The sequence below is a fragment of the Loxodonta africana genome, chromosome 8, assembly GCF_030014295.1.
Source record: "Loxodonta africana isolate mLoxAfr1 chromosome 8, mLoxAfr1.hap2, whole genome shotgun sequence".
Classification (NCBI taxonomy): Eukaryota; Metazoa; Chordata; class Mammalia; order Proboscidea; family Elephantidae; genus Loxodonta; species Loxodonta africana.
In genome coordinates, this window is record NC_087349.1 from 5556677 (window position 1) to 5628765 (window position 72089).

At 42.3% G+C, this 72089-nt stretch overlaps 1 protein-coding gene and 2 pseudogenes across 1 annotated transcript; 2 read left to right on the plus strand and 1 right to left on the minus strand.

The window, feature by feature from the left end:
* The first annotated feature begins 954 nt into the window (after window positions 1–954).
* LOC100662055 (olfactory receptor-like protein OLF3) lies at window positions 955–10510 on the plus strand (annotated as a pseudogene).
* Window positions 10511–35159: 24649 nt separating this feature from the next.
* LOC100662335 (taste receptor type 2 member 134-like) lies at window positions 35160–36120 on the minus strand. Its single transcript, XM_010600138.2, has 2 exons — window positions 35843–36120; window positions 35160–35742 (listed from the first exon to the last, which is right to left on the minus strand). The coding sequence occupies exons 1-2, from the start codon at window positions 36118–36120 to the stop codon at window positions 35160–35162; spliced, it is 861 nt and encodes a 286-aa protein (XP_010598440.2).
* Window positions 36121–45531: 9411 nt separating this feature from the next.
* On the plus strand, window positions 45532–48088 carry LOC100662620 (olfactory receptor 2F1-like; annotated as a pseudogene).
* Window positions 48089–72089: the final 24001 nt, after the last annotated feature.

The following is a 72089-nucleotide window of genomic DNA, read 5'->3' on the forward strand; positions in this document are numbered from 1 at the left end:
TGAAGGGAGTACAGATCAGATGAGACTTCTAAAGCGTCATTTGGCTGCTCAGCCTCGAAAGACCTGGAGGAGAAAAGCTGCCGGGGCACATAGCTGTCCTATGTCTGTGATCCAGACTAGGGGATGATGCGGAGACCAGTTTCTGTGGAGCCAGTTGGACTTATGGCACCAAATGTGTGTCTGAGTAGACTGTGCTTTATAGGGTTTTCAATGGCTGATTTCCAGAAGTAGATTGCCAGTCCTCTCTTCCTAGCCTGTTTTAGTCTGGAAGCTCTGCTGAAACCTGTTCAGCATCACAGTAACACACAGGCCCCCACTGACAGACAGGTGGTGGCTGCGGGTGAGGTGCATTGGCCAACAATGGAACCCCAGTCTCCTGCATGGAAGGTGATGATTCTACCGCTAAACCACCATTGTTTCTCCTTCTGAGCCCTCCGTGTGGACTCAAACTTTCAAACCTTCAGTTAGCAAAGGCGCATATTAACTGTTTGCACCAGCCTCTGATGGAAAGACAGAGGGAGAGAAAGGGATAATCAGGGTCCTGGGAGGGAGGAAAAGGAATAAAGAGTGGAGATAGAAGAGAGAAGGTCCACAACTTATGATTCCTCGACTCCCATGGGATTGTTCACCCCAGCACTGGCTCCTGCTCTGGGCCATCAGGAGGAACCTGGCCCTCTGCACAGGCCCCTAACAGCCTATGGCCCCACAGCCCTGCAACCTGTTCTTTAGTACCCTCCTGAGCCTAGGGCTGCTGAGCAGCAGGATGGTGGAGTGCAGGGAGATGCCAGAGTAGGTCACCACCCGCCAGGCCCAGTACCAGTGAAGCTGCAGGGGGGTGGCCATCACCATCTCCTCAAGCAGGGACAGGAAGTAGGATGTGTAGAAGACAAGGAAGAAGGCCAGTGACTTGAGGGCCATGGTGTGTGCCTGGGTGCTGGGGTCTCGAGGCCCTGGATGACAACACCTCATCTGGTGCAGGTGCTGGTGCAGAGAGAACATGAGCAGGACAGTGGATATCAGGAACAGCAGAAAAGGTACTGATAGTGCCAGTGTCTGGTAGAACCGGAAGATGTTCCTACGGAAGATCACGCCTGTATCAGCCCAGCTGCCATTGGCGGGGGAAGTTTGGACGCCAGAACTCTGAATCACAGTGGTATGCTCGGAAGCTTTTAAGACCCCCAGATGCTACTCACCAAAGTTGGATGTAGAACATTTTCTTTATGAATTTTGTTATGCCAGCTGACCCCTAGATGACCACCGTGACCATGGTCTCCAGCCCTCAGCCCCATAACTGACTCCCTCATGGTGTTTCGATGTGTCTATGAAGTTTCTTTGACCTTGCCTTGGTCAAGTTGTGCTGACTTTTCTTATATTGTGCACTGTCATTTGCTTCACCGAAGTTAACACTAATCTACTATCTTGTTAATGATTTTCCCCTCCAACCCTCCCCTTTCTTGAAAACATCAAAAGTTCTTTCTTCCTATATATAAACGTTTTCTTGAGTTTTTATAATAGTGGTCTTGTACAGTGTTTTTCCTTTTGCGATTTACTTCTTTCGCTCAGCATAAGGCCCTCCAGATTTATCCATGTTGTGAGATGTTTTGTGGATTCACCATTGTTCTTCATCTAGTAGTATTCCATCGTGTGTATGTACATTTAATTTGTTTATTTATTCGTCTGTTGATAGGCACTTAGGTTTCCATCTTTTTTCTATTGTGAATAATGTTGCAACGAGCATGGATGTGCATATGTCTATCTGTGTGATGGCTCTTATTTCTTTAGGATATATTCCTAGGAGTGGGATAACTGGATTGCATGGTATTTCTATTGCTAGCTTTTTAGGGAAGCATCATATTGTTTTACATAATGGTTGTACCATTTTTCATTCCCAACAGCAATGTATAAGAGTTCCAATCTCCCCGCAACCTCTCCAACATTTGTTATTTTCTCTTTTGATCACTGCTAGTAATGTTGGATGAGATGGTATTCAATGAAGTTTTGATTTGCATTTCTCTGGTGGCTAATAATAAAAAGTATTTCCTCATGTGTCTGTTAGCTGCCTGAATGTCTTCTTCAGTGGTGAAGTGTCTGTTCATATCCTTCACCCATTTTTTAATTGAGTTTTTTGTCTTTTTGTTGTTGAGGTCTTTCAGTATCTTGTAGATTTTAGAGATTAAAACCTTATTACATATGTTGTAGCCAAAAAAAAAAATAAAATTCCCAGTCTGTAGGCTCACTCTCTTTTTACTGTTTTGGTGAAGTCTTTTGATGGGCATACGAGTTTAATTTTTTGGAGCTCCCAGTTATCTAGTTTGTTTTCTGGTGCTTGTGCATTGTTAGTTATGCTTTGTATATCCTATTTGTGCCATATATTACAACCCCTAGCTTTGTTCCTATTTTTTTCTTCTATGATCTTTATAGTTTTTGGTTTTATATTCAAGTTTTTGATCCATTTTGAATTAGTTTTTGTGTGTGGTGTGAGGTATGAGTCCTGTTTCATTTTTTTGCAGAGGGACCTTCAGTTTTGCCAGCATTATTTGTTAAAGAGATTGTCTTTTCCCCCCTTTAATGAACTTTGGGTCTTTGTCAAAAATCAGCTGATCATAGGTGGATAGATTTATGCCTGGGCTCTCAATTCTTTTCCATTGGTCTATGTGTCCATCATTGTACCATACCAGGCTGTTTGGACTGCCATGGTTTTATAGTGGTTCTGAGATCAGTTAGAGTGAGTCCTCCTACCTTGTTCTTCTTTTTCAATAATGCTTTACTTATCTGGGGCCTCTTTCCTTTCCATATAAGGTTTGTGATTAGTTTTTTCATTGAGTTGAAGAATGCAGTTGGTATTTGGATAGGGATTGCATTATATCTATACATCAGTTTGGGTAGAAATTCCATTTTCACAACGTTGAGTCTTCCTATCCTTGAGCATGGTATGTTTTTCCACTTATGTAGATTTGCTTAGAGTCATAGGGCACTCAGAATGTGAACTGGGACTAGAATGGAGGTCCTCTGACTCTCATTTCGATGCTTCTCAAGAAATGGCTTTAAGTATTGCACTGTGGTGAGTTGCCAGAATGAGGGGATTATACTGCAGAAAAATACCCTAGTCTTAGCTACAAGGGAAAAGAGATATAAAGAAGATGAATATTTACAGAATGAAGCCATGACACAATATGTCATGGAAGGTAAATTTCAGGGCTATGCATGAGGGAGAAACTGGATCTAAATAATTGGACTCAAATTGGAATGTTATTTTAAAGATGATGTACAAACAAATTCAGGAGACAGAAGGCTGCTGGGCTCTTACCACTTAGCTGCAGGGCTTCATCTCTGTAACGAATGGTAGATCACTTGGGTGATGGCCTCAGACTTGAGTTTGTCGCTTCTTGGGACTGGATTTTGGAGGCTGATCCATGGTTTTGTCTACCCATGCACTCTTTGACTTAGTATCATTGATGAACAGTGGAGAGGATTTGAAATCTAATGCAGTGCAGGAAGGTGAGGCACTGAGAAATCCTTTTATAGTGTGCATAACCCCCTGAGTCTTCTCTTTGTCTAATATGTCAGTAAAGGGAGAAGGTAATTTATTGAAGGAGACAGACATAGAAGTGGATAATGTTGTTAGACAGTTTTTAAATGTAGATTAGACTCACTGATGTGGGGTAATAGAATGTGGCTTTGAATGTTGCAAGTGAAAAAGAGACTCAAGTATCAAGCACTGAATACTTCCTTCTTTGCAAAGACAAATCAAGTACTTCGGAGTCTTGGTCCATAGAATAGCATGTAAACTAAGTCCTGAAAAATCAGTAAATATCAAAAGCTGATAAACTGTGCTAAAAGAAACATGTGAAGATGGGAGAACGGAAAGTGATGATCCTGACTGTGTGGCAGTGTCAGAGGGAAAAGATGTGTTGGCTTTGTTGATTTTGTTTGTGCGTCAGGATTCCCACCTTCCTTCTTCCTGATGAGCGCTGCTCATGGATTCTTCAAGGTCTTCTCATTACTAGTGTCATGGATTGAATCATGTCCCCAAAAAATGTGTGTATCAGTCTGGTTGGGCCATGATTCCCAGTATTGTGTGACTGTTCTCTATTTCGTGATTGTAATTTTATGTTGAGAGGATTAGGGTGGGATTGTAACACCACCCTTACTCAGATTACCTCCCTAATCCAACATAAAGGGAGTTTCCCTGGAGTGTGGCCTGCACCACCTTTTTATCTTTGAAGAGATAAAAGGAAAGGAAAGCAAGCAGAGAGTTGGGAATCTCATACCACCAAGAAAGCAGCACCGGGAACAGAACATGTCCTTTGGACCTGAGATTTCTGAGCTAAGATGCTCTTAGACCAAGGGAAAACTGATGCATCACAAGGACCTTTCTCCAGAGCTGGCGGAGAGAGAAAGCCTTCCCCTGGAGCTGGCACCCTGAATTTGGACTTCCAGCCTACTGGAATGTGAGAGAGTAAACTTCTCTTTGTTAAAGCCATCCACTTGTGGATGTAATTTCTATTACAGCAGCACTAGATGACCAAGACAGGAATATGGCAAGAGCACAGTGAAGGGCTACAAGGGCACTTATGTTAAGAAATCATATTGTTACTGAGTTGCATCTTACCTCTCAGGCACCTTGCAGAGCTGTAAAGAGCTGGGAGTGAATGGACTCCCATCTAAGGATTAACTGGTAAGAGCTTAAAGTGGGAGATGCCTAACCTTCATGATTCAATAAGGACTGACTAAAAATTAACTTTTAAATTAGATATAATATGTCAAGTAAAATGAGTGGTGTGACAAATCTGAACACCTATTTTTTTTTTTTTTTTTTTTTTGTCTTTATTCCTGTGTTGTAATTGCTGGATAATCGGAGAAGGCACATGAAAGTAGTTTTAACTAGGGTGAAATAGAGGCAATATTTTAAAAGAGAGGCCTTCTTGTCCACACGTCTTCCCTGTCTTTTCCTACAATTTCAGGGTCATTTCTAATCCTCACCACATCTAAGGCTCTCTATCCCCTACTCTTACATGACCTGTTGTAAAGAATCTGTGTGAGCTGATATACTGGTTCTCAATCACTTCAAGTTCTTCATATTCAAACCTCCCATATAGTATTATTTTCATTTTTAAACACTTCTCAAAAAGGACAATGGGCATAAAAGTAGTAAAAGACATAAAAGGAATAAATCAGTAATATTGGAATTTCAAGAAGGGCACTAAAAGAGATAGTTTTTCATGGAATATTTCTGTGGTATATTTCATGTTATGTACTCTATTTTTACCCCATTTTCTATCATGTACTCCATCTACTGATAGCCACAGTAATTACCCTATATCCACCACCATTTATAAAACACGGCACAAGGAAGCTCTTCCCCCATGGTGCTCATGGCTAAGAAGATGAACCACAGGTATGGGCCACTCCTGATATGATGTTCTGAGAGAGAACAAAACATATATGTAGAGGCGTGGTTTGAGGTTTGTTGAATATGAGAGAAAAATGACCCAAAGTATGTAAAATGGTAGTTTATTGTTTATAAAGGAAGATGAGTTACCTGGCAAAAAGACAATGCAGCTGGTGTTGGGAAGGAGACTGAACAGAGGATAAGAAACAGTCTAATACAGGAGGAAGAACTAAATAGGAGTGACTCTTAACTGTCTTCATTACTCAGCAACTGGTTTTAACATCAGCTGTGTGCCTGACCCTGTACCAGGAGGTTTTTGATATCTTGTTTGTATAGACAAGAGGAGAAAATATTCTCAAGTATTTCCCTTAGTCATTTGACTTCAGTGAAAAACAGAGGTTTAGGAAAACTACAGATCCTACAAATTAGTTAGAGCTAGAAAGACCAAGTTTTCACTCCCTTATATGAGTGGTTAGATACTGTCTTAGTCATCTAGTGCTGCCATAACAGAAATACCACAAGTGGATGGCTTTAACAAAGAGAAATTTATTCGCTCACAGTCTAGTAGGTTACAAGTCCAAATTCAGGGTGTCACTTCCGGGGGAAGTCTTTCTCTCTTTGTCGGCTCTGGAAGAAAGTCCTTGTCCTCAATCTTCCCCTGGTCCAAGAGCTTCCAGGGCACAGGGACCCTGGGGCCAAAGGAAGAGTTCTGCTACTGGTGCTGCTTTCTTGGTGGTATGAGGTCTCCAACTGTCTGCTTGCTTCCCTTTATCTCTTGAGAGATGAAAAGGTAGTGCAGACTGCACCCCAGGGAAATCCCCTTTACCTTGGATCAGGGAGGTGACCTGAGTAAGGGTGGTGTTACAATCCCACCCTAATCCTCTCAACATAAAATTACAATCACCAAATGAAGGAAAACCACACAATACTGGGAATGGTGGCTTAACCAAGTTGATACCCACATTTTTTGGGAGACATAATTCAATCCATGACAGATATGAAGCACACTTAGTCTCTACTGCACCCTGAAGTCAGAACAGGGCTACAGCTGTATTTAGCTGAAGCTGATCTGAAGGTAATGTAGACAGTATTAACTGTGAATATGTTATCATTTTGGCCCACACATGCTTCCCCCTTCATTTAGCCTTTCAAATCCTGATCCTACTGAGTCTCAAAAGGGACTCCATGACTGGCAGAAAATAAAGTTGTATTTCATCCATGATATTTCACCACAACCCTTTCAGTGGCCAATATTATCCACATCCTACAGATGAAGAAATGTGAGGCTCTGAGAGGGTAAGGAGCTTGCTCAAGGCCACAGAAGGTAAAGAGACATGGATTCAGAGCTGAGGCTGCTGGGCTCTGAAGCTCTTGCTTCTTCTAGGATGTGAATTTGCCAATTATTTGTGAGAAAACACAAGCTATTCCAGAGATGTGTGGGGTTGTGTGTGTGTGGGAGGGGAAGGTAAGAGGATCACAGAAATCATAGCCTGAGTCTTCTCTCCATGAAACAGATCACCTTTTTCAGCAGAGGAAAGAGTAATAGTCACCCTTGAGATCCTGGCATACGGCAAAGATGGCACTTCATACATGTTTGTTAGAGTAAAAGGCAGATGTCAATTTTGTGATGCATATCTTGTGTTTGCTCATCAAAGGTAAACAGATAGCTTCATGAAGCATTTTCTGATGCCTCAGAATTTGAATTTGAACGTCTACTTTGAAGCATGTAGATGTTTTCTGAGCATGATCATGGTTAAAGGTGAGAAAGTGAGGGGTGATGGTGGAGCTATCATGATAGGGCAGAAAAGCAGAAACTGTTGAAAAGGAGATCAGGTACTGAGATGAATGAGTTTCCTAGAAAATAGATGCAACTCTCTGAACAATATATGAAAAGCATTTCTGGAAATAGTTATTTCTATTTTTTTGGTTCTTTGTCAAGAGTGGAACTTGGAAAATAGGCAGTCTTCTTTCCTCTGTGTCAGTTCTCAGATGAGCCAAGGAGCTCTATTTCTGCTCCAAACCCCACCTGCCTCTTCTATCTCCTACGTACTCTTGTTTTTGTTTACTGAAATTAAATAAAATTTATTCAATAGGCAGGCATGCAGTCATAATAACAATGTTTACAATTTTTTTTAATGTAAACTATTTCTATTTCACTCAGTATTTCTCAAGGTGAAAGAGCTGAAGAAAAATTCCAAGCCTCGAGTTGCAATACAGAAGGATTCTACTGGGAAAATGTTAAATGAACCAGGAAGAATCAAAAGAAGATGGAAAGAATACACAGAGGCACTATACCAAAAAGCATTGGTCAACGTTCAACCATTACTGGAGGTAACAAATGATCTGGAACTGAGAGTACTGAAGGAAGAAGTCCAAGCTGCCCTGAAGGCATTGGTGAAAAACAAAGCTACAGGAATTTACGGACTTCCAATTGAGATGTTTCACTGAAGGAGGCAGTGCGAGAAATTTGGAAGACAGCTCCCTGGCCAGCCAGCTGGGAGAGATCCACATTTATGCCTAATCTAAGAAAAGTGATTCAGCTGAATGTGGAAATTATCTAACAGTACCATTAATATCACATGCCAGCAAAATTTTGCTGAAGATTATTCAAAAGCAGCTGCAGCAGTATATCGACAGGGAACTGCCAGAAATTCAAACCAGATTTAGAAGAGGATGTGGAACGGGGATTATCATTGATGATGTCAGATGGATCCTAGCTGAGAGCAGAGAATATCAGAAAGTGTTTACCTGTGTTTTATTAACTATGTTAAGGCATTCGACTGTGTGGATCATAACAAATTTTGGACAACATGGCGGAGAATGGGAATTCTGGAACACTTAAATATGCTCATGACGAATCTGTACATGGATCAAGAGGCAATCTTTCGAACAGAACAAGGGGATACTGCAAGGTTTAAAGTCAGGAAAGGTGTGCATCAGGGTTGTATCCTTTCACCATACCTAGTCAATCTGTATGCTGAGCAAATAATGTGAGAGGCTGGACTATATGAAGAAGAGCGAGACATCAGGATGGGAGGCAGACTCATTAACAACCTGTGCTATGCAGATGACACAACCTTACTTGGTGAAAGTGAAGAGGACTTGAAGCTTCACTTACTGATGAAGATCAAAGACCACAGCCTTCAGAAAGGATTACACCTTAACATGAAGAAAACAAAAATTCTCGCAACTGGACCAGTAAACAACAACAACAATGGAGAAAAGACTGAGGTTGTCAACGGTTTCATTTTACTTGGATCCACAATCAACACCCATAGAAGCAGCAGTCAAGAAATCAAAAGATGCATTTTATTGGGCAAATTGGCTGCAAAAGACCTCTTTAAAATGTTGAAAAGCAAAGATGTCACCTTGAGGACTAAGGTGCACCTGATCCAAGCTGGGGCGTTTTCAATCGCCTCATGTACATGTGAAAGCTGGACAATGAATAAGGAAGACTGAAGAAGAATTGACAGGTCTGAATTGTGGTGTTGGCAAAGGATATTGAATATACCATGAGCTTCCAAAAGAACCAAAAGAAATATATCTTGGAAGAAGTACTACCGGGATGCTCCTTAGAAGCAAGGATGGTAAGGCTACATCTCACATACTGTGGACATGTTATCAGAAAGGGTCAGTCCCTGGAGAAGGACGTCATGCTTGGTACACTGGAGGGTCAGTGAAAAAGAGGAAGACCCCCAATGAGATGAACTAACACAGTGGCTGCATGAATGGGCTCAAGCACAGCAGCAACTGTGAGAATGGTGCAGGACTGGACAGAGTTTTGTTCTGTTGTACATAGGGTCGCTGAGTCAGAGCTGAATCAATGGCACCTAACAACAACACCAATTTCTGCTTGATGTTCCCTAGAATTTGAGATATGCTGGTGAATACGTAGAGGTGATAAAATTTTATTTCTTTATCTGTAGGCTTCCACTAGCCTCCCTGAGATCACATCAGATCCTTATCAAGCTACCGTCCTGTCTTCCTGGTGCAGGGTAGATGTAATTCATATAGGGATCAAGCCCATCATCTGGACCTAATGAAGATCTGAACTACCTGGCAAAGGCTGGCTGGGCATACCCAACATGCTTTCTCAAGGTTCTCTGATTCAACAACTACTGTTATTTCTCATTCTCTCTGCAGATTAACAATCCTCTCATTTTCTAACGTGAAAAAAAAAACAGATGTGGAGGAGTGATTTATTCTCCTTGGCCTGTCCAGTGACCGGGGCACTCAGGTGTCACCCTTTGTTCTATTTTTTATCATGTACCTGGTGACAGTGCTGGGAAACTTTCTCATTGTTCTTCTGATAAAACTAGACAGCTGACTCCACATGTCCACATGTTTCTTCCTCACCAAACTTTCCCTTGTAGATATCTCTTATGCCAGGAGCATAGTCCCTCAGGTATTGGTGCATTTTCCTATGGAACATAAAGTAATCACCTACCTGAGCTGTGCAGCCCAACTGTTTTTCTCCCTGGGGTTTGGTGGGATTGAGTTTATTCTACTGGCAGTGGTGGCATATGACTTCTATGTGATATTCGGCCATCATGCAGAGAGGGCTATGCACAAGGTTGGCCTTCTCATCCTGGGTCAGTGGTTCCATCAACTATCTCTTGCATACTGCCATCACCTTTAAGCTTCCCATGTGCACAAACAAGCTTATTGATCTCATATCCTGTGACTCCTAGCTATGCTCAGGCTGGCCTGTGTAGACATATCCTCCAAGGAGGTTGCAGTCTTGATTTCTGACTTCGTCCTGCCGATGATATCCTACTGCCTGGCTCTCTTGTCATATATTCAGATCATCTCCATCATCCTAAAGATTCAATCTGCAAAGGGGAGGAGAAAAGTCTTCCACACATGTGCCTCTTACCTCACGGTGGTGGTCCTGTGCTATGGCATGGCCATTTTCACTTACGTCCAGACCTACTCTTCGGTGCCATTTTAACACCCATGCTGAATTCCATGATTCATAGTCTAAGGAAAAAGGAGGTGAAGGGTGCCTGGCAGAAGCTCTTACTACAATTCTCTGGGTTAACCTCAAAACTCGCAACTTGATGAATCATGAGCTTCACACAGAAAAGAGCTTTGCCTCTATTTCCCACCCAACTCAGATATGACAGGTATAGAGTACATCATCCTGGCAGCCATTAAGGAGATGAGGAAATGGTAATGTTAGGTAGGAGGCTGGGTGGTTGTGTTGTGATGTAGAATATGGGGGATTATTTAAGCTAGAACATCATGTTCTGTGAAGTTAAGCACTCTGTATTAGACCTTCACACGCTTACTCAATCTCCGCTCCTGTGGACCGAGTGTATGGAAGCATACAAAGAGTTTTACTGTCTTGAATTGTCACATTATTTGTAATCATGGACCTATTCATGGATCTAGCCTTTGGCCACTAGTTTGTATTCATCCACATTTTGAAAGCATTAATAGGGCTTCCATTGGAAACAAAATGCATTTGCACACCTGACACTCATTTAAAATAATGATGATGTATGTACGCCCAGCCAGTAATTGTGTGAGTCACAATTCTGAGATAATATGAGGGAAGTATTGTGGCCAAAGCTGATCAAAGTGTTTTTATGTAGGAACTACTACATGAGGTTGTTTTGAGTTATTAAGTTTTATCAGTGGAGGAACATCAGTGAAATATCTCATTTTACCTTGATAAAAATATAGCCGTACATTGTGCACAGTGGCACTATTGGCCAAGGAAAAGCTGATTTCCAGTCACTGTTAAGTAGTAGATGAATAGACTGAGAACAAAATTATTGCATATACGTGAGTCACATCCAAAATGTTAAAACTGTCATATCTTTGGAAAATCAGCAAACCATTTCTCTGAAAACTTGGAGAGAAAATAAGAAAATGAACAATGAGGTAAATAAAATACCAAGGACATAGTTAATGTAAGAAGTGATGTACCCCTCTGACAAGTCAATGAAATATATGACTTTAAATATGCACTTCGGGGAATCAGGATGGATCAGCCAGCTGTGCAGGTGGTACCTTCAAGTTTCTATTTTAAGAGGCTTCTAGTATCTTCTAGGATCCCTGGTGGTGCAATGGTTAAGCACTTAGCTTCTCACCAAAAGTTTGGGGGTGCAAAGCAACTAGCAGCTCCATGGGAGACCCAGTGACCTTCTCCTGTTAAGATTACAGCCAAGGAAACTCTATGAAGCAGTTCTACTCTGTCACTTGGGTTTGCTGTGAGTTAAATTTGACTCAACAACACCTAAGAACAACAACGCTATCTTCTAGCACTGTCTCCTCCATTCCCTTCAACAGACAGCAAGTCCTTGCTTCAACTTTGTAAATCTTATTTATGAAAAACAAAAGCCTAAATGAGGTAAAGGAGGGAGAAGGAATTATAGACAGGAATAGAAAAGGGAAAGGATGGCAGGGGCCCATCTTCTCACCCTCTTCCAGGAGTCTCAGAGAGAATGCTCATTTATTCCCTTTGCCTCTTCTTTCATTCAGCTGAATTATAGCTTTTCTATTTGTCAGCAATCACAGTATCACAAAATCTCAGGGTTCAGACTGACTTAAAGGCTCACGTAAGTCATATCCATTTGACAAACAGCTGATGCTAGAAGCCCATAGCTCACATTCAGCTGAACGCCTTTTTTTTCCTAATTGTACTTTAAATGAAGGTTTACAGAACAAACTAGTTTCTCATTAAACAGTTAGTACACGTATTGTTTTACGACATTGGCTAACAACCCCACAACATGTCAACACTCTCCGTTCTCCACCTTGGGTTCCCTTTTACCAACTTTCCTGTTCCTTCCTATCTTCTAGTCCTTGCCTCTGGGCTGGCGTGCCCTTTTAGTCTTGTTTTGTTTTATGGGCCTGTCTAATCTTTGGCTGAAGGGTGAATCTTGCGAGTGACTTCATTACTGAGCTAAAAAGGTGTCTGCAGGCTGTACTCACAGGGTTTCTCCAGTCTCTGTCAGATCGGTAAGTCTGGTCTTTTTTTGTGAGTTAGAATTTTGTCCTACGTTTTTCTATGGCTCTGTCTGGGACCCTCTATTATCATCCCTGACAGAGCAGTCAGTGGTGGTAGCCAGGCACCATCTAGTTGTACCGGACTCAGTGTGGTGGAGGCTGTGATAGCTGTAGTCTATTAGTCCTTTGGACTAATCTTTTCCCTGTGTCTTTAGTTTTTTTCATTCTCCCTTGCTCCCGAAGGGGTGAGACTAGTATTGTACCTTAGATGGCCACTCACAGGCTTTTAAGACCCCAAACACTACTTACCAAAGTGGAATGTAGAACATTTTCTTTAACCTAACTATGTTATGTCAACTGAGCCAAATGTTCCCTGAAACCATGGTCCCCACAGCCCTCAGCCCAGCAATTTGGTCCCTCAGGGAGCTTGGGCTTCCATGACCTTGCCTTGTACAAGTTGTTGAACACCTGTTTTTGGACAGCCCATGAGTTAAGAATTTTAAACAAATTTTTAAATGGTTTAAAACACCAAAAAAAAAAAAAAGTATAAAATTTCATGCATGTGAAAATTATATAAGATTCAAATTTGAGTGCCTCTAAATAAAGTTTTATTGGTACATAGTCACACTCATTTGTTTATGTATTATCTATGGCTGTTTTGGGGTTCCTGGATGGCACAACTAGTTAAGTGCTCAACTACTAGCCAAAAGGTTGGCTGTTCAAACATACCCAGAGATTTCGTGGAAGACAAATCTGGGAATCTGCTTCTAAAAGGTCACAGCCTTAAATACCTTATGGAGGAGCCCTGTTCTGACACACATGGGTCACCATGAGCTGGAATTGTCTCGGAACCAAGTAGTTTCTTTTGTGTGTGTGTGTGTGGTTGTTTCATTTTGGTGTATTTTGGTTTGACTGTTTTAGTGCTAAAATAGCAGTGCTGAGTGACAAGGGCTACACAGCCCACGAAGCCTAAAATATTTACTTTCTGATCTGTTACAGAAACAGTTGCCAATCTCTGCTGTTAATTTGTAAGTACCCTGAGGTAGTGGTCGTCTCTAAATACAGCTTCGATTACCACTATGGGCTGTTTGCCAGTGCCGCAGGGGATATTGGACATAGGTGGAGAATTATAACACAAGTCATGCACAGAGGAAACCTGGGAAATTCAAAGCAGGAAAGAATATTTTCAGTGAAGTTTTCTAAGAGGAGATGAAATGGCTCTACTTAGGTTTGGATTTCATTTCTCATAGTTATTCAGCTTCATCTGCCCAGTGTCTGGTCTTTATCTGGGAGTTCCTGGATTGTGCAAACAGCTGAACACCCAGCTACTAACTGAAAGTTAGGCAGTTTGAATCCAATCACAGGCACCTCGGGAGAAAGATCTAGTGATGTTTTTCAAAAAAATCAGCCATTGAAAACCCTACGGAGCACAGGTCTGCACACATGGGGCAGACATACATTAGAATAGACTCGACAGCAATTGGTTTTATTTTTGGCCCAGGATGTAAGCACTCCTTACCAATGGTGAGTCTGGGAGGTGAACTGTGTGTAGAGCATCACCTTGGTTATCTGCTGAGCACTAATCGGGTGACTGGTGGTACTTCTTAGGCCTTGGAGAATTTGCCTACAATGACAGTCCCTTTCAGCCCAGTCCCCTGTGTCCACACTGAAGCTTTCACTCTGTAGGTCCACATCTGGTTGCTCTCCCATTCAGCCCACTGAAACCCAGCACTGTGAAACTGTAAACCTGTCTCTGACAGTACAGGTGCACTTTGTCATTTTACTTGTGCAATGAGGTTTGTTATTCAGCCAGAACAACCATTGGTTTACTGCTCTCAGTAAAATCGGTTCTACAATCTTAAGTTTTTTTTTTTTTTCTGCCATTTCAGAGAAAATTTCTCTCATCACTTGTGTGCACACTATCCCTTGAGTTTCTGGAGTTGCCTAAGTTTTCTTTATCAAAGTACAGTAGGATAATAACATAATCTGTTAAACCTGGACAAGTTACAAAGCCTGTGTAAGACTCAGATTTTTCTTCTACAGTTTGTAAAGAAGAATGTTAGCTGATTATGAGAACTCTGGAGGGATTAAATGAAATATGATATATGATATATGAAGCACTTTGTACCATGTCTGACACACAGAAAACATTCCATCTCTGTTACCTATCATTGTAATTATTTTCTGATAGTCTTTCTCATTTCCCCACACCCCCTGCCTTCCCTATGCTCTATGTTTCTGGCCAGCTTGCTGGTCTACTCAAAAGAGTCTAAGGTTCCAGAAAGAATGATGAGGGGCAGTAGAATTTCTAGAAAATAGTGCTCCAATATTTCTGTAACAAGGAGCAGATTTTATCTCATGTTTTCTCAAAGGGGAGATAGGGCTTCTGCTATGGGTGGATTTGTACCCCCCAAAAATACATGCTCAGATCCTAACCCCTGATATCTCTGAATGTGACCTTATTTGTAAATTGTCTTTGCAGATGTAATTAGTCCAGTTAAAACAAGATCCAATATGACTGATGCTGATGTTGTTGGTAGGTGCCGTTCAGTCAGTTCCAACTCATAGCGACCCTATGTACCACAGAACAAAACACTGCTCAGTTCTGCGCCATGCTCACAACTGTTGCTATGCTTCACTCCACTGTTGCTGCCACTGTGTCAATCCATCTCATTGAGGGTCTCCCTCATTTCCACTGACCCCATACTTTACCAAGCGTGATGTCCTTCTCCAGGGACTGATACCTCTTGACAACATGTCCGAATTATGCAAGAAGTAGTTTCACCATCCTTGCTTCTAAGGAGCATTCTGGCTGTACTTCTTCCAAGACAGATTTGTTCATTCTTTTGGCAGCACATGACATATTCAATATTCTTCTCCAACACCACAATTCAAAGGCGTCACCTCTTCTTCAGTCTTCCTTATTCATTGTCCAGCTTTCACATGCATATGATGTGATTGAAAATACCATGGCTTGGGTCAGGCACACCTTAGTCTTCAAGGTAACATGTTTGCTTTTCAACACTTTAACGAGGTCCTCTGCAGCAGAGTTGCCCAATGCAATGCATCTTTTGATTTCTTCACTGTTGCTTCTATGGATGTTGATTGTGGATCCAAGTAAAATGAAATCCTTGACAATTCAATCTTTTCTCCATTTATCATGATGCGGCTTATTGGTCCAGTTGTGAGGATGTTTGTTTTCTTTATGTTGAGGTGTAATCCATATTGAATGCTGTGGTCTTTGATCTTCATTAGTAAGTGCTTCAAGGCCTCTTCACTTTCAGCAAGCAAGATTGTATCATTGGCATAATGCAGGCTGTTAATGAGTCTTCCTCCAATCCTGATACCTCTTTCTTTTTCATATAGTCCAGGTTCTTGGATTATTTCCTCAGAACACAGACTGAATAGGTATGGTGAAAGGATACAACTCTGACCCACACCTTTTCTAACTTTAAATTATTCAGTATCCTGTTGTTCTTTTTGAACAACTGCCTCTTTATCTATGTACAGGTTTCTCCTGAGCACAATTAAGCATGCATGCTGGAATTCCCAGTCTTCGCAGTTATTCATATTTTGTTATGATCCACACAATCAAATGCCTTTGCATAGTCAATAAAACACAGGTAAACATTTCTGGTATTCTCTACTTTCAGCCAGAATCCATCTGACATCAGCAATGATACACCTGGTTCCATGGCCTCTTCTGAGTCTGGCTTGAATTTCTGGCATTTTCCTGTGGATGTACTGCTGCAGTCACTTTTGAATGATCTCCAGTAAAATTTTTCTTGTGCGTGATATTAATGATATTGTTTGGTAATTTCTGCATTCGGTTAGATGACCTTTCTTGGGAATACGCATAAATATTGATCTCTTTCAGTCGGTTGACCAGGCAGCTGGCTTCCAAATTTCTTGGCACAGACAAGTGGGCATTTCTAGCACTGTAGCTTTTTGTTGAAACATCTCAATTGACATTCCATCAGTTCCTGGAGCCTTGTTTTTTGCCAGTGCCTTCAGAGCAGCTTGGACTTCTCCCTTCACTACCATCAGTTCCCGATCATATGCTACCTCCTGACATGGTTGAATGTCAACAGTTCCTCTGTGTATTCCTTTCATCTTCCTTTGATGCTTCCTGAATCGTTTAATATTTTCCCCATAGAATCCTTCACTATTGCAACTTGAGGTTTAGATTTTTTCTTCAGTTCTTTCAGCTTGAGAAATGCTGAGCGTGTTCTTCCCGTTCTGTTTTCTATCTCTAGGTCTTTGCACATTTCATCATATATAGAAAGAAAAATAACAATGCTAGCTTCCCCTACCTTGCTGGAATAAAATGAACAGAGCTATAACAAAGTTTATTGAATATGTGAGTTAATAATAGACATGACATGATACATGTTAAAAAGTTTAAATTTTGAACGCTGTTATTTGAATTTAACTTTCAAGCCAAACCCACTGCTGTTGGAAAAAGGTTACAGAAGCATATCAAACACTCCCTAAGTAGTCTGTAGAGAACTTATCTCTGGGGGAAAAGAAGCTGCCTTCTCAAACACCACATCCTCCCCAGCCCTCCTCTTGTCCTGGGGCAATGCTGGCCCACTGTCCTGGAGGTAAGTACTCATCTTCAGAGGCACCCTGGAGCTTACTTAGGACCGTGAGCCATGACACCAGGGTTTCTGTAGTCCTAGCCTTTTCCTACACTCTTAGGCTCAGGTGACAAATATACTGGGTTTGGTTACTGAGACGAATGTCCATTTGGTTATAGGAAAATACAGTTTGGATAGCAAAGCCCAGGATGTACTTTCAGACATCTCCAAGAAGAGCACACCTGGCATGGTGCTCTGGCTGCTGCCACTGGGATCCCAGGGACAGCTGCTCAAGGCTGTATTCCCTGAACCTCACTTCTCCCCACAGTACCCCACCTCTCCCCACAGCACTAGCTTCTCAATATAGCACCCCACCTCTCTCCACAGCACTCCACAGCACCCCACTGCTCCCCCAAACACCCTTCTGCTCCCCAGGGCACTCTACTGCTACCCACAGCACCTCACTTCTCCCTGATGCACCCCACTCCTCCACACAGCACCCCACACTCCTTACAGCACCCTACTTCTCCCATAGCACTTACCAGTTCCTTGAAAACTGGGCAGGAGAACAGGTTTGTGCTGACAGGCTCATTTGTCTATGATAATCAGGAGAAAAGATCATCTGAATAACTGCCTTTAAGCTTTCTTTGGCTCCAAGCAGTGTGTGTGTGTGTGTGTGTGTGTGTGTGTGTGTGTGTGTGTATAAAGAAGTGGGGGTGGGGGTGAAGAAAGTAATGTAGCCAATAAACATTTTTGGGAAACCTCAAGTTTTCCATGTTGACTTAGTTTTATTTTGAGAAGTACACTTGTGATGTGTGACTATAGAAAGCTTAAATCACAGTTTCAAGAAGAGAAGATGGGACAGGAATACTGTTTATCTTTGCTATTATTCTCTGTTTTTACACTACCACCTTTGACAATTTTTTTTTTAATATTTTATTGCATTTTTGGTGGAAGTATACATGACTGTTAACCAAAAGGTCGGCGTTCAAATCCACCAGCAGCTCTCTGGAAATCTCATGGCACAGTTCTACTCTGTCCTATACCAAAAAAAAAAAACCAAACCCATTGCCATTGAGTTAATCCCGACTAATAGCTACCCTACAGGACTGAGTAGAACTGCCCCACAAATTTTCCAAGAAGCAGCTGGAGGATTTGAACTGTCTACCTTTTGGTTAGCAGCTGTAGCACTTAACCACTATGCCACCAGGGTTTCCACTCTGTCCTACAGGGTCGCTGTAAGTCAGAATCAGCTCTACCACAATGGGTGTTTTTTTTTTTTTTTTTTTTTTAATACACAGGAAAATATTCCCATTCAACAATTTCAACACATAAAGTTCAGTTTCTGTCAACATTCTCTTTATTTCTGTTCTGGCTGTTTCATTCCAATTAATTTAGTCTCACTGCCCCCTAACCTTCTTATCCATGCTTTTGAGTAACTGTTGTCCATTTGGTCTCATAAGGATAATTTTTAAAAGGCACAGTCTCGGGGTGAAATTCTTTACTTCATGAGTTAACCATATTATACACTTTAACCTCATATTTACATATCACATATTAAAAAAAATTTTAGGCATTTTTTGTGTTATTTTCCTTTTTAATGCTTTTTGTTTTGCCTATCATCCTTTTTACTACTGATATTGCATCCCTCGCTATTCCATTTTCCTCTTCCTCCTCCTGTAATGAGTGAGGACAATGTGAAAGTATGATCCTGTAGACAGATATAGAACTCAGTGATGAGAGTTGAACTGGGAAATCCAAATTTACTGGCAATACCGCACATCCCCACCCAGGGAGAATCCCCACCCAGGGAGATGCACCTTAAAAAACTAAAGTGATACAGAAGCATAGTAGGTTAGTCATGGGTACTTCTATTTGTGATCAGTGCCTTTCTGGGTTTTTAAGACAGCCCAAAGAGCAGGGCTACAACATTTTCTTTGTCAAGGCCTTAGCTTATTGCTTTTATTTTTTAGTAAGTGAGAGATGGCAGAACTGCAAGAGTTTAGCATCAGTCAGGCAGGCTTTTCAACGTGTCTCATTGCTTGGTATTGAGAACACAGTAAGTCATCATCAGTCACCCCCTGCACTGTTTTCTTCAGTCCTCTGCTGGCAAAGTTCCTTGGCCTGAATTATTTCACATGTAAGAGCAGAACTGGAGATGACCACAGTCACCTTTCCAGCACTGGCTTGTAAGAGTGTCTGTTTGTGGTCAGGTTCCATGGCAGGTCCCAGATACTGGCTTTCCCCTTTGAGGGGAGTTGGCTCTCTCTTTTATATCTGAGGGGTTTGACTGATGCTTTTGTATGTCGACTTTTCCTTTTTTATCAGGGATAAAAGAGAAAGGTTTCCTCTTTCTCTGATAGAAATATTACAACGGGATTTGTTAACCTTCTGAAGATCTAGAGTAAGTTCTAAAGAACTAAAAAACACCACAGTTTTATTGCTTGTCTTTGTGTAACTTACACAAATTATCTCTTGAGTAGGAATAGTTTTTCAAGTTTAATTTATTCATAGACTAGGGAAGGATTATGATATGAGAATAGCCATGGGCTCTTTGGCTACTGGCTAATTCAAGTGTCCCCACACCCTGAGTAACTAGAAGTTACCTACCCTCATTGTCACAGACACGCTAAGTACAAGAATAGTTTTTGTCATATTTTCCATGGTGCTGTAGCATTGAAAGCTACAAGCAGGTCACATCTGCTTGGGACAACTGTACATGGATTTCATTTCCTGTACTCACATGGCAGAGTAACCAGAGGGAGAGAATACACGGGAAATTGAGAGTGGGCTTGCTTCAGTCCATTAAGGTTTTGGAAATCCCTGTGTTTTTAAATAAGGTGCAAACACAAGATTACTAAACATTCCGAAGACGAATTCCTTGGTATTAGAGCCCTGGTACCTCCTGAGTACACATCAGCAGGATGTGAAAGTTTGGGGCAGTCTCGATCAGACTGGACTACTACCTTCTAGTCATGTGGGTCTAGATAGAGGGTACACAGCACAAAGAAAGGAGATCATATTTCCTAAGTGAGAAAATGTCAGGTATTTGAGAAGGGGATGAGAGCAAGCGGAAGCAGGGAGGGAAATACCCAGACATCGGGTGGTCAATTTAATTCCAATTAGTTATTGTTCTATCAAACAAGGGTCTCCAAAACATAACTCATCACCCAGGATGCACACAAACAGATGGGTGGGGATGCGTAGCCAGTTTCCATCACCTCTTTCTGACATTGTTAGATGCTGTTGCATCGGTTCCAACTCAGAGAGACCCTATGGAAATCAGAACTAAATAATGCCCAGTACAGAGCCATCATCACAATCATTGTTATGCTTGAACCCATTGTTGCAACTACTGTGTCAGTCCATCTCATTGAGCGTCTTCCTCTTTTTCGTTGACCCTCTATTTTACCAAACATGATGTCCTTCTCCTTGGACTGAACCCTCCTGATAACCTGTCCAAAGTATGTGAGACATAGTCTTGCCATCCTTGCTTCTAAGGAGCATTCTGGATGTACTTCCTCCAAGGCAGATTTGCTCTTTCTTTTGGCAGTCCATGGTATACTCAATATTCTTCGCCAATACCACAATTCAAAGGTGTTCATTCTTCTTCAACCTTCGTTATTCACGTCCAGGTTTTGTATGCATATGTGGTGACTGAAAGCACCATGGAAAAGTCTTATGGGTGGAGTTGGTCTTACACAGGGCTCAAAAAGAGGGGCAATGTGGTTCAGTGGTAGAATTCTCACCTTTCATGCAGGGAACCTCGGTTTGATTCCTGGCCAATGCACCTCAAGTGTAGCCACCACAAAGCTGTCCACGGAGGCTTATGTGTTGCTGTGATGTTGAACAAATTTCAGTGGAGCTCCTAGAGTAAGATGAACTAGGAAGAAAGTCCTGAAGATATACTTCTGAAATTCATCCAGTGAAAATCCTATGGATCACAACAGTCTGATTCACAACCCATCATGAGGATAGTGTAGGACCAAGCATCATTTTGTTCTGTCATGCACGGGGTCACCGTGAATCAGGGATTACTTGACAGCACCTAACAACAACAACAGTGCTCAGCACAAGAGGATGATCATCAGAGGGATGGAAAGAGGGAGTTCCAGATGGACTAACACCCTGAAGCCTGAAGGGAAGAAAGAATGGGTAGCTGGAGAGAGGCTTTCCTGGGCTGAAACAGAGAAGCTGAGCAGACGGCGGGGCCAGGGTGAAGGGCTCTTTAATGTTGTGGTGCAGAAGAGACTGGACTATTTATACCGAGCTTGACCACAGAGGTAATCAACAGCCACTACAAGTCTCTGAAGGGAGTGTAGACCAGATCATGTTTGGAAAGCACCATTTGGCTGCCTAGTCTGGAAAGACCTGGAGGACAAAAGCTGTCTGAGCCTAAGAGGCCTGGGAGGAAACAGGGCCACCACCCCTGGTCTGTGACCCAGGCTATGGGATGGTGGGAAGACCAGTTTCTGTGGAGACAATTTGGACTCATGGTGCCTCATGTGTGTCTGAGTAGAACTTGACTTCATAGGGTTTTCAATGGCTGATTTTCTGAAGGAGTTCACCAGGCCCTTCTTCCTAGTCTGTCTTAGCCTGGAAGCTCTGTTGAAACTTGTTCATCATCACAGCAACACACAAGCCTCCAATGGCAGACAGGTAGTAGCTGCGCAAGAGGTGCATTGGCCAGGAATGGAAACCAGGTTCTCTGCACAGAAGAGGGCAGTTCTACCAGTGAACTACCACTGTCCCTCCTTCTGAGCCCTCGGGGTGGACTCAAACCTCTAAGCTTTCAGTTAGCAGCAGAGCACATGAACTGTTAGCACCACCCTCTGAAAGGAAGGCAGAGGGAGAGAAAGGGATAATTTGGGTCCTGAAGGGATGTGAGAGGAAGAAAGGGGAGAGAGAGAGAAGGATGGGTTCACATCTTACGCCTCCTCATTTTTCATGGGATCGTTTAGCCTGGCACTGGCTCCTAATCTGAGCCCTCAGGAGGGACTTACCTTCTGTTCAGGCCCCCACAGCCTATGGCCCCAAAGCCCTGCAGCTTGTTCTTCGGGGCCCTCTTGAGCCTGGGTCTGCTGAGCAGCAGGATGGTGGAGTGCAGGGAGATGCCAACGTAGGTCACCACCTGCCAGGCCCAGTACCAAAGTAGTTGCAGTGTTGCAGTCATCCTGATCACAATTAGGGTCAGGAAGTAAGATGTGTAGAAGACGAGGAAGAAACGCAATGATCTGAGGGTCATGATATGTGTTTGGGTGCTGGGTTGTTGAGGCCTAGGCCTGCTGCCCTGCATCTGACCCAGGTGCCTGGTCAGTGAGAACATAAGCAGGGCAGTGGATACCAGGAAGAGCAGAAAGGGTACCAAGAGCACCAGCATCTCATGGAACAGGAAGAAGTTCAAACAGAAGATCCTCACCTAATCAGCCCAGCTACTGTTGGTGTGGCGAGACTGGGAGGCCAATGTCTGAGTTGCAAAGGCATGCACAATGACCCAGCGCATGGCTGTCCAATGCCCAAGCGGATGGTGGTCAGGATAGATATGGCCAGGGAGCCCAGCAGCAGCCCGGGCCCACTAAAATTATCCCTTGAAGTCTCTTTAAACCAAATAGTAGTTTAGCTTAATTAGTAAAGAATGTTTGCCTCAGCATTGTACTCTTTTAAGTTCTATTTCTATGGAATCAAATTGACTGCAGAAACTGAAAAGATTAGATAGAAAGCTTAGTGGACAGTGAGTTTATGTTAATGGAAGAGGAACAGTTTGGGAAACATGGGTGAGAATGTTTTTCCCAACTCAAAGAATGTAGTCAATGTCACTGAATTGTACGTGTAGAAGCTATCGAACTGGTGTATGTTCTATGGTGTATATTTTCAACAGCAAAAACAAAATAAATTGTTATTAAAATTAAAAAATAATTCATCAGCTCCTAAGAAGTTTCTGAGGAATGAGAGGGAGAGAGGGAGGAGTTGTGATGAGAAGAGAAAAAGAAGAGAAACTGGGAGGTCAGATGCTGACAGGGCCTCACATTAGGGGCTTCAAGGGCAGGAACAGGAGGGACTCGGGACAGAGCTGACCACAGGGAGGAATGCTCCATGAATGGGAAGCCCTGTCCTGTCACAATACTTAGGCTAGTAATCTGTTAGAACACTTTGCAAAGCACAAGAGGTTGCTCACACGTTGCATCTTCAGAGATGCTTCATCTTCTCCCAGGCTGGCATTCCGGAGTGGTGAGAATAGACATCTACGCCTTATTCCCAATCCTTGAACAAAAGTAAGCAATCTCTCACCAGTGGTTATTATTTTAGCTGTAGGTTTTATGCTGAGGACTTTGCCCTCTTTTCCTAGCTTGCTGAGAGTTTTTATCATAAGTGAATGTTGAGTTTTTTGTTTGTTTTTGCTTTTGTTGAGAGGACCATTTTGTTTCACTTCTTTAGACTGTCAGCACTGTGAAATACATTGATTGAGTTTTGAATAATGAACCCAGACCACACTCCTGGACTAAACCCCTCTTGGTCCTGATGTGTTACCATTTTTAATATTCTTTGATTGAATTTGTTAATGCGTTGTTAAGAATTTTTGTGTCTATATTCATGAGATTGTGGCTTATGATTTTTCCTTTCTTATAATGTTTTGTCTGATTTTGGTATCAGAGTAATTCCGGTCCCATCAAATGAGTTTCAAAGTGTTCTCTCTTCTCTTTATGGTGCATATACACTTAGGATAGTTATGTCTTCTTGGTGAATTGGCTCTTACCATTATTCTATATTCCCCTTTATCTCTGTTAATAGTCTTTGTTTGATATTAATAAAGCTATGCTTTCTTTTTTTTATATAATTTGAAGTTTTATTTAGTTTATTGATCCATGGAATTGGTAGCACAGTCCCTGTAACTAGGAAATATGTTCCCCCAAACTAAGAGGATAGAGGTTTATGCTGATGTCTTAGGCTGCGTTCTCTAGAGAAGCAAAACCTGTGAAGCATATAAATATATATATAGAGAGAGAGAGAGAGACTCATATCAAGGAAATGACTTATATGGCTGTAGAGGCTGGAATGTCCCAAGTCCATGGGTCAGATCAGAGGCTTTTCCTGATGCACATAGTCACAGGTGCTGGTGAATCCAAGATTGGCAGGTCCATAGCCTCTGGCACATGGGCTATGGAGGTGGATAAATCCCAAGGTCTACTGGTAAACTGCTAGTTCAAGTCCCAAGAACCAGAGGTCAGATGAACAGGAGCCAGCTGCAGGACCCAAAGCAAGCAAAAGCCAGCAAGCTTAGCCAAAAAGTCTACCTATGTTGGGTGTAGGTCACACCCCCAAAGAAACTTTCTTTCACTGATTAGCTGCTTATAATAGATCTCATCATGGAGATAATTACATTATATCCGATCTCATTATGGAGGCGATTACATCGTTACTTACACCATAACTGCCAAACCAAAGGGGATCATGGTCCAGCCAATTTGGCACTCAACCGTCACAACAGAGAACAGAAAATGGGGGCAGGGGGTGGGGGAAACAGAGCAAAGCATTTTTTTTTTTTATACTTTGAAGTTGCAGGTGATCTTTAAATCCCTGTGATGTATCAACACTCCCCCCTTCCACACTTCAATTCCCTGTTTCCATCCGTCTGTTTTTCCTGTCCTTTCCTGCCTTCCCATCACTGCTTTTGAGTGGGTGTTGACTTTTGGTCCCGTATACATGATAGACCTAAGAAGTACTTTTCCGATGTGTGATGTTTTTGTTTTATAAATATGTCTAATCTTTGGCTGAAGGATGAACTTCAGAAGTGGCTTCAGTTCTGAGTTAAAAGAGTGTCCAGGGGCTATAGTCTCAGGCGTCCTTCCATTCACTGTCAGACCAATAAGTCTGGTCTTTTTTTGTGTGTATGTGTGAAATTTAATTTTGTTCTACATTTTTCTTCCATTCTATCCAGAACCTTCTGTTGTGATCCCTGTTGACAGTGGTAGTTGGGGAAACATCTAGTTCTGGGCTCAGGCTGGTGGAGGCTGTGGTACTTGTGGTCCATGAGACCTTCAGATTAATATTTTCCTTGTATCTTTGGTTTTCTTCATTCTCTTTTTCTCCAGATAGGATGGGACCAGTAGATGTATCTTAAATGGCTGCTCACAAGCTTTTAAGACCCCAGATGCTACTCACCAAAGTTGGATATAAAATATTTTCTTTATGAATTTTGTTATGCCAATTGACCCATAGGTGACCCCCTCAACCATGGTCTCCAGACCTCAGCCCCAGTAACTCAATGCCTCATGGTGTTTGGATGTGTCTATGAAGCTTCTACGACTTGGCCTGGGTCAAGTTGTGCTGACTTCTCCTATATTGTACACTCTTTCCCTTCACCAGAGTTAACACTTATCTACTATCTAGTTCAAAAGTGGCTGCAGCAGTATACCTACAGGGAGCTGCCAGAAATTCGAGCTGGATTTAGAAGAGGGCATGGAACCAGGGATATTATTGTTGATGTCAGATGGATCCTGGCTGAAAGTAGACAATACCAGAAAGATGTTTACCTGTGTTTTATTGACTATGCAAAGGCATTTGACTGTGTGGAGCATGACAAATTATGGATAACATTGCGGAGAATAAGAATTCCAGAATACTTAATTGTGCTCTTGAGGAATCTGCACGCAGATCGAGATGCAGTCATTCAAACAGAACTAGGGAATACTGTATGGTTTAAAGTCAGGAAAGGTGTGTGTCAGGGTTGTATCCTTTCACTATACCTACTCTATCTTTATTCTGAGCAAATAATCCAAGAAACTGGACTATATGAAGAAGAACAGGGCATCAGGACTGCAGGAAGGTGCAGTAACAACTTGCATTATGCAGATGACACAACCTTGCTTGCTGAAAGTGAAGAGGATTTGAAGAACTTACTAATGAAGATCAAAGACCACAGCCTTCAATATGGATTACACCTCAACATAAAGAAAACAAAAATCCTCACAACTGGATCAATAAGCAACATCACGATAAATGGAGAAAAGATAGAAGTTGTCAAGGATTTCATTTTATTTGGATCCACAATCAACACCCATGGAAGCACAGTCAAGAAATCCAAAGAGGTATTGCATTGGGCAAATCTGCTCTAAAAGACCTCTTAAAGTGTTGAAAAGCAAAGATGTCACCTTGAGGACTAATGTGTGACTGACCCAAGCCATGCAGTTTTCAATCACCTCATATGCACGTGAAAGCTGGACAATGAATACGGAAGACCGAAGGAGAATTGACCTCTTTGAATTGTGGTGTTGGTGAAGAATATTGAATATACCATGGACGGCCAAAAGAACCAACAAAACTGTCTTGGAGGAAGTACAACCAGAAGGCTCTTTAGAAGCAAGGATGGCAAGACTTTGTCTCATATACTTCAGACATGTTATCAGGAGGGATCAGTCCCTGGAGAAGGACATCATTGCTTGGTAAAGCAGAGGATCAGCAAAAAAGAGGAAGACCCTCAAGGGCCTTCAGCAACACTTTTGAGGATGGCACAGGATCTGGCAGTGTTTCATTCTGTTGTTCATAGAGTCACCACAAGTTGGAATTGACTGGATGGCACTTAACAACAAGAACAAGTGTTGACCTATTTTTAATTCCATGATCTTTTTAGTTTTTGGTTTTATATTTAGGTCTTTGATCCATTTTTAATTAGCTTTTGTGTATAGTATGAGGAATGCATCCTGTTTCATTTTTGCAGATGGTCACCTAGTGTTGCCAGCACCATTTGTGAAGACTACCTTTTCCCCAGTTAATGGACTTTGTGTTTTGTCAAAGACCAGTTGGCTGTAGGTAGATGGATTACACCTGAGTTCTTGATTCTGTTCCATTGGTTAATGTTTTGTTGTACAAGTACCAGTGTTTTGACTACCATAGCTGTATTGCAGGTTCTGAGTTCACGTAGTGGGAGACCTCCTACTTTGTTCTTTCTTTTCAATAATGCTTACTTATCCCATGCCTCTTTACTTTCCACATAAGGTTAATGATTAATTTTTCCATCTCATTAAAGAATTCTGTTGGTATTTGGATCAGGATTGCATTGTATTTTTAGATTGCTTTGGGTAGAATTGGCATTTTCACAATGTTGAGCCTACCTATCCATGAGCATGGCATGTTTTTCCATTTATGTAGGAGTCTTTTGGTTTCTTGCAGTAGTGTTTTGAAGTTTTCTTTGTATAGGTCTTTTGTGTTTCTGGTTGGATTTATTCCTAAGTATTTTGTATTTTTAGGGACAATCATTTAGACTGTTAATCTTTCTCCCAGCCTTCCCCAAAGGGACCTACAGCCTTTTACAATAGTGAATGTTCATGAGGGAAAAAGAAATAATCACACTTTTGGAAATTACTGGATACCTGTTCTGAATAGGTACTAATTCCAGGAGACCCAAAACTTCACTGTGGCCCACCAGTCAGTGTGGGGACATAAGGAGGTCAGGTTTTTAATGTGGTCTTGGCACAGGCTCATCTCACAGTAGGTCCAATGTATCCCTGGACCCATCCTGTAGTGATTTCCCAAGTACTAGAAGGTATAGTTGGAATAGATATACTCAGTAACTGGCAGAACCCCCACATTGGATCTCTGACTTTTGAAATTAGGGATATTATGTAGGAAAAGCAAAGTGGAAGCCACTAGAACTGCACATAGCTAGGGGATTAGTAAACCAAAAGTAATACCACATTCCTGGAGGGTTTGCAGAGACTAATGCCACCATCAAGGACTTGAAGATTGCAAGGGTGTTTATTCCCACGACATCCCCATTCAACTCACCAACTTGGTCTGTGCAAAAAACAGCAGGATCTTGGAAATGACACTGGATTATAATAAACTTTACCAGGTGGTGACTCCAATTGCAGCTGCTGCTCCAGATGTGGTTTCATTGTTTGAGCAAATTAATGCATCTCCTGGTACCTGGCACGCAGCTATTGATCTGGCTGATGGCTTTTTCTCCATACGTGTTTCAAAGGACAAGAAGCAGTGTGCCTTCAGCTGATACAGCCAGGAACACACCTTCACTGTCCCACCTCAGAGGTATAACAACTCTCCAGCTCTACGTCATAATTTAATCTGCAGGGATCTTGATCACCTTTCCCTTCCACAAGATGTCATATGGTCCATTTTATTGATGTCATTATTCAGATTGGACATAGTAAAGAAGAAGCGTCAGTGACTGAACTTATTGGGAAAACATTTCTGTGCTAGTAAGTGGGAAATTAATTCTACAAAAATTCAGACAACTTCTCCTTCAGTGCTGTGGGGCATGTTGAGACATTGCTTCTTTAAAGTGAACAAAGAGTTACAGAATTTGGCCCTTCCCACAATTAAAAAAGAGGCACAAAGCCTGGTAGACCTCTTTGGATTTTGGAGGCAACATATCCCTCATTTGAGTAATATACTGTGGCCTATTTATCAAGTGACTAAAAAGCTGCTAACTTTGAGTGGGGCCCAGAACAAAACAATGCTCTGCAATAAGTTCAGGCTGCTGTGCAAGCCACTCTGCAAGTTGGGCCATATGAACAGGCTAACCCAATCGTTCTTGTAGTGTCAGTGGCAGATAGAGATGCTGTTCGCTGTTTTGGGCAGCTCCTTCTTTGTGAATCACAGCATAGGTCCTTCAGATTTTGGAGCAAAGGCCCACCATCCTCTCACATAACTACTCTCCTTTTGAGAAACAGCTTTTGTGCGCTACTGGGTCTTAGTAGAAACTGAATACTTACCCATGGGCCACCAAGTCACCACATGGTGAGAGCTGCCCATCATGTATTGAGTGCTGTCTGACCCACAGAGCTATAAAGTCAGATGTGAACAGCAGTCCTCCAAAATCAAATGGAAGTGGAATATACAAGTTCGGGCCCAAACAGGACACGAAGGCACAAGAAAGTTGCATGAGGAAGTGGTCCAAATGGCCATTTTCTCCACTCCTGTCACTTTACCTGCCCTCTCCCAATCTGTACCTATGACCTCATGGGAAGTGTCTTATGATCAGATCATTGAGGAAGAGAAAACTCATGCCTGGTTACAGATGGTTCTGTGAGATAAACAGGCACCACTGAAAAGTGGACAGTAGCAGCACTACAGCTCGTTTGTGGGACCTCGCTGAAGGACAGCTGAAGGGAAATCCTCCAAAGGCGCAGAACTTCAAGAAGCTCTCCTCATTTTTCACTTTGCTTGGAAGGAGAAATGTCCAGATGTAGGAATGTATACTGATTCATGGGCTGTGGCCAATGGTTTGGGTGGATGGCCGTGGACTTAGAAGAAACATGATTGGAAAATTGGAGACAAGGAAGTATGGGAAAGAGGCATGTGGGGGCCTCTCTGTATGGGCCAAAGAATTAAAGACATTTGTGTCTCATGTGAATGCTCACCAAAGGGTGAGCTCAGCAGAGGAGGGTTTTAACAGTCAAGTGGATAGGATGATGCATTCTGTGGATATCAGTCATTCTCCTTCCCTAGCCACTCCCATCATTGCCCAATAGCCTCATGAACAAAGTGACCATGATCGCAGGGATGGTAGTTATGCATGGGCTCAGCATCATGGACTTCCACTCACCAAGGCCAACTTGGCTAAAGCCACTGGGGAGTGCCCAATCTGCCTGCAGCAACAACCAACACTGAGTCCCCAATATAGCACCGTTCCTCAGGTCGATCAGCCAGCAACCTTGATGCAGGTTGATTATGTTGGACTGCTTCCATTATGAAAAGGGCAATATTTTGTTCTTACTGGGATAGATATTTATTCTGGATACGGATTTGTCTTCCCTGCATGCAATGCTTCTGCCAAAACTACCATTTGTGGACTTACAGAATGCCTTATTTACCATCATGCTATCCCAGACAGCATTGCCTCGGATCAAGTAAATCACTTCACATTAAATGAAGTGCAGCAATGCATCTATGTTCATAGAATTCACTGGTCTTACTGTGTTCCCTACCATCCCAAAGCAGCCAGCTAGACAGAATAGTGAAATTGTCTTTTAAAGACACAACTATAATACCAGCTAAGTGGCAATACCTTTCAGGGTTGGGACGAAGTTCTCTAGGAGTCTATATGCTCTAAACAAGCATTCAATGTATAGGTCTGTTTCTCCCATAACCAGGATTCAGGGGTCCAAAAATCAAGAGGAGGAAATGGGTGTGCTACCACTCACTATTATTCCTAGTGATTCACTTACAAAATTTTGGGGTTCTATCCCAGGACCCTGTGCTTTGCAGGTCTAGGAGTCTTAGTTCCAATAGGAGGAATGCTCCTACTAGGAGACATAACACTGATTCCATTGAACTGGAAGTTAAGAATATCGCTTGACCACTTTGGTCTCCTCATGCCACTGGATCAACAGGCAAAGGAAGGAGTTACTGTATTGTCTGGTGGGATTGATCCTGAATAAATGATCCTGAATACCAGGGGGAAATTGGATTGATATTGCATAACGGAGGTAAAAAAGAGTTTGTCTGGAATATAGGAGATCCCTTAGGATGTCTCTTAGTACTACCATGCCCTGTGATTAAAGTCAATGGAAAACTACAGCAACCTAGTTCTGACATGACTACTAAAGTACCAGACCCTTCAGGAATGAAGGTGTGGGTCACACAACCAGGCAAAGAGCCATGAGTAGCTGAGGTGCTTGTTGAGGGAAAAGGGAATATGGACTGGGTGGTAGAAGAAATTAGTTCTAGATACAAGTTATGGCCAAGTGACCAGTTGTAGAAATGAGGACTGTAATTGGTTTTAATATTTCTTCCTTGTTCTATGTGTATGTGTGTATATATATATATATAACATATATATACACACACACACAAAGATATATACACGGCAAATATCTTAGTGGTTGGTGGATTTTAACTGCCGACTTTTTGTTTAGCAGTCAATCACTTAGCCACGGGTGCCATCAGGGGTCCTATTATAAAATATAAGAAGTAAATGGGTGTCACGGACTTAATTGCACCCCCCAAAAATACTTGTCAACTTGGTTAGGCCTTGAGCCGCAGTATTGCATGACTGTCTTCCATTTTGTGATTTTCCTATATATTATAAATCATAATCTCTGCTGTGGTTAAAGAGGATTAGGGTGGGATGTAACATCCTTGCTCAGGTTACATTCCTGATCTAATGCAAAGGAAGTTTCCCTGGGGTGTGGTCTACACCACTTTTTTTTTTTTCCACTTCTCTTTTTTTTATTTTAATTTTTTTGGTTTGGTTTTGGTATTCTCTGTCTCTCTTTTTTTTTTTTTATTGTGCTTTAAGTGAAAATTTATGAATCAAGTCAGTCTGTCATACAAATATTTATATATATCTTGTTATATACTCCTAGTTGCTCTCCCCCTAATGAGACAGCACATTCCTTCTCTCCACCCTCTATTTCCGTGTCCATTCATACAGCTTCTATGCCCCCTGCCTTCTCATCTTCCCTCCAGACAGGAGCCGCCCACATAGTCTCATGTGTCTACTTGAGCCAAGAAGCTCACTCCTCACCAGTATCAATTTCTATCTTATAGTCCTGTCCAATCCCTGTCCGAAGAGTTGGCTTTGGGAATGATTCCTGTCCTGGGCTAAAAGAAGGTCTGGGGACCATAACCTCTGGGGTCCTTCTAGTCTTAGTCAGGCCATTAAGTCTGGTCTTTTTAAGAGAATTTGAGGTCTGCATCCCACTGCTCTCCTGCTCCTTCAGGGGTTCTCTCGTGTTCCTCATCAAGGCAGTCATCGGTTGTAGCTGGGCATCATCTAGTTCATCTGGTCTCAGGCTGATGTAGTCTCTGATTTATGTGGCCCTTTCTGTCTCTTGGATGCATAATTACCTTGTATCTTTGGTGTTCTCCATTCTTCTTTGCTCCAGGTGAGTTTAGACCAATTGATGTATCTTAGATGGCCACTTGCTAGCATTTAAGATCCCAGATGCCACTCTCCAAAGTGGGATGCAGAATGTTTTCTTAATAGATTTTATTATGCCAGTTGACCTAGATGTCCCCTGAAACCATGGTCCCCAAACCCCCACCCCTGCTATGCTGGCCTTCAAAGCATTTGATTTATTCAGAAAACTTCTTTGTTTTTGGTTTAGTCTAGTTGTGCTGACCTCTCCTGTATTGTGTGTTGTCTTTCCCTTCACCTAAAGTAGTTCTTGTCTACTCTCTAATTAGTGAATACCCCTCTCCCTCCATCCCTCCCCACTCTCATAACTATCAAAGAATATTTTCTTCTCTGTTTAAACTATTTCTTGAGTTCTTATTATAGCCTGCACCACCTTTTATCTTAAAGAGATAAAAGGAAAGGGAGGCAAGCAGAGTATTGGGACTTCATACCACCAAGAAAGCTCTGGAGCAGAGCATGTCCTTTGTACTCAGGGTCCCTGTCCCTGGGAAGCTCCTCAACCAAGGGAAGATTAACGAAAAGACCCTTTCTCCAGGGCAGACAGAGAAAGAAAGCCTTCCCCTGGAGCTGGTACCCTGAATTCAGACTTCTAGCCTACTAGACTGTGAGAGAATAGACTCCTCTTTGTTAAAGCCAACCACTTTTGGTGTTTCTGTTATAGCAGTGCTAGCTGACTACGACAATGGGGCTAGTGCATTTTCAGTCATGTGTGTGTTAATTGTATCATGTTAGGTGCAAGCATGGCTTCATAATTGCCTTTATTTAGAGATTATGCATGGTTTAAGGAGATGTGTACAGATGCCAAGTTGACAAGACGTAGACTGTGATGGTTAAGGTTATGTGTCAACTTGGCTAGGCTATGATTCTTAGTAGTTTGGCAGATAATACGTAATCATCCTCCATTTTGTGAGCTGATGTGAGCAGCCAATCAGTTGAAAGGCCAATCGATTGAAAGTTGATCAGCTAAAATCCAATCAGTTGAAAGCCAGTCAGTTTCCTTGGGGGTGTGGCCTGCATCCAATATATATGGGTGTTCTGGTAAAGCTCTCTCTGGATCCTACATCTGACTCATCATCCTCTGACCTCCAGTTCTTTGGGAGTGAGCCAGCAGCCTACCTCCTGACCTGATGATTTTGGGCTCCTCAGCTCCTGCAACCACAGGAGTCATTAGAAGCAACCAGCCTGACCCACGAATTTGGGACTTGCCAGCCTCTACAACTGCAAGAGCCATTTCCTTGATATAAATTATATATATATATATATACCCAGTGCCATCAAGTTGATCCCGACTCATAGCGACCCTATAGGACAGAGTAGAACTGCCCCACAGAGTTTCCAAGGACTGCCTGGTAGATTCAAACTGCCAACCCTTTGGTTAGCAGCCATAGCAGTTAACCACTACGCCACCAGCGTTTCCATATATGCACTTCACTGTATTTGCTCCTCTAGGGAACCAAGCCTAAGACACTCACCATGTGGACCTGTATTTATTTTGAAGGACATTCACTAACTGTAATTATACATTAGGTACATCATAAGACACATACGCAAAAATAGGAATTAAGAGAACAAGATAAAAATCAAAGTAAGCTGATGTTTTCACATCTTCTTCCCACACCCCGGAGATCATCTGGTGCACACAATCTGGGTGTGATCACCCTGATCTGGAAACTACCACCCTGGACAGCATTTTCCAGGGACCCCATCGTGGGTGGCCAAATGATGAGCAGGGTTGGTAAAATTAGGAAACCTAGAGGATTTCCTCTGTTTTCCTTTTCTACGTCCTGTTGAAAAGAATTTTCAAACCCAACATGTCCTTTTAATTCACCACATCATGAGCACAGGAAATCATGAATGGGCCTGCCATGGCCTTAGACTCTCCAGGGTCCTTGAATTTAAACATGATCAAATGGAAAAGTCTCCTGGGTGGAGCTGGTCTTAAACAGGGCTAAGAAGGAGGGGCAGTGATGGTTCAGTGGTAGAATTCTCACCTTCCATGTGGGAAACTGGAGTTTAATTCCTGGCCAATGCACCTCGTATACAGTCACCACCCATCTGTTCATGGAGGCTTTTGTGTTGCTGTGATGCTGAACAAATTTCAGTGGAGTTTCCAGAATAAGAAGAACAAGGAAGAAAGGACTAGAGATCTACTTTTGAAAATCAGCCAGTGAAAATCTGATGGATCACAAGGGCCTGACTGCAACTGATCATGGGGATGGTGTAGGGCCAGGCCTCATTTTGTTCTGTTGCACATGGGGTCACCATGAGTCAGGGATGATTTGACAACAGCTAATAACAACCACGAGGCTCAGCAGAAGAGAATGCTCAGCGAACAGATGGAAGGAGGAAGTTCCAGATGGACTAACAACCTGGTGGTTGGAAGGAAGAAAGAATGGGAGGCTGGAGGGAAGCCTTCCTGGGCAGAAGCAGAGAAACTGAGTGGAGAAGAGAGCAAGGGTGAAGGCATCTTTGGTGTCCTGGAGAGGAAGGGACTGGACAGTCCATACCAACAAGGGTTGACAACAAATATAACCAACGTACACTACAGGTGTCTGAAGGGAGTACAAATTAGATGACACTTGGAGAGTATCATTTACTGCTCCATCTGGAAAAAAGCTGTCAGAGCCCAAGAGGTCTGGGAGTAAACAGGGCCACCATCCCTGGTTTGTGACTGAGACCCAGAAGGGAAACCCAGTTTCCATGGAGCCAATTCCTACTCATGGCACCCAATGTGTGTCTGATTAGAACTGTGTTTTGTAGAGTTTTCAATGGCTAATTTTCAGAAGTAGATCACCAGTCCTTTCTTGTTAGTCATCTTGGTCTGGAAGCTCTGCTGAAACCTGTTCAGCATTACAGCAACTCACAATCTTCCACTACAGGCAGGTGGTGGCTGCACATGAGGTACATTGGGTAGGAACGGAACCTGGGTCTCCCATATGGAAGGTGACAATTCTACAACTGAACCACCACTGTCCTTCCTTCTGAGCCCTTTGGATGGACTCAACCCTCCAAACTTTCAGTTAACAGGAGAGCACCTTGACTGTTTGTACCACCCTTTGATGAGACCAAAAAAAATAACCAAACCCAGTGCCTTCGAGTTGATTCTGACTCATAGCGACCCTATAGGACAGAGTAGAACTGCCCCATAGATTTTCCAAGGAGCACCTGGCAGATGCGAACTGCCAACCCTTTGGTTAGCAGCTGTAGCACTTACCCACTACGCCACCAGGGTTTCCTGATGAGAAGACAGAGGGAGGTAAAAGGATAATTGAGGTCCTGGGAGGAGTAGGAAAGGAAGAAGGAGTGGAGAGAGAGGAGAGAAGAGTAGGTCGACATCTTATGCCTTCTCATCTCACATGGGATTGCTAAGCCCCACACTGGCTCCTGATTTGAGCCCTCCGTCCAGGACCCCACAGCCTATGGCCCTGCAGCCCTGCAGCCCATTCTTTAGGGCCCTCCTGAGCCTGGGGCTGTTGAGCAGCAGGATGACAGAGTGCAAGTACATGCCAGTGTAGGTCACCACCTGCCAGGCCCAGTACCAGTGGAGTTGCAGGGGCATGATCATCTCGGCCACAATCAGTGACAGGAAGTAGGATGTGTAGAAGACAAGGAAGAAGCCCAGTGATCTGAGGGCTGTGGTGTGCATCCGGATGCTGGGATCTCGAGGCCCGTGCTGGCAGTCCTGCATCCGCCACAAGTGCAGGCACAGAGAGGACATGAACAGGGCAGTGGATGCCATGAACAGCAGAAAGGGCACTGAGAGCACCAGCATCTCCTGAAAGAGGAAGAAGTTCCGATAGAAGATCCTCGATGGATCAGCCCAGCTTCCGTTGGTGTGGGGAGGCTGAGAGGCCTCCATATGAGATGCAATGATATTCCTGATCACTGAGGGGATGGTGGTCAGGACAGAGATGGTCAGGAAACCCAGCAGCAGCCTGAGTACAGACCAGGAGACCCCCACCTGAGCCAGAGGAAACCAGGGTGGGAGAAGGAGGCAATCTTCATGAGTAGAAGAAAGATAGCAAGGCATCCAGCCAGAAGTTGGGTATGTTGCTGAAGTTCCAGAAAATGCGGATGTAGTGCATTTTGTGTCTGGGGTCAAGGGTGATCAGGAAACTGTTAATAATGGACACACCATGCAGACCAAGCTGGGATAGCACTAGGCAGGCCACAATCATGTCGCCTGTGGGCAGTGCCAGACCCCCCGCCCACTCCCAGCCCAGCACTGCTGCCATGAAGCCATTCTGCAGCCTGGCAGCCAAGGACTCCAGGAAGAAGACAGCCATGAAGAACAAGGTGGTCGGGGAAGTCATCTTTACAAGACCTGAACTCAGTACACATGCACAGGCAGAAAAGCTCTCAGACCACAGAACCAGAACCTCCTTTCCAGGATTCATAAGAAGCCCAACTACCAGTCACACCACCACTGCTCCCCAGGACTGGAAAAGCAGCTCCCCCTGAGCTCCTTGAATGCAAATCACTCCATCTCAGTGACACTGGCCTCCATTTGCTTATCCTGAATTTGCCTGTTCATTATCTGACCAGATGTAAGGAAGGGCCAACAGAACAGAGGCTAGGGGATCAAAAACACCCATATGTGCACATTATTTTTTACTTGTTATTATTATGGTTTTTTGGGTATTATTATGGTAGAGCATATATAACAAAACATTTGCCATTTCATCCATTTTTACATATAGAAATCAGTGGCGTTAATCATATTCACCGTGTTGTGCCACCGTCATCACTATCGGTTTGTACATTATTTCATAACCTTACTACTCCTTTGCTAAATTCTCCTTAAAAGATGCCCTTACCCTGATTTCCTTCCCCAAAGCAACCTCCACCATCCACAAGCCTTCCTGACATCTGTGTGCTGGCTAATGTTTGATCTAGTACCCTGAGTACACACTAATAAGACCCTTTTCCTGAATGGGTGGAGGTCGTGGGGTAGTGCAAATGGTTTGTGCTAAGATACTAACTAAAGGTTGGCTGTTCAAGTCCACCCAGCAGTGCCATGGAAGAAATACCTGGTGATCTGCTTCTGTAAAGATTACAGCCAAAAAAACACTACGGAGCAGTTCTACTTTATAGCACATGCGGTCACCATGAGTCAGAATCTTCTTGACGGCCACAGGTTTGTTTTCCTAACAGGCAGAGGAGGAGGGAATCCATACCCAAAAGCCTTGGAGCCCTGACTCCAGATACCTACACTTCTGAATCTTCATGGTGCCCAAGGCCCCACTGGCTGACGCCGTATTGGAGGTCAAGGAGACTCCAGTTAAAACGTGGATGTCCCCGCTAATCTAGAACCTCTTAGCCACTAACACATTTTCCCCATTATGTTCGGCAAATTGAAATTAATGAGTTCCTTGTGGGTAACTGCCCTATGAACAACTACCTCCTTTGCAATGAGACCAGAAGAACTGGATGTTTCCTAGCTACCATTACTGAACATTTTGATCAAAGAGTCTATAGAAGAATCTTTAATCAAAAGGGGGAAATGTAGAACAGAACTTCAAACTCTAATGGAATCCAGACTTTTTCTGGATCTATAGAGGCTGAATGAACTCCTCAGCCTATTGCCCTGAAGTAATCTTTAAACCTTAAACCAAAATTATCCCCTAAAGTGTTCTTTAACCCCCCCCAAAAAAAACCAAACCCATTGCCATCAAGTCAATTAAACTTATAGCAACCCTATAGAACAGAGTAGAACTGCCCCCATAGGATTTCCAAGGAGCTACTGGTGGGTTAAAACTGCAACCTTTTGATTAGCAGCCAAGCCCTTAACCACTGCACCACCAGGCCTCCAAATAATAGTTTAGCATAATTAGTAAAGAATGTCTGCCTTAAGCATTGTGCTATTTTAAGATCTATCTATATGGAATCAAATGGACAATGGCAACTTGACAGAGTAGGTAGGAAGCTGTCATGGATTGAATTGTGTCCCCCCAACATATGTGTCAACTTGGTTAGGCCATGATTCTCAGTATTGTGTGGTTGTCCTCCATTTTGTGATTTTCATAGGTATTAAAAATCATAATCTCTGCCTATGGTTAAAGAGGATTAGAGTGGGATGGTAACGCCCTTACTAAGGTCACATCCCTGATCTAATGTAAAGGTAGTTTCCCCGGGGTGTGGCCTGCACCACCTTTTATCTTACAAGTGATAAAAGGAAAGGGAAGCAAGCAGAGAGTTGGGGACTTCAGACCAGCAAGAGAGCAGTGACTGGAGCAGAGTGCATCCTTTGGACCTGAGGTTCCTGCACTGAGGTGCCCCCAGACCAAGAGATGACTGTTGACAAAGATGTTCCTCCAGAGATGACAGAGAAAAAAGGCCTTCCCCTGGAGCTGGCGCCTTGAATTCAGACTTATAGCCTACTTGACTGTGAGAAAATAAACTTCTCTTTGTTAAAGCCATCCACTTGTTGTATTTCTGTTATGGCAGCATTAGATGACGAAGACAGAAGCTTAGGGGGCAGTGAGTGTATGTCAGTGGAGGAGGAATAATTCTGAAAAGGTGGATGATAATGTTTGCAAACTCAAAGAATATAATCAATGTCACCAAGCTGAACATGTAGAAATAGTTGAATTGGTGTATGTTCTAGGGTATATATTTTCAACTGCAAAAACAAAATAAATTGTTATTAAAATAAAAAATAATTAATCAGCTCCTAAAAATTCTCTGAGGAAATGAGAGAGAGAGGAGATGAGATATGATGGAAAGAGAAATAAAGAGAAGGGAAAGTGGGAGGTCCGACCCCGGTAGGGCCTCACAGTAGACTTGAGAGTGGTAAGGGGGAGCAGGGCTGACTCAGGACAGAGCTGGCCACAGGGAAGGACACTCCACGTATGGGGCATCCTCTCCTGTCACAATACTTAGCGTAATAATGGTCAACCTGTTAGAACACTTTGCACCGTATAAGTGATTGCTCACACGTTGCATCTTCAGAGAGGTGCTCCATCTGCCAAGTTGGCATTCCAGAGTGGTGAGAATAGACATCTATGCCTTATTCCTGATCTTAGAAGGAAAATAAGTAATCTCTCATTAGTGGGAATTACTTTAGTTGTAGGTTTCTGTAGATGCCATTTTTCAAGTTGAGCATGATGCCCTCTTTTTCTAGTTTGCTGAGAGTTTTTATCATGGAAGGATGTTGAGTTTTTTGCATATTTTTTTCTGTTTTTATTGAGAGGATCATATTGCTTTACTTCTTTAGACGGTTGATATTGTGAAATACATTGGTTAACTTTTGAATAAAGAACCAGTGTCACATTCCTGGAATACACCCAACTTGGTCAAGATGTGTTATCATTTTTAATATTCTTTGATTCAACTTGTTAATAACCACTTGTACGTAATGTAATTATTTATGTGATTGGATTAAAATCCACCACCTTGCTAGTTTTTCCTATTTGGTCCATATGTTTTTGTCCCCTTTTTCCTCTTTTCTCACATGATTTTTCAGTCACTTTTGTATTTTTTAATATTGCATTTTATCACTACTACTAGTTTAGTTTTATCCATTTTAAAAGAATTTTTTAGTGGTTGCTCTAGAGTTTACAATACACAGTTTTAATTAACTCCACTCTGTATTAAGAGGTTTAATAACCTTTTCATGTATACCTTGTTGTTGTTGTTGTTAGGTGCCATCGAGTCATTCCAACTCCTAGCAACCCTATGCACAACAGAATGAAACACGGCCTGGTCCTGCGCCATCCTTACAATCGCTGTTATGCTTGAGCTCATTGTTGCAGCCACTGTGCCAATCCACCTCCTTGAGGGCCTTTGTCTTTTCCACTGACCCTGTACTCTGCCAAGCATGATGTCTTTCTCCAGGGACTGATCTCTCCTGATAACACGTCCAAAGTATGTAAGAAGCAGTCTCGCGATCCTTGCTTCTAAGGAGCATTCTGGCTGTACTTCTTCTAAGACAGATTTGTTCATTCTTTTGGCACCCCAGCTCGTCCATGGTATATATTCAATATTCTTTGCCAGCACCACAATTCAAAGGCGTCAGTTCTTCTTCCGTCTTCCTTGTTCATTGTCCAGCTTTCACATGCATATGATGAGATTGAAAATACCATGGCCTGGGTCAGGCGCACCTTAGTCTTCAAGGTGATGTCTTTGCTCTTCAACACTTTCAAGAGGTTCTTTGCAGCAGATTTACCCAATGCAATGCATCTTTTGATTTCTTGACTGCTGCTTCCATGGCCGTTGATTGTGAATCCAAGTCAAATGAAATCCTTGACAACTTCAATCTTTTCTCCATTTATCATGATGTTGCTCATTGATTCAGTTGTGAGGATTTTTGTTTTCTTTATGTTGAGGTGCAATCCATACTGAAGACTGTGCTCTTTGATCTTCATTAGTAAGTGCTTCAAGTCCTCTTCACTTTCAGCAAGGAAGGTTGTGTCATTTGCATAATGCAGGCTGTTAATGAGTCTTCCTCCAATCCTGATGCCCCGTTCTTCTTCATACAGTCCAGCTTCTCGTATTATTTGCTCAGCATACAGATTGAATAGGTATGGTAAAAGAACACAACCCTGACGCACACCTTTCCTGACTTTAAACCAATCAGTATCCCTTTGGTCTGTCTGAACAACTGCCTCTCAATCTGTGTAAAGATTCCTCTTAAGCACAATTAAGTGTTCTGAAATTCCCATTCTTCGCAATGTTATCCATAATTTGTTATGATCCACACAGTCAAATGCCTTTGCATAGTCAATAAAACACAGGTGAAAATCCTTCTAATATTCTCTGGTTTTGGCCAGGATCCATCTGACATCAGCAATGATATCCCTGCTTCCATGTCATCTTCTGAAACCAGCCTGAATTTCTGGCAGTTCCCTGTTGATATACTGCTGCAGCCGTTTTTTAATGATCTTCAGCAAAATTTTGCTTGCATGTGATATTAATGATATTGTTCTATAATTTCTGCATTCAGTTGGATCCCCTTTCTTAAGAATAGGCATAAAAATGGATCTCTTCCAGTCAGTTGGCCAGGAAGCTGTCTCCCACATTTCTTAGCATAGATGAGTGAGCACCTCCAGTGCTGCATCTGTTTGTTGAAACATCTCAGTTGATATTCCATCAACTCCTAGAGCCTTATTTTTCGCCAGTGCCTTCAGTGCAGCTTTGACTTCTTCCTTCAGTACTATTGGTTCCTGATCATATGCTACCTCTTGAAATGGTTGAACATCGACTAATTCTTTTCGGCATAATGATTCTGTGTATTCCTTCCATCTTCTTTTGATGCTTCCTGCTTTTTTTTTTTTTTTTTTTTTGCATTGTTTAATATTTTCCCTATAGAATCTTTCACCATTGTAACTCGAGGCTTGAGTTTTTTCTTCAGTCCTTTCAGCTTGAGAAATGCTGAGCATGTTCTTCCCTTTTGACTTTCTATCTCCGGCTCTTTGCACATGTCATTATAATACTTTACTTTGTCTTCTCGAGAGGCCCTTTGAAATCTTCTGTTCAGTTCTTTTACTTCATTGATGCTTCCTTTTGCTTTAGCTGCCCGATGTTCATGAGCAAATTTCAGAGTCTCCTCTGACATCCATCTTGGTCTTTTCTTTCTTTCCTGTCTTTTCAGTGACCTCTTGCTTTCTTCATGTGTGATGTCCTTGATGTCATTCCACAACTCCTCTGGTCTTTGGTCATTAGTGTTCAGTGTGTCAAATCTATTTTTGAAATGGTCTCTAAATTCAGGTGGGATATTCTCAAGGTCATATTTTGGCTCTTGTGGACTTGCTCTGACTTTCTTCAGTTTCAGCTTGAACTTACATATGAGCAATTGATGGCCTGTTCCACAGTCGGCCCCAGGCCGTGTTCTGACTGATGATATTGAGCTTTTTCATCATCTCTTTCCACAGATGTAGTCAGTTTGATTCGTGTGCTCCATCTGGCGAGGTCCATGTGTATAGTTGCCATTTATGTTGGTGAAAGAAGGTATTTGCAATGAAGAAGTCATTGGTCTTGCAAAATTCTATCATTCAGCCTCCGGCATTGTTTCTATCACCAAGGCCAAATTTTCCAACTACCGATCCTTCTTCTTTGCTTCCAACTTTTGCATTCTAATCACCAGTAATTATCAATGCATCCTGATTGTATGTTCAATCAATTTCAGACTGCAGCAGCTGATAAAAATCTTCTGTTTCTTCATCTTTGGCCTTAGTGGTTGGTGCATATATTTGAATAATTGTAGTATTAACTGGTCTTCCTTGCAGGCATATGGATATTATCCTATCACTGACAGCGTTGTACTTCAGGATAGATCTTGAAACGTTCTTTTTGACGATGATTGCAACACCATTCCTCTTCGAGTTGTCATTTCCAGCATAGTAGATTCTGCAGAAGAAAGATGTGGGGAGGAGCCCTGGTGTCACAGTGGTTAAGCACTTGGCTGCTAACTGAAAGCTTGTGTTTTCAAACACACCAGCAGCTCTGAAGAAATAGGAAATATTAAAAGTTGATAAACTGTGTTAACAGAAACATCAGAAGATGAGAGTGCTGAAAGTCATGATCCTGACTGGCACCATCAGAGGGAAAATTTGTTGGTTTTGTTGATTTTGTCTTTGTGTCAGGATTCCTACCTTTTTTCTGATGAGAACTGATCATGGACTCTTCAAGGCCTTCTCATTACTAGCAGAGCAGGAATATGGTGAGGACGTGGTAAAGGACTACGAGGCCACTTTATTTTGAGAAGTCATATTGTTACTTTATCTACATTCTTGCCTCTCAGCTACCCTGTAGAGCTATAGAAAGCTGGGCATGGATGGACACCCATCTGGGATCAACTTAAGTAAATCATAACGGACTAGTTGCAATATGCTTAACATTCATGATTCAATAATACTTGACTAAAATTTTCCTTTTAAATTATGTTTATTATGTTGAATAAAAACAGTTGTATGACAATCTGAACACTGATTTTTTTTTTTTTTGTCTTTATTCCTGTGTTGTAGAAAGAAGATCATTTCAGTCCTGATGATTGTTAAAGCTAGAAAAACAAAGTTCTGGCTCCCTAATATGAGTGGTTACATATGAACCACACGTAGTCCCTTCTACACCCTGAAGCCGGAACAGGACCCCCACTCTACTTAGCTGACGCTGAGTTAAAGGTAATGTAGAGACAGTATTAACTGTTTTCATCTGGCCCACACATGCTTCTCACTTCATTCGGCTTTTCAAATTGTGATGCTATTTCTATACTCTTCATCTACCATGAATCTCAAAAGGGACTCCTTGACTTTGGAATAATAAAGCTGTATTTCACTCATTATATTTCACCTTTCACTTGGCCAATATTATCCACATCTTACAGATGAAGAAATGTGAGGCTCTGAGTGGATAAAGAGCTTTCTCAAGGCCACAAAAGGCAGAGGAGGCATGGAATCTGAGCGGACAGTGTTGGGCTCTGAAGCTCTTGCATCTTCTAGGACACGAATTTGTCACTTATTTGTAATGAATTGTAAGCTGTCCCAGAGATATGTGGGTTTGAGTGTTTGTGGGGAGGTGGGTAAGAAGATCACAGAAGTCATGTGTTTGTATGTTCTCAGGCAGCCTGCACAGTGCAGCAGAGGAACAGATGGTAAACAAGGATCTGGTTCTAATTCTTTCTGCAAGAAACAGGTCAGCTACTTCAGCACAAGGAAGAGTGATATCCACCTCTGAGATCCCAGCATCAAGGAAAGATGATACTTTACAGATATTAGTTAGGGTAACATATATATATCTACTTTGCGCTGCACGTCTGCTGTTTGTTCAACAAAGGTTAACAAATGGTATTGTGAACATTTTCTGATGCCTCAGAATTTGAATTCAAACTTTTACGAACTTCTGCTTTGAGGCAGGTAGATGCTTTCTCAGGATGATCAAGTTCAAAGGAGAGAAAGTAAGGGGTGGTGGTGGAGCTATCATGATAGGACATAAAAGGGAGAAGTGTTGAAAAGAAGGTATTGAGGTGAACTCTAGGAAGATTCATAGGAAATAGATTCAGCTGTATGAACCATATGTGAAATGGAATTTCTGCAAATAGTTTTTTTTTATAGTGCTTTAAGTAAAAGTTTACAAATCATACCATCTCTCAAATCATCTCTCGTACAAAAATTTGTATATGCCTTGTTATGCACTCCTAGTTGCCCTCTGCCTAATGAGAAAGCATACTCCTTCTCTCCATCCTGTATTCCCCGTGTCCATTCAGCCAGCTTCTGTATCCCTCTGCCTTCTCATCTCCCCTCCAGCCAGGAGCTGCCCACATAATCTCATGTGTCCACTTGAGCCAAGGAGTTCACTCCTCACCTGTATCATTTTCTAACCCATAGTCCAGTCGAATCCCTGTCCGAATAGTTGGCTTTGGGAATGGTTCCAATCTTGAGCCAACAGAAGGTCTGGAGACCATCACCTCCAGGGTCCCTCTAGTCTCCATCAGGCCATGAAGTCTGGTCTTTTTACAAGAATTTGAAGTCTGCATCCCACTGCTCTCCTGCTGTATCAGGGATTCTCTGTTGTGTATCCTGTCAGGGCAGTCATCAGTTGTAGCCAGGCACCATTTAGTTCTTCTGGTCTCAGACTGATTAGTCTCTGATTTATGTGGCCCCCTTTTTTTTTTTTTTTTCTGTCTCTTGGGCTCATAATTACCTTGTGTCTTTGGTGTTCTTCATTTTCCTTTGCTCCGGGTGGGTTGAGGCCAATTGATGCATCTTAGATGGCCACTTGCTGGCATTTAAGACCCCAAACACCACTCTCCAAAGTGGGATGCAGAATGTTTTCCTAACAAGTTTTATTATGCCGATTGACCTAGATGTCCCCTGAAACCATAGTCCTCAGACTATGACCTTCAAAGCATTCAGTTTATTCAGGAAAATTCTTTGCTTTTGGTTTAGTCCAGTTGTTCTAGCCTCGCCTGTATTGTATGTTGTTTTTCCCTTCCCCTGAAATAGTTCTTCTCTACTAATTAGTGAAAACCCCTCTCCCTCCCTCCCTCCCACCCTCATAACCATCAAAGAATATTTTCTACTGTTTAAACTATTTCTTGAGTTCTTGTAATAGTGGTCTCATACAATATTTGTCCTTTTGCAACTGACTAATTTTACTCAGAATAATGCCATCCAGATTCCTCCAAGTTATGAAATGTTTCACAGATGCATCATTGTTCCAATGTAGTGAGTATACCATAATTTATTTATCTAGTCATCTGTGGATGGGCACCTTGGTTGCTTCCATCTTTTTGCTGTTGTAAACAGTGCTGCAATGAGCATGGCTGTGCATATATCTTTTCGTGTGAAGGTTCTTATTTCTCTAGGATATATTCCAAGGAGTAGGATTACTGGATCATATGGTCATTCTATTTCAAGCTTTTTAAGGAAGTGCCAAATCCATTTCCAAAGTGGTTATACCATTTTACATTTCCACCATCAATGTATAAGTGTTCCAGTCTCTACACAACCTCTCCAACATTTATTATTTTCTGTTTTTTGGATTAATGCCAGCCTTTTTAGGATGAGATGGTATCTCATTGTAGTTTTGATTTGCATTTCTCTAATGGCTAATGATCGTGATCACTTCCTCATGTATCTGTTAGGCAACTGAATGATCTCTTCAGTGAAGTGCCTGTTCATACCCTTTCCCCATTTTTTAATTGGGTTATTTGTCTTTTTGTTGTTGAGTTTTTGCGTTATCTTATAGATTTGAGAGATCAGATGCTGACTGGAATTCTCGTACCCAAAAACTTTTTCCTGCTCTGTAGGTAATCTTTTTACTCTTTTGGCCAAGTCTTTGGATGAGCATAAGAGTTTGATTTTTAGGTGCTCATAGTTATCTACTTTCTCTTCTGGTGTTTGTGCATTATTAGTAATGTTTTGTATACTGTTTATGCCATGTATTAGGGCTCCTAGCATTGCCCCTATTTTTCCTTCCATGATCTTTATTGTTTTAGATTTCATATTTAGGTCTTTGGTCAATTTTGAGTTAGTTTTGTGCATGGTGTGAGGTATGGGTCTTGTTTCATTTTTTTGCAAATGGATTAGATATCCAGTTATGCCAGCACCATTGGTTAAAGAGACTGTCTTTTCCCCATTTAGCAGATCTTGGGCCTTTGTCAAATATCGGCTGCTCATATGTGGGTGGATTTATGTCTGAATTCTTAATTCTGTTCCATTGGTCTATCTATCTGTTGTTGTACAAGTACCAGTCTGTGTTGACTACTGTGGCAGTATAATAGGTTCTAAAATCAGGTAGTGTGAGGCCTCCCACATTATTTTTCTTCTTCAGTAATGCTTTACTTATCCGGAGACTCTTTCCCTTCTATATGAAGTTGGTGATTGTTTCTCCATTTCATTAAAAAATGTCATTGGTATTTGAATTGGGATTGCATTTTATCTATAGATAACTTTGGGTAGAATAAACATTTTCACAATGTTGAGTCTTCCTATCCATGGGCAAGGTATGTTTTTCCACTTAAGCAGATCTCTTTTGGTTTCTTGCAGTGGTGTCTTGTAGTTTTCTTTGCATAGGCCTTTTATATCTCTGGTTAGAGTTATTCCTAAGTATTTTATCTTTTGGGGGGCTACTGTAAATGGTTGATTTGGTGATTTCCTCTTCGATGTTCTCTTTGTTGATATAGGGGAATCCAACTGATTTTTGTATGTTTATCTTGTATCCTGATACTCTGCTGAACTCTTCTGTTGTTTTCAGTAGTTTTCTTGAGGATTCTTTAGGTTTTTCTGTGTATAAGATCATGTCATCTGCAAATAGAGATATTTTACTTCTTTGCCAAATTGGATGTCCTTTATTTCTTTGTCTAGCCTAATTGCTTTGGCTAGGACCTCCAGCACAATGTTGAATAAGAGTGGTGATAAAGGGCATCCTTGTCTGGTTCCTGTTCTCAAGGGGAATGCTTTCAGGCTCTGTCCATTTAGGATGATGTTGGCTGTTGGCTTTGTATAAATGCCCTTTATTATGTTGAGGAATTTTCCTTCTATTCCTATTTTGCTGAGAGTTTTTATCATGAATCAGTGTTGGACTTTGTCAAATGCCTTTTCTACATCAATTGATAAGATCACGTGGTTCTTGTCTTTTGTTTTATTTATATGGTGGATTACATTAATTGTTTTTCTAATGTTGAACCATCCCTGCATACCTGGTATGAATCCTATTTGGTCATGGTGAATTATTTTTTTTTTTTGGTATGTCATTGAATTCTATTGGCTAGAATTTTGCTGAGTAATCCTCACATTTTTAATGGGAACAAATAACCAGATGTGGGTCAGTGAATTTATTCTCCTTGGCTTGCCCAGTAACTGCGGCACTCAAGGGTCATCCTTTGTTCTATTCTTGATCATGTGTCTGGTGACAGTGCTGGGGAACGTTCTCATTGTTCTTCTGATTAGACTGGACAACTGACTCCACACAACTATGTATTTCTTCTTCATCAACCTCTCCCTTGCAGACCTCTCTTATGCCTCAAGCATAGTCCCTCAGCTACTGGTGTATTTTCTAACGGAACTTAATCTCCTACCTGAGGTGTGCAGCCCAGCTATTTTTCTCCCTGGGCTTGGGCAGGATTGAGTTTGTTCTACTGACAGTGATGGCATGTGACTGCTATGTGGCTGTGTTTGACCTTCCAAGATACTCCACCACCATGCACGGAGGGTTGTGTGCAAGGCTGTCTGTTTGATCTTAGGCCAGTGACTCCATAAACTCTCTCTTGCATACTGCCTTCACCTTTCAGCTTCCCACATACTCAAATAAGCTTATTGATCAAATATCCTGTGAACTCCTGGCTGTGCTCAGGCTGGCCTGTGTGGACACATCCTCCAATGAGGTTACAATCATGGTTTCCAGAATCGTCCTGCTGATGACACCATTCTGCCTGGTTTTTTTGTCCTACATCCTGATCATCTCCACCATCCTAAAGATAAAGCCTACTGAGGGAAGAAGAAAAGCCTTCCACACACGTGCCGCTCATCTCACATTGGTTGCCTTGTGCTGTGGCATGACCATTTTCACTTACATCCAGCCCAGCTCCAGCCTCTTGGTCTTCGAGGAGAAGGTGATCTCTCTTCTATGCCATTTTAACAACCACGCTGAACCCCATGATTAACAGTCTGAGGAATAAGGAGATGAAAGGGGCTTGGCAGAAGTTCTTTGGACAATTCTCTGGGTTAACCTCAAAACTGGCAACTTGGTGAATCATGAGCTTCACACAGAGAAAAAAGCTTTGTCTCTGTGTTCCCCACCCAACTCGGATGTGACAGGCATAGAGTGCATCGCCCTGGCAACCATGAAAGCAGAGGATGAAACACGTACTGGTGATGTTAGGTAGGAGGCTGAGTGGTTGTGTGGCAATGCAGGATGTGGGGGACAATTTATGTCAGAGCCTCACGTTCTTTGAAGTTAAGCACTTCTGTATTTAAACTTCACGTGCTTACTAGTCTTCATTCCTGTGGACCAACGGTATTGAAATAAACAATTTTATTGTTTTAAATTGCCACATTATTTGTAAATGTAGAGCTATTTGCGGCTCTAGCCTTGGACCAGTGCTTTTATTCATTCATGTTTTGAAAATATTAATGGTCTTTTCAATGGGAACAGAATGCATTTTCAAATCTGACACTCATTTAAAATAATGATGATATATGTCTTAGGCTGTGTTCTCTGGAGAAGCCAAACCAGTAATGAGTACTAACACATATATAAAGAGAAATTTATATCAAGAAAATGCTCACGTGGTTGTAGAGGTTGGAATGTCCCAACTCTGTGGATCAGCATAGAGGCTTTTCCTGATTCACCTAGCTGCAGGGGCTAGCTGCAGGATCCAAAGTAAGCAAAAAGCCAATTATAAAGTCATGCTTGCACCTAAATTATACTACGAACACACATACAACCAAAAATGCACTAGCCCTGCTTACACCATATATTTTATAAGTGAAGAAAACAAAAACATTTGATGCACACATAGAAAGCAGAAATACTCATAAAAATTACAGTCCTCATTTCTGCAATTTGTCACCTCACCATAACTGGTATTTAGAACTACCTCCTTCCACCACCCATTCCATATCCCCTTTGCCCTCAGCAAGCACCTCAACTGGTCATGGTTTTTGCCTGGTGAGGTGACCCAAACCTTCATTCCTGAAGGGTCTGGGCCGTTAGAAGTCATGTAGGAATTGGGTTGCTGTAGTTTTCCATTGACTTTAATCACAGTGCATGGTAGTACTAAGAGACGCCCTAAGGGCTCTCCTGTATCCCAGACATACTCTGTTTTACCTCCATTATGTAATGTAAATCCAATTTCCTCTTGATAATCAAGATCAATCACACCAGCCAGTATGGTAACTTCCTTCTTTGCCTGTTGATCCGGAGGCATAAGGAGACCAAAACGGCCAGGTGGCATTCTTAGCTTCCCGTTCAATGGAATCAACAATGTGTCTCCAGGTGGGAGCATTCCTCACATTGGAACTAAGACCCCTAGACCTGCAGAACATAAGGTCACAGGACAAAAACCAAAAATCTTGCAAGTGGGTCACTGGGTGTAATAGAGAGTAGTGCAACCCCCATTTTCACCCCTTGATTTCTGGGCCCATGAATCCTGCCTATGGGAGAAACAGCACCATATATTGGACACTGGTTTAGAGAATATACAGCATTCTGGAGAAAATTGCCCCAACCCTGCAAAGTATTGCCACCTAGCTCATGCCATAATTGTGTCTTTAGAAGGCCGTTCCATCGTTCTATCAAGCCAGCTGCTTCAGGATAATGGGAAACCTGGTAAGACCAGTGAATTCCATGAACATGGGCCCACTGCTGCACTTCATTTCCTGTGAAGTGAGTCCCTTGATATGAAGCAATGCTGTGTGGGATAGCATGAGGATGGATAAGGTATTCTGTAAGTCCACATATGGTAGTTTTGGCAGAAGCATTCCATGCAGGGAAGGCAAATCCATATCCAGAGTGTCTACTCCAGTAAGGACAAAACACTGCCCTTTCCACGATGGAAATGGTCCATTGTAATCAGCTTGCCACCAAGTTGCTGGCTGATCACCTCAAGGGATAGTGCCATAGTGCGGATTCAGTCAGCCTTGGCCAGCGGGAGTCCACGTTGCTGGGCACATGCATGACCTCCATTCCTGGCACCACGGCCATTTTGTTCATGAACCCATTGAGCAATGACAGCAGTAGCTGGGGAAAGAGGATGATTGGTTTCCGTAGAATGCGTCATCCTATTCCTTTGATTGTTAAAATCATCCTGTGCTGAGGTCACCCTTTGGTGAGCATTCAGATGAATCACAAAAATCTTCACTTCTTTGGCCCATTTAGAGAGGTCTATCCACATGCCTCTTCCCCATACTTCATTGTCTCCAATTTTCCAATCATATTCCTTCCAAGACCCTGACCATCCACTCAAACCATTGGCCACAGCCCATGAATCAGTATACAGTCACACTTCTGGCCATTTCTCCTCCAAGCAAAGTGACCAACAAGGTGCAACCCTCCAAGTTCTTCCCATTGGGAAAATTTCCCTTCACCACTGTCCTTCATGGAGGCCCCAGAAAGGGACTATAGTGCTGCCACTGTCCACTTTCTAGTGGTGCTTGCATATTGTCCAGGGTCATCTGTAAACAAGGTGTGAGTTTCCTCTTCTTGAGTCAACTGATCGTAAGGAACTGCTCATCAGACCATAGGTACAAACTGGGAGATGGAAGAGGTTTGTGACAGGAGTGGAGACCATGGGCATTTGGGCTACTTTCTCATGCATCTTACTTGTGCCTTCAGGTCCTGCTTGGGCCCTATCTCATATATACCATTTCCATTTTATGATGGAGTTCTGCTGTACACTTCCAACTTTATGACTCTGTGAGTCAGACAACAACCAGTTCATGATGGACAGCTCAGGCCACATGGTGACTTGGTGTCTCATGGTTAAGTGTTCAGTCTCTATTAAGGCCCAGTAACAAGGCAAAAGCTGTTTCTCAAAGGAGGGTAGTTATCTGCAGAGGAAGGCAGGGCTTTGCTCCAAAATCCTAAGGGTCTGCGATGTGATTCACCAATAGGGGCTTTCCAAAGGCTTCAAACAGTCTCTCTGCCACTGACACTTCAATGCCATTGGATCATCCAGATCGTACGGCCCAAGTGACAGAGCACAGCACCGCAGTCTGAACCTGTTTCAGAGCCTTCTCTTGTTCTGGGCCCCATTCAAATCTAGTAGCTTTTCAAGTCGTGTGATAAATAGACTGGAGTAGCACACCCAAATGAGGACTATGTTGCTTCCAAAATCCAAAGAGGTCCACAGGCACCGTGCCTCCATTTTAGTTGTGGGAATAGCCAGATACAATAACTTTTCCTTCACATTAGAAGGAATATCTCAACATGCTCCATACCACTGGACCCCTAGAAATTTCACTGAGGTGAAAGGTGCCTGAATTTTTATGGGATTAATTTCCCACCCTCTAGCATGCAAATGTTTTATCAATAAGTCCAGAGTCATTAACACTTCTTCCTTGTTAGGTCCAGTCAGCATAATGTCACGAATGTATTGGACCAGCGTGAAGTCTTGTGGAAGGGAAAGGCAATCAAGCTCCCTGTGGACTAAATTATGACATAGGGCTGGAAAGTTGGTGTAGCTTGAGGTAGGCAAGTGAAGGTATATTGCTGACCTTGCAAGCCAAAGGCAAACTGCTTCTGATGGTCCTTTGGAACTGTATGGAGAAAAGGGCATTAGCCAGATCAGTAACTGCATACCAGGTACCAGAAGTATTAATTTGCTCAACAATGAAACCAAATCTAGAACAGCAGCTACAATTGGAGTCACCACCTGCTTAAGTTTTCAATAATCCAGTGTCATTCTCCAGGATCCATCTGTTTTTTGCACAGACCAAATACATGAAATGGATGGGGATGAAGTGGGTATCTCCACCCCTGCATCTTTCAAGTCCTTGATGGTGGCGGTAATCTCTGCAATTCCTCCAGGAATGTGGTATTGCTTTTGGTTTACAGTTTTCCTAAGTAGACACAGTTCTAATGGCTTCCGCTTGGCTTTTCCTACCATAATGGCCCTTACTGCATTTGTCAGGGATCCAGTGTGGGGGTTCTTCCAGTTGCTGAGTATATCTATTCCAATTATGCATTCTGGAACTGGGGAAACCACTACAAGATGGTTTCAGGGACCCACTGGACCTGTGAGGTTGATATGAGCCAAGACTCCATTAATAACCTGGTTTCCATATGCCCCCACTCTGACTGGTGGGCCACAGTGATGTTTTGGGTCTCCTGGAATCAGTGTCAGCTCAGGGTCAGTATCCAGTAATCCCCCCAAAGTCTCATTATTTCCTTTTCCCCAGTGAACATTCACTCTCGTAAAAGGCTGTAGATCCCTTTGGTGAAGGTTGGGAGAAAGATTAACAGTAAAAATTTTTGGAAGTGTATTGGAGTCCTTCCTCAAGAGGACTTGGCCTCCCCTTCACTCAAGGTGTTGTGGGTCTTTAAACTTGCTCAAGGCTGGGAATTGATTGAGGGATCGTGACTCTCTATTCTGGTGATTCAAATTAGACTGCTGCTCACCTGACCTAGAATTCATCCATTTGCACAGATCAAGTAATTACTTAGTAGATTTCCTATCTATTTCACTCTTAGAGATACCACGACTAAGTAGCCAACACCGTAGTTCCATACAAGTCAGACTATTCTGATTACAGCCTTGACTCTACTGTCCATTACTGTCCACCTTGTCTTTGTTGATTGAGTGCAGCCACTTGGCCCCTTCTACCATGAGGTCCAATCAGCTCCATTGTATTTAGGTATCTTAATTCAGTTACAGCAGTTCCCACTGTCAAATTTGATTTACATGGAGTAGCAATCACAGCAGTCTTCAAGTTTGCTGGAGCTCCATTCACAAATTTGCCCCTCACAGTTGTGGTAAAAGGTGTGTCCTCTAGGCATAACATGTGTGAGTCTGTGTGTCTAACCTGATAAATCCACTCTAGCATGCCAATTTCCTTAAGCCTTTGGATACCTTCTTCTACAGTATACCAAGGCAGCTCTGGTACTACAGCTTGATTTAGTGTAGGCCACTGTATAATCCATGTTTCAGCAACACAACCAAATAAACTATTAGATCTTTTCCTAACTTCTTGAGCTGAAACACCGAATGAAGAATCTGTGCTCAGTGGACCTGTATCAATAAACTCAGACTGATCCACCTTTATGTTCCTTGCACCATTATCCCACACCCTTAATAGCTACTCCCACACATATTCCCCAGGTTTCTGTTTGTACATATTAGAAAAGTCGAGCAGTTCTTTTGGAGTGGAGCATACCTCCTCCTGGGTCACACTTTGCACTTCATCTCTGGAGACTCCCTGAGACTTAAGTCTAGTTGTAGGTCTAGAAGCCAGAATCAGTAGTATGGAATCGTTTTGAGAACATTCAGCATTGTCTTGTAAAGCATCTGCCTCAGGTGATGCCCCAGGAAGTGACTCAGGCAAGGGCTTTAGAGGCAGCTGAGCTAGGGCTAATCTCATTAGATGGGAGTGGAGGGGCTAATGGTATTTCTGGGCACGGAGGTTTAGCAGACAAACATGAAGTAATCTCTCTGAAGGAAGTGGTTCTGTTGGCATGAGTGATTCAGTGGAATTTAGGGGCTCAGTGTCTTCAGCTTCCTGATTATCTGCCCATATGTCCCCATCCCAAGTTCCAGGATCCCATTTCTTTCCAGTCAATGCCCTTACTTTAACTTCAGATGCCTGTAGAGTTTGGCAGTGAACTGCATTTTAATTCAGCCACTTTTACAATAAAACTCTGGGTTTGGTTTTCAGCAATATCAGCTCTGTTACTACAAGAAATAAGGCTTTCTTTCAAAGCACAAGTGGAAACTTTGAAGTCAATTATGCGGCACTTGAGCTTTGACTCTGAAGCCCTGAGCACATCTCTTTCACCAGTTTGTCTATCAAAAGTAGGGCCAATCAACCAGCTTACTTATACTTCTCATTTTGACAAAACTTTAGAAAGATATCACACATGTGTTCACCCAGAGCCTTACCTTTCATTAATACCTGATCTATTAGTGGTGATATTTTGCGTATTTGTATCACCACCTCATGACATGGATTAGCAGTGCCCTCTTTACCACTGGAAGGAGAGTCATCAGCATCTTTAAGACTAACCAGGCTTAAGAAACAAATTAGAAAACTCATCCTTACAATTTTATGTCTCTAGAACCACTCTCAATACCAAAAGTCTTAGTCTGGGTTCTCTAGAGAAGCAAAACCATTAAAGCGTATAAATATATATACAAAGAGAGATTTTTATCACAGAAATGGCTCACACAGTTGTAGAAGCTGGGATATCCCACTTCTGTGGATCAGGATAGAGGCTTCCCTTGATTCACTTACCTGCAGGAACTGACAAACCCAATATTAGCAGGTCAGAGAGTAGTGCTCTTGCTCACAGACTGTGAGTGTTGATGAATCCTAAGATTGGCAGGCACAACCAAAAGGCTTCTCCTGATTCACCTAGCTACAGGGGCTGGCTGCAGAGTCCAGAACAAGCAAAATCCCAGAATGGTTGCTTATATTCAGATGCAGGCCACATGCCCAAGGAAACTCCCTTTCAATTGACTGGCCATTCACAGCAGATCCCATCATGGGAGTGATCATATATAAACACTTAGAATCATGGCCCAGCCAAGCTGACAAAAAATCTTAGCCATTACATGTATGTATGCACAGCCAGTGATTGTGTGAGTCACAATGCTGAGATAATATTAGGACACTATTGTGATCAATGCTGATTAATTTTTTTTTTCTCTAGGATCTACTACATGTGGACGTGAATACTTTTTTTGAGATACTGAGTTAATTCAGTGAAGGAATACCAGTGAAATATTTTGTTTTAGCCTGATAAGAATACAACTATAGATAGTTTATACAAAATGGCTCTGTTGGCCAAGGAAAAGCTGATTTTCAGCCACTGCTAAGTAGCATATGGACAAACTGAAAAAATTATTGCATATATATGGGTCCCATTCAAAATGTTAAAACTGTCATATCTTTTAAAAATGAGTAAACCCTTTCTCTGAAACTTTGGACACAAAGTAAGAAAATGAACAATGAGATAAATAAAATATCAAAGACATAGTCAATGTAATTCATTAAATAGGCATTTTATGGAATCAGGATCGGTCAGCCAGCTGTGCACACAGTCCTGTCAAGTCTATGTATTGACAGCATTGTAATATCTTCTAGGAGACAAATCCATTTGAGAGCCAACTGACACCAGACGCCCATACACCGATGTAGCCAAACACTTATTTTTGTTCAGTCTGAGTTAAGAATTTTAAACATAAATTTATAGAGTTTAAAACACCGAAAGAAATATAAAATTTTATGCATGTGAAAATTAAATGAGATTCAAACTTTACTGTCCAAAAGTAAAGTTTTGTTGGTACACTGTTGTGGTTGTTGTTGTTGTTGTTGTTGTTAGGTGCTGTCAAGTTGGTTCCAACTCATAGTGATCCTATGCACAACAGAACTAAACACTGCCCTGTCCTGTGTCACCCCTACAATCGTTGTTATGCTTGAGCTCATTGTTGCAGTCACTGTGTCAATCCACCTCATTGAGGGTCTTCCTCTTTTATGCTGGCCCTATATTCTGCCAAGCATAATGTCCTTCTCCAGGGACTGATCCCTCCTGACAACATGTCCAAAGTATATAAGATGCAGTCTCTCCATCCTTGCTTCTAAGGAGCTTTCGAGTTGTACTTCTTCTAAGACAGATTTGTTCATTCTTTTGGCAGCCCATGGTATATTCAATATGCTTCGCTAACACCACAATTCAAAGGAGTCAACTCTTCTTCTGTCTTTCTTATTCATTGCCCAGCTTTCACATGCATATGATGCGATTGAAAATACCATGGCTTGGGTCAAGTACACCTTAGTCTTCGGGGTGACATTTTTGCTCTTCAACACTTTAAAGAGGTCCTTTAAAGCAGAATTACCCAATGCAATGCGTCTTTTGATTTCTTGACTGCTGCTTCCATGGCTATTGATTGTGGATCCAAGTAAAATGAAATCCTTGACAACTTCAATCTTTTCTCCATCCATCATGATGTTGCTCATTGGTCCAGTTGTAAGGATTTTTGTTTTCTTTATGCTGAGGTGTAATCCACACTGAAGGCTGAGGTCTGTGATCTTCATTAGTAAGTGCTTCAAGTCCTTTTCACTTTCAGCAAGCAAGTTTGTGTCATCTGCATAACACAGGTTGTTAATGAGTCTTCCTCCAATCTTGATGCCCCGTTCTTCATATAGTCCAGCTTCTCAGATTATCTGCCTAACTGCAGATTGAATAGTTATGATGAAAGAATACAACCCTGACCCACTCCTTTCCTGATTTTAAACCGATCAGTATGTCCTTGTTCTATTCGAACAACTGCCTCTTGACCTAGGTAACGTTTCCTCGTGAGCACAATTAAGTGTTCTGGAAGTCCCATTCTTCGCAATGTTATCTATAATTTGTTATGATCCACACAGTGAAATGCCTTTGCATAGTCAATAAAACACAGCTTAACATCCTTCTGGTATTCTCTGCTTTCAGCCAGGATCCATCTAACATCAGCAATGATATCCCTGGTTCCACGTCCTCTTCTGAAACTGGCCTGAATTTCTGGCAGTTCCCTGTTGATATACTGCTGCATCCGTTTTTGAATGATCTTCAGCAAAATTTTGCTTGTGTGTGATAGTAAAGATATTGTTCTATAATGTCCACATTTGGGTGGATCACCTTTCTTGAGAATAGGCATAAATGCGGATCTCTTCCAATCTGTTGGCCAGGAAGCTGTCTTCCATATTTCTTGGCATAGACAAGTGAGCACTTCCAGCGCTGCATCTGTTTGTTGAAATATCTCAGTTGATATTCCACCAATTCCTGAAGCCTTGTTTTTTCTCCAATGCCTTCAGAGCAGCTTTGGACTTCTTTCTTCAGCACCATCAGTTCCTGATCATATGCCACCTCTTGAAATGGTTGAACATCAACTAATTCTTTTTGGTATAATGACTCTGTGTATTCCTTCCATCTTCTTTGGATGCTTCCCATTGGTACATAGTCACAGACATTAGTTTATTATCTATGGCTGTTTGGGAGTTCCAGGATGGCACAGTTAAGTGCTCTACTGTTAGTCAAAAAGTTTTTGGTTCAAACCCACCCAGAGGTTCCTTAGAAGACAAGCCTGGCAATCAGCTTCCAAAAGATACAGCCATACAGCTCAACTGGACTGGACCAAAAGCAGTTTTCGGGATAAATTGAATGCTTCGAAGGTCGGCGAAGCAAGAGCGGGGGTTTGGGGACTATGGCTTAAGGGGACTTCTAAGTCAATTGGCAAAATAAATTCTATTATGAAAACATTCTGCATCCCACTTTGAAGTGTGGCATCTGGGGCCTTAAATGCTAACAAGATGCCATCTAAGGTGCATCAATTGGTCTCAACCCACCTGGATCAAAGGAGAATGAAGAACACCAAGGTCACACGATAACTAAGAGCCCAAGAGACAGAAAGGGCCCCAGTAACTACAGACTTACATCGTCCTGAGACCAGAAGAACTAGATGGTGCCCGGCCACAACTGATGACTGCCCTGACAGGGAGCACAACAGAGAACCCCTGAGGGAGCAGGAGAACAGTGGGATGCAGACCCCAAATTCTCATAAAAAGACCAGACTTAATGGTCTGACTGAGACTAGAAGAATCCCGGTGGTTGTGGTCCCCAAACCTTCTGTTGGTCCAGGACAGGAACCATTCCCAAAGACTACTCATCAGACATGGAAGGGACTGGACTATGGGTTGGAGAGAGATGTTGATGAAGGGTGAGCTACTTGTAGCAGGTGGACACTTGAGACTGTATTGGCATCTCCTGTCTGAAAGGGGAGATGGGAGGGTAGAGGGGGTTAGAAGCTGGCAAAACGGTCACGAAAGGAGAGACTGGAGGGAGAGAGTGGGCTGACTCATTAGGGGGAGAGTAAATGGGAGTATGTAGTAAGGTGTATATAAGTTTATATGTGACAGACTGACTTGATTTGTAAACTTTCACTTAAAGCACAATAAAAATTATTTTTTAAAAAAGATACAGCCATAAAAACTCTATAGATGCAATAAAATATGTATAGAAAGAAAATTTCTCAATATAATAAAGGTAACATATGGAAAACCAATGGCCACCATCATTCTTAATGGAGAAAGGCTGGAAAGATTCCCCTTGAGAACAGGAACAAGACAAGAATGTCCTTTATCACCACTCCTATTTAACATTGTATTGGAAGTCCTACCTAAAGCAATAAGGTAAGAAACAGAAATAAAGGGCATGCAAATTGGTAATGAAGAAGTTAAATTGTCCCTATTTGTTGATAATATGATACTTTGCATAGAAAACCCAAAAGATTCCATGAGAAAACTACTTAAACTAATAGAGAGATTCAGCAGAGTAGTAGGATACAGAAGAAACATACAAAAATCAGTTGGATTCCTATATCCTGACAAAGAGAATGATGAAAAGGAAATCAGGAAAACAATACCATCTAAATATCCCCTAAAAAAATAAAATACTTGGGAATAAATCTAACTAGGGATGTAAAAGATATATACAAAGAAACCTACAAAACACTACTGCAAGAAACCAAAAGAGATCACATAAATGGAAAAACATGCCATGCTCATGGATAGGCAGACTCAACATTGTGAAAATGACAGTTCTACCCAAAATGATTTACAGATACAATGCAATCCCGATCCAAATGCCAGCAACGGTCTTTAAAGAGATGGGAAAACTAATCATTAACTTTATATGGAAAGGTAAGAAGCCCTGGATAAGTAAAGCACTACTGAGGAAGAATAAAGTAGGAGGACTCACACTGCCTGACCTCAGAACCTACTATACAGCTCCAGTAGTCAAAACACCCTGGTACTGGTACAATGACAGATACATCGACCAATGGAACAGAATTGAGAACCCAGATGTAAATCCACACACCTATGGTCACCTGATCTTCAACAGGGACCCAAAGTCCATCAAATGAGGAAAAGACAATTTTTAACAAATGGTGCTGGCAAACTTGATGTCCATCTGCAAAAAGAGAAACAGGACCTGTACCTTACGCCATACACAAAAACTAACTCCAAATGGATCAAAGACCTAAATATAAAGCCAAAAAACATTAAGTTCATAGAAGAAAAAATAGGACCAATGTTAGAGGCTTTAATTCTTGGCATTAATAGGATACAAACTACAATCAACAACACACAAGCTCCAGAAGATAAGCTAGATAACTGGGATCTTCTAAGAATTAAACACTTCCGTTCATCAAAAGTCTTCACCAAAAGAGTAATAAGAGAACCTATGAAAATTTTGGCTATTACAAATCAGAAAAAGGTCTAATCTCTAAAATCTACAAGAAAGTCTGACACCTCTACAACAAAAAAGACAAATAATCCAATTAAAAAATGGGCAAAGAAAATAAACAGACACTTCACCAAAGAAGGCACATGAGGAAATGCTCACAATCTGTAGCCATTAGAGAAATGCAAATCAAAACCACAATGTGATACCATCTCACCCCGGCATTACTGGCACGAATCAATAAAACAGGAAATAACAAATGTTGGAGAGGCTGTGGGTAAATTTGCACTCTTATGCACTGCTGGTGGGAATACAAAATGATACAACCATTATGGAAAACAATATGGTGCTTCCTTAGAAAGCTAGAAATAGAAATACCACATGTTTCAGCAATCCCACTCCTGGGAGTATATCCTTGAGAAATAAGAGTTGTCACACGAATAGACATATGCACACCATGTACATTGCAGAATTGTTCAGAATAGCAAAAAGATGGAAACAACCTAGATGCCCATTAACAGACAAATGGATAGACAAATTGTGATACATACACACAATGGAGTATTGCGCAATGAAAAAGAACAACAATGAATCTTTGAAGCATCTCGCAACATGGATGAATCTGGAAGGCATTATGCTGGGTGAAATCAGTGAATCACAAAAGGACAAATGTTGTGTGAGACCACTACTGTAAAAACTCATGAAAAGGTTTACATACAAAAATAAACAATCTGCGGAGCCAAGATGGCGGACTAGGCAGACGTTACCTCGGATCCCTCTTACAACAAAGACACGGAAAAACAAGTGAATCGATCACATACATAACAATCTACGAACCCTGAACAACAAACACAGATTTAGAGACGGAGAACGAACTAATACAGGGAAGCAGCGATAGTTTCCAGAGCCTGGAGCCAGCGTACCAGTCAGGTACGGCACAAGCACAGAGACCTGCTCCACCCCCCTGAACTAACCCCGGGAGGGGGACCAGCCGGTTCCACGGGCGGCGTGGGACGCAGCCGGTAGGAGAAGTCCCCGGGAGGCAGTGACTGATCTTGGAGCAGAAAGAGCAGCATCCGAGCCGGGGAACCGTCCCGCAGGGATTTGGTCTGCTCGCAGGTACGCCATAAACACAGAGAGTTGCTCCACCCCCTGAACTAACCCCGGGAAGGGGACCAGCCGGGTCGCGCGGGCGGCGTGGGACGCAGCCGGTAGGAGAATTCCCCGGGAGGCAGCGACTGGTATTGGAGTGGGGAGAACAGCGTTCCAGCTGGGACACTTGGTCGCGGCACAAGCACGGGGAGCTACTCCACCCTTCTGAACTAACCCCGGGAGGGGGCCCACCTGGTTCACGGAGGCGGCACGGCCACGCGGCTGGAGGGACGAGAAGTCCCCGGGAGGCAGCGACTGATTTTGGAGTTGAGAGTGCACCGTCCCAGTAGGGGAGCCTTGACGCTGGGCGTGGGGCTGGAAGCGGAGGATCTGACCGTGACTCCAGCGGGCCAGACCCCCTGGGGGCAATCTCCACACAGCCAGCACACATAGGCGACGCGCCCGAGGGAATCTCAGATATAACAGTCATTCCAAGCAAGACAAGCAACTCTGGCTATATTCTGAGGTGCTACTCTCCTATCCCTCTGTTCCCTCCCCCACCCTCCCCAGGCGGCTTCATTAACATCTGAATAGCCTGAGCCAGAGGGAGAACTCTGATAGGGATCTGACTGCAGTTTTTTTTTAGCGGATTTTCTGGAAAAACTAGTTTCCCAGTGATGGCTCGGAGACAACAATCCATATCAAACCACTTAAAGAAGCAGACCGTGACAGCTTCTCCAACCCCCCAAACAAAAGAATCAAAATCTTTCCCAAATGAAGATACAATTTTGGAATTATCAGATACAGAATATAAAAAACTAATTTACAGAATGCTTAATGATATCACAAATGAAATTAGGATATCTGCAGAAAAAGCCAAGGAACACACTGATAAAACTGTTGAAGAACTCAAAAAGATTATTCAAGAACATACTGGAAAAATTAATAAGTTGCAAGAATCCATAGAGAGACAACATGTAGAAATCCAAAAGATTAACAATAAAATAACAGAATTAGACAACACACTAGGAAGTCAGAGGAGCAGACTCGAGCAATTAGAATGCAGACTGGGACATCTGGAGGACCAGGGAATCAACACCAACATAGCTGAAAAAAAATCAGATAAAAGAATTAAAAAAAATGAAGAAACCCTAAGAATTATGTGGGACTCTATCAAGAAGGATAACCTGCGGGTGATTGGAGTCCCAGAACAGGGAGGGGGGACAGAAAACACAGAGAAAATAGTTGAAGAACTTCTGACAGAAAACTTCCCTGACATCATGAAAGATGAAAGGATATCTATCCAAGATGCTCATCGAACCCCATTTAAGATTGATACAAAAAGAAAAACACCAAGACATATTATCATCAAACTCACCAAAACCAAAGATAAACAGAAAATTTTAAAAGCAGCCAGGGAGAAAAGAAAGGTTTCCTTCAAGGGAGAATCAATAAGAATATGTTCTGACTACTCAGCAGAAACCATGCAGGCAAGAAGGGAATGGGACGACATATACAGAACACTGAAGGAGAAAAACTGCCAACCAAGGATCATATATCCAGCAAAACTCTCTCTGAAATATGAAGGCGAAATTAAGATATTTACAGACAAACACAAGTTTAGAGAATTTGCAAAAACCAAACCAAAGCTACAAGAAATACTAAAGGATATTGTTTGGTCAGAGAACCAATAATATCAGATATCAGCACAACACAAGGTCACAAAACAGAACGTCCTGATATCAGCTCAAATAGGGAAATCACAAAAACAAACAAATTAAGATTAATTAAAAAAAAAAAATACACATAACAGGGAATCATGGAAGTCAATAGGTAAAAGATCACAATAATCAAAAAGAGGGACTAAATACAGGAGGCATTGAACTGCCATATGGAGAGTGATACAAGGCGATATAGAACAATACAAGTTAGGTTTTTACTTAGAAAAATAGGGGTATATAATGAGGTAACCACAAAAAAGCATAACAACTCTATAACTCAAGACAAAAACCAAGAAAAACGTAACGACTCAACTAACATAAAGTCAAACACTATGAAAATGAGGATCTCACAATTTACTAAAAAATAAACAATCTTTGATTGTTGCAATGGAGGGGAGGGGTGGGGATGGAAAAACACTTAATAGACAATAAATAAGTGGAAAATTTGGTGAGGGGTAAGGCAGTACACAATACTGGGAAAGCCAGCACAACCGGTACAAGGCAAGGTCATAGTAGCTCCAGAGACACATCCAAACTCCCTGAGGGACTGAATTGCTGGGCTGAGAGCTGTGGGGACCATGGTCTAGGGGAACATCTAGCTCAATTGACATAACACAGTTTATAAACAATATGTTCTACATTCTGCTTTGGTGAGTAGTGTCTGGGATCTTAAAAGCCTGTGAGTTGCCATCTAGGATATTCCACAGGTCTCACCCCTTCAGGACCAAGGGAGAATGAAGAAAACTAAAGATGCAAGGGAAAGATTAGTCCAAAGGACTAAAGGACCACATCTACCACTGCCTGCACCAGACTGAGTCCAGTATAATGAGATGGTGCCCGGCTACCAGCACTGACTGCTCTGACAGGGATCACAGTAAAGGGCCCCAAACAGAGCCAGAGAAAAATGTAGAACAAAATTCTAAATCAAAAAGAAAGTCAAGACTTGCTGGCCTGACAGAGACTGGAGAAACCCTAAGAGTATGGCTCTTGGACACCCTTTCAGCTCAGTAATGAGGCCACTCCTGAGGCTCACCCTTCAGCCAAAGATTGAACAGGCCCATGGAACAAAACAGGCTAAAGGGGCACGCCAGCCTTGGGGCAGGGTCTGGAAGGCAGGAGGGAACAGGAAAGCTGGTAATAGGGAACCCAAGGTTGAGAAGGGAGAGTGTTGACATGTCTTGGGGTTGTAAACCAATGTCATAGAATAATGTGTGTACTAACTGATGAGAAACTAGTTTGTTTTGTAAATCTTCATCTAAAGTACAATTAAAAAAAAAAGACTCTGTAGAGAAGCTCTATTACGACATACATGGGGTCCCCATGAGCTGAAATTGTCTCTGCACCAAGTAGGTTTTTTTTTTTTTTTTTTTTTGGTTTGGTTTGATTTATGAATGTTTTAGTGCTACAATGGCAGTGCTGCGTGACAAGGACCACGCGGCTCACAAAGTCTAAAATATTTACCTTCTGATCTGTTACAGAAACAGTTGCCAATCTCTGCTGTTAAAGTTGTAAGTATCCTGAGGTAGTTGTCATCTCTAAATACAGCTTTGATTTCCACTCTGGGCTGTTTTCCAGTGCCATAGGGGACATAGGATACAAGTGAAAATTATAACACAGGTCATGCACAGAAGAAGCTCTGGGAACTCGAAGCAGGAAGGAATATTTTCAGGGGAAGCTTCTAAGAGAACATGGAGTGATTTCACTTAGGTTTGCATTTCATTCCTCATAATCATTGAAGTTCAGCTTCCCGTGTCTGGTCTTTGTCTGAGAGTCACTGGATTGTGCAAACAGTTGAGCAGTCTGCTACTAACTCAAAGTTTGGCAGTTTGAATATACCCAGAGATGCCTTGGGAGAAAGACCTGGTGATCTATGTCCAAAAAGTCAGTTACTGAAAACCTATGGAGCACCACTCTACACTGACACACGTGGGGCAGCAATGCATTGGGATAGACTTGACAGCAACTGGTTTTATTTTTGGCCCAGAATCTAAGGACTCAGTACCAATGGGTGAGTGGGGGAAGTGAATTGTGTGTGAAGCATCATCTTGGCTATTAATTGGGTGACTGGTGGTACTTCCTAGGCCTGGAGAATTTGCCTACATTTGCCTACATCAGATTCTTTCACCACAGTCCCCAGTGTCCACACTGAAGCTTTCACTCTGTAGGTCCATGTCTGGGTGCTCCTCCACTCATCCTATTGAAAACTAGCACTGTGAAACTCTAAACCTGTCTTTGAAAGTACAGTTGCACTTCGTCATTCTGTCAGAGTGATGTGGTTTGTTATTCCTCCAAAACCATCATTGGGTTAGGCTGTTCTCAATGAAATCTGATCTTCAATAGCATGTTTTGTTCTGCCATCTCACAGAAAATTTCTCTCTTCTCTTGTATGCACACAATTCCTTGACTTTTTGGAGTCTTCTACATGTTCCTTATCAAAGTACAGCAGGATAATAACACAATATGTTAATCCAGGACAGGTAATGAAATCTATGTAAGACTCCGAGTTTTCTTCTACATCTAGTGAAGAACATGTTAGCTTCTGAAGAGAAGTCTGAGAGGATTAAATGAAATATGTGAAGCACTTTATCATGGATTGAATTATGTCCTGCAAAAAATGTGTGTATCAACTTGGTTAGGCCATGATTCCCAGTATTCTGTGGTTATCCTCCATTTTGTGATTGTAATTTTATGTTAAAAAGGATTAGAGTGGGATTGTAACACCACCCTTAACCAGGTCACATCCCTGATCCAATGTAAAAGGAGTTTCCCTGGGATGTGGCCTGCATCACCTTTTATCCCTCAAGAGATAAAAAGGAAAGAGAAGCAAGCAGAGATTTGGGGATCTCATACCTCCAAGAAAGCAGAACCAAGAGCAGAGCATGTCCTTTGGACCTGGAGTCCCTGTGCCTGAGATGCTCCCAGACCAATGGAAGACTGATGACAAGGACCTTCCTCCAGAGCCATCAGAGAAAGCCTTCTCCTGGAGCTGGCACCCTGAATTTGGACTTGTAGCCTCCTTGATTGTGAGAAAATAGATTTCTCTTTGTTAAAGCCATCCACTTGCGGTATTTCTGTTACAGCAGCACTAGATGACTAACACACGCTTTGTACCATACCTGACAAACAGAAAACATTCCATATGTTAGCTATTGTTATTATTTTCTGATAGATTGTCTTTCCCATTTCCCTACACCCTCTTCCCTCCCTATGTTTCAGGACAACTTGCTGGTCTACTCAATTCAGTCTAAGGGGCCTGAAAGAAAGATGGGTGGAGTAAAGTATCTAGAAAATGGAGCTCTGATATTTCTGTAACAAGGAGCAGATTTTATCTCATGTGTTCACAATGGGAAGATTGGCCTCTGTTATGGATAGATTTGTGTCCTCCAAAAAGATATGCTGAAGACCTAACCCCTGATACCTCTGAATGTGACCTTATTTGTAAATTGTCTTTGCAGATGTAATTAGTTCAAAGGTGTCCTTATAAGAAGAGGACCAGACACAGAGACACAAAGAAGAGGCCATGTGATGGTGGAGGCAGAAATTGGATAATGGTGCCACAAGTTGCTGAATGCCAGAACAACCAGAAGCTGGGAGAGGCATTGAAGGATTCCTCTCCCTGACCCTTCCTAGATAGCATGGCTTTGCCAACACCTTAATTCTGGACTTCTGGCCTCCAGGACAGTGACAAAATAAATTTCAGTTGTTATAGCCATCTAGTATCTGTTACTTTGTTATGGTAGCTCTAGGAAACTAATACAGCCCCAAGTGGGCAAAAACTGGTTCTGGGGAAGGAGTGCATGAAAAAGTATCTTAGATACTGCAATGATTTTTGGTCCTCCAAGAACTACAATACACAAACTTATATTTTTTTGTGGTATTAAAATTTCATGTGTGTGGATGATGAGGAAAACAATACCTAGAAGGTTTCCTTGGGGTATAATAATGAATAAAAGGCTGAGAAACACTCCTTTATGTGTAGAAGAATGCTTGATTTGGCACAAATACAACTGAGTCTAAATCACAGGGGACACAAGACAATGGTCCGGTTAATTAACTTGCACCTACGGGGCTTGGAACTCTTCCTCGTCAGTTTTTGCCTGTTGTAGTCCACAAACTTGAGCCTTGCCCACTTTGACCTACTCTATATTGAGGAATTCCTCTGCCTACCTAGGTCCTGCTGGTCAAATCAGTCTCACTGTTATACCATCCCAGTGCGGCATTCACTCTAAATCTCAGGTTGTAGCTCAAATTCTGCCTGGCAGCAAGTTCGGGAAGGTCTACCATCTTTCAGTTGACCTTATTCTGGAGCTAGCTACCCTCGAAGACTCCTTCGACCTTTACCTGTGGCACCAAGACTGTACATTAGAATCCCTTGGGAGTTAAAAAAAAATACAGATTCCCATGCCCTATCCACAGAGATTCTAATTTAATACTAGCAAAAAGGTTGGTGGTTCAAGCCTACCCAGAGATGTCTCTAAAAAAGAGCCTGGTCATCTGCTTCTAAAAGGTCACAGCCTTGAAAACCCTGTGGAGCAGTTCAACTCTGCACACTTGGGATCTCCATGCGTTGAAACTGATGCAAGAACAACTAACAACATCAAGGATTTGACACTTTTCGATACCACTTAGCAGAATTGTATTGCTGTAAAGTTTTCTGTAACAAAAATTTGTTTTAAAGACTTTTTCTTGTCTTATAATAAGTCTCAGTAATTTTAAAGAAAATAAAATACCAAGCAAAATAAACTCTTGATAATCTTTCAAAATTCTCTTCTGATGTTGGCTTCCATGTCTATAGAAAGAGAAATAATAATGTTAGCTTCCCCTACCTTACTGGAGGAAAAAGAACAAGGTTGTAACAAAAAAATAAATAAATAAAGTCTATCGAATATGTGAATTAATAAAATAATAGACATGACATGATAAATGTTAAAACACTTTAAAAACTGAAAGCTGTTACTTGAAAGTAAAGTTAAATCCAAACCCAACCAAACCCATTGTTGTCTGAAAGAGGTTACAGAAAGCTAACAAGCACTCCCTAATGAGTATGTAGAAAATTTATCCCTGAGAGAAAAGAAGTTACTTTCTGAAACCCCATATCCGCCCTAGCCCTCCTCTGCCTGGGGCAAAGTGGCCGCCCATCTGGAGGTAAGTCTTCATCTTCAGAGGCACCTAGGAGCTTACGTAGGGCCATGAGCCACGACACCAGGTTTTTCTGTAGTCCCAGCCTCTTCCTACACTCATAGGCTCAGGTGACAAATGTACTGAGTTTGGGTATTGGAGATCTCAAATGTCCAAACTGGTTATAGGAAAATACAATTTGGATAGCAAAGCCAAGAACCTTCTTACAGACACCTCCAAGGAGCTGCACCTGGCATGGGGCTCTGGTTGCTGCCATGAGGATCCCAGGCTTAGCTGCTCCAGACCAAATTCCTTGCACTTCACCTCTCCTCACAGCACCCCACTTCTTCCCACAGCACCCACTTCTCTTCACAGGACCCCATTGCTCCCCACAGCATATCAACAGGAGGCGAATGTTTGGTGTAGTCTTTATCAGACTAGACTTTTACCTTCTGGTCATGTGCATCTGGGTAGAGGATGCACAGCACGAAAGGAGAAAAGCACTTTTCCTAAGGGGGAACATGTCAGGTATTTGAGATGGGAATGAGAACAAGTGGACTCAGGGAGGGACATACCCAGCAGTCAGTAAGTCAATTTAACTGTAAAAGCCTAGATGGCTTTGAAGAGACTGTTGGTGTAATTATGAACATCAAGGGCAATTCCTGGGAAGACTCAGAAGGAAGTGGGGAGACCTGTTATACTGGAGACAGTGCAGACCATAAGAAACACCAGCAGAGAAACAGCAGTAGCAGAACCAGGAGACCAGCAAAGACAGCACTGGAGCTGACTCTCAGAGCTCAAGAGCTGAGTGCCCTTGTGCAGAAATCTTCATAGTGGAGTGGAGTGAACGTGGATGCTTATCAGTGGAGCTAGACTTGCCAACCCAGAGAAAGGGAGCTGAGTGCCTTCCAGCCAAAGTTTACCGGCGGAGTAGGTGCCTCAGGCACTTATTGGTAGAGACAAAGAACTTTAGAACTCTTGTCCAGCAGGGCAGACATGGGTGATGAGGCCTAAGGGGCCAAAAGGCCAAGACAATAAAAAGCAGAAGGTACAGGGACAAAGTACACAGGAAGCAGGGCTGTCTCAGTCTCAAAAGGTGGGGCCACAACCTCTGGGGTCTCAAAAGGTGGAGCTATGGCCTCTGAGGTTTCAAAGAGTGGAGCCATAGCCTCTGAGGTTTCAAAGAGTCAGATCTTCACAAACTAGGTTCACAAGTGCCAGCAGGATGGGGCCATATCCACTGTTCAAAGCTGAGGGAGCGGGGCTGTCATGCCCAAGTGGCAGAAAAACAGGGCCTACTGGGACTGGGACACAGGGGATGGAAATACCACTCAGAGGGACTAGGAGAATGAGGCTGCCCAAATCCAAGGGAGCAGAGTTGCTGTTCCAGTGAGCCTGAAATGTGGAGCTGAAGCCCAAAGCTGAGGGGCCTCTACCTGGAATCCAGAGAATGCAGCCAACACCCTGAGTCTGGAGGGCAGGGCCATTGCCTAAATGCTCTCGTAGAACAGAGAATTGTTGTCAAGTCTTGAGAGCTGATGTAATGTGCTTTGCTGACTTGCTTGGTGACTGTTATCCCTTATTTCCCTCCAATTTCTCCTATTTAGACTTCATAGATGAAGAGGAATTTTTGGATTTTGGACTTGGTGTTGATTTAAGACTTTTAGAAAGATATGATGGGGTGAATGTGTTTTACCTGTGGCAAGGACAAGAATTTTGGTGGGCCAAAAGCTGGAACCCCCACGTGTCTGTCAGTTTGCTGTACTGTGGGGGCTTGTGTGTTGCAGTGATGCTGGAAGCTATGCCACCGGTATTCAAATACCAGCTGAGTCACCCATGGCGGACAGGTTTCAGCTGAGCTTCCAGATGAAGACTAGGAAGAAGGACCCAGAAGTCTACTTCTGAAAAGAACTGTTCAGGTTTTCTAATACATTCAAACAGAAGCCTGGGGAATAAGTGTAGGAATGGCTATTGAGGGTGTGGGATAATGGTGCAAGGTACAACAAGTTGGATCAGTCTGAATTTATTGATGCACAGATCCTTAATTCAAATTTTCTAGAGGATAGGAAAGGATCTAATACTTTATTTAATTGCTTTGCTGAAGAATGGATTAAGCAGTGGCCTACACTAAATCAGGCTGAAGTGCCAACCCATCCTTGGTATATTGTAGAAGTTATCCAAAAGATTAGGAGAATTGGCATGTTAGAGTGGATTTATCAGGGCAGACCTATGGACCCACACATGGAATGCCCAGAGGACACATTTTTACCATAAGTGTGATGAATAAATTTGTGAAGGGAGCCCCAGCATTCTTGAAGACTACTGTGATTTTTCTTTTACGTAGGTCAGATTTGACAGTGGGAACTGCCCCAACTGAATTAAAACATTTAACTACAATGGGGATTATTGGACCCTGTGGTGGTAAGGGTCAAGTTGTGGTACTCAATCAACAAAGTCAAGGTGGGTATAGTTACTGTACTGGACACACATGTACACACACGTTGCTGTCAATTTCATTCTGACTCATAATGACCCTATAAGACAGAGTATTCCACAGGATTTCCAAGAAGTGACTGGTGGATTCAAACTTTTTGTTAGCAGCTGTCATGTTAACCACTGCACCACCTTAAAGGAGTGTGGAGTCAAATAATTAATCAGAAGAGTCTGATTCATGTGGATGTAAGGTTTGGCTAATTAGTCATGGCATTCTTAGGAGTGAAATAGAAGGGAAATCTACTAAATACTAACTTGATTTGTACAAAAGAAAGAATTCTAGGTTAAGTGAACAGCATCCTAACTCGAATTGCCAAAATAGAATGTCATCATCCCTCAACCAATTCTCACTTGAGCCAGGTTACAGACCCACAACCCTTGAATGAAGGGAAGGAAGGACACAACTGGTTGATAGATGGTGTATTTGAGGAAGGACACTACTACACTGCCAAACATTTGTACAGTTAATCTATCTCCCAGCCTTCCCCAAAGGAATCTACAGCCTGTCTGTTCACTGGGGGAAAAAGAAAAAAAATCAGATTTGGGGGGGATTAGAGGGCACTGGCTTTCAACTGACACTAATTCTAGAAGACCCAAAACATCACTGTATCCCACCAGTCAGAGTGGGGGCGTATGGAGGTAAGGTTATTAATGGAGTCTTAGCTCAGGTTCATTCCAGGGGTCCCCCAAATCAACCTATAGTGATTTCCGCAGTTCCAGAATGCATAACTGGAATAGATACACTCAGCAAATGCAGAACTCCTTCACTGGGCTTTGAAACGTGGAGTAAGAGCTATTATGGTAGGAAAAGCAAAGTGGAAGCCATTAGAACTGTCCCTACCTAAGAAAATAGTTAACCAAAATCAATATTGTATTCCTGGAGGATTTGCAAGATTATTGCCACCATCAAGGACTTCAAGCATGCAAGAGTGGTGATTCCCAGCACATCTGCATTCAACTCATCTATTTGGTCTACGCAAAAACCAGAAGGACCTTAGAGAATGGGAGTGGATTATCCTAAACTTAATCAGGTGCTGACTCCAATCGCAGCTGTTATTCCAGATGTAGCTTCATTGCTTGAGCAAATTAATACGTCTCCCGATAGCTGGTATTCAGCTATTGATCTGGCTAATGGCTTTTGCTCAATTTCAGCTTCAGAGAAATACCAACAGCAGTTTGTTTGATCGCCTTTTCCTTCCACACAGTGTTACACTGGCCCATCACTTTTATGTCATCATGCTGAATGGACCTAGTAAAGAACAAATGTCAATGACTCTGGACTTATTGTTAAAACTCTTGCATGCTAGAGGGTGGGACATTAATCTGACAAAAATTCAGGAGTCTTCCACCTCAGTGAAATTTCTATGGATCCAGTGGTGTGGGACAGTCAAGATATTTCTTCCAAAGGGATGAATAAGTTATTGCATTTAACCCATTCCACAGATAAAAAGGAGGCACAATGCCTGGTTGACTTCTTTGGATTTTGGAGCCAGCATATCCCTTATCTGGGTGTGTTACACCAGCCTCTTCTATCAAGTGACTTGAAAAGCTGCTAGTTTTGAGTGGGGTCCAGAACAAGAGAAGGCTCTCCTACAGGTTCAGGCTGCCGTGCAAGTCGATCCACCACTTGGGCCATATCACCCAGCTGATCAAATGGTGTTTGTAGTGTCAGTGCAGAAATGCTGTTTGGGGTCTTTGGCAGGCCCTTGTGAATAACAGCTCAGACCCTTAGGATTTGGAGCAAAGCCCTGCCATTCTCTGTACAGAACTACTCTCCTTTTGAGAACCAGATTTTGGTGTTTTACTGGGCCTTAATAGAAACTGAATGCTTAACCACATGCAACCAATTCACCATGTGACCTGAGCTGTCCCTCATGAACTGGGTGTTGTTTAACCTACAGAGCCATTAAGTAAGATGGGCACAGCAGCACTCCATCATTAAATGGAAGTAGAATATACGAGATCTGGCCCAAGCACCACCTGAGTGCACAAGTAAATTACATGAGGAAGGGGCCCAAATGCCCATGGTCTCCATTTCTGTAACATTACCTGCCCTCTCCCAGTCTGCACCTATGGCCTCATGGGTAGCTCCTTATGATCAGTTGACTGAGGAAGAGAAAAATCATGCCTTATTTACAGATGGTTCTGTGTCATATGCAGGCACCACTCAAAAGTGAACAGCAGCAGCACTACAGCCCCTTTCTGGGACTTCCCTGAAGTACAGTAGTGAAGCAAAATCCTCCCAATGGGCAGAACTTCAAGCAGTTCACCTGGCTGTTCACTTTACTTGGAGGGAGATATGGCCAGATGTGTGATTGTATATTGATTCATGGGCTGTGGCCAATGGTTTGGCTGGATGGACAGGGACACAGAAGGAACATGATTGGAAAATTGGAGGCAAAAAGTATACAGAAGAGGTATGTGGATAGGCCTCTTTGAATGGGCCAAAGAAGGGAAGATATATGTGTCTTCTGTAAATG

Bases quoted from the DNA above. Each gene is read 5' to 3' on its own strand.
- LOC100662335 (XM_010600138.2), bottom strand. From the start codon at position 36,120: ATGACTTCCCCGACCACCTTGTTCTTCATGGCTGTCTTCTTCCTGGAG. The intron at 35,743-35,842 runs GCTGGATGCCTT...GTCTGTACTCAG, and splicing joins AGCAACATACCCAACTTCTG to GCTGCTGCTGGGTTTCCTGA.